This window comes from Myxocyprinus asiaticus, chromosome 9, assembly GCF_019703515.2.
Source record: "Myxocyprinus asiaticus isolate MX2 ecotype Aquarium Trade chromosome 9, UBuf_Myxa_2, whole genome shotgun sequence".
NCBI classification, from domain to species: Eukaryota; Metazoa; Chordata; class Actinopteri; order Cypriniformes; family Catostomidae; genus Myxocyprinus; species Myxocyprinus asiaticus.
Window position 1 is genome coordinate 52007060 of NC_059352.1, and position 72089 is coordinate 52079148.

The window sequence follows — 72089 nt, forward strand, 5'->3', positions numbered from 1 at the left end:
ATAATATATTGCTCTGTTTGTTTGAGAAGCCCTATATGTCAACTTCTGACTCGATCAATGGCGTGACTTTGGAGCGGGAATATATTTATGTCTGAACCACTGACAGATGGGGAGTGTTAGAGATATCTGTATGAAAACTCATTATTTTTAGCGGTTATTTTTCATAATTATTTTATTTGTAATGCTGAAAGAATGGTAGCCTAACCCCAACACTAACTAACAAAAAACTAACTCCAACACTAACTAACTCTAAACTAAACCCAATCCTAACAAACCCTAATGTAAACCCAATCCTAACTAACCCTAAACTAACCCTAACCCTAACCTAACCCTAACCTAAACCTAACTCAAACCCTAACCCTAACCCTAACACTAAACCTAACATTAAATTGACCTAACCTAAATAACCTTACCTAACACAACCATAACCTAACCCCAACCCTAACTAACCTTAAACTAAACCCAGTCCTAACAATCCCTAACCTAAACCCAATCCTAACTAACATAACCCTAAACTAACCCCAACCCTAACTAAACTAACCCTAACCTAACCCCAACCCTAACTAAAGCAAAACTACTCCCAATACTAACTAACCCTAAACTAATCCCAATCCTAACCCTAACCTAACACCAATCCTAACTAACTCTAACCTAACCCCAATCCTAACTAACTCTAACCTAACCCCACCTTAACTAACACTAACCTAACCCCACCCTAACTAACCCTAACCTAACCCAAATCCTAACTAACTCTAACCAAACCCAAACTTTACCTAACCTAACCTAACACCAAACCTAACTAACCCTAACCTAACCCAAATCCTAACTAAATCTAACCTAACCCCAATCCTAACTAAATCTAACTTAACCCCAATCCTAACTAACTCTAACCTAACCCCAATCCTAATTAACTCTAACCTAACCCCAATCCTAACTAACTCTAAACTAACCCCACCCTAACTAACCCCAATCCTAACTAACTCTAACCTAACCCCAATCCTAACTAACTCTAACATAAACCCAATCCTAACTAACTCTAACCTAACCCCAATCCTAATTAACTCTAACCTAACCCCAATTCTAACTAACCCTAAACTAACCCCAATCCTAACTAACTCTAACCTAACCCCAACTTTATCTAACCTAACCTAACCCCAAACTTAACTAACCCTAACATAACCCCAATCCTAACTAAATCTAACCTAACCCCAATCCTAACTAACCCTAAACTAAACTCCCAATCCTAACTAATTCTAACCTAACCCCAAACCTAACTAACTCTAACCTAACCCCAATCCTAACTAACTCTAACCTAACCCCATCCTAACTAACCCTAACCTAACCCCAATCTTAACTAACTCTAACCTAACCCCAATCCTAACTAACCCTAACCTAACCCCAAGCCTAACTAACTCTAACCTAACCCCAACTTTATCTAACCTAACCTAACGCCAATCCTAACTAACCCTAACCAAACCCCAATCCTAACTAAATCTAAACTAACCCCAATCCTAACTAAACCTAACCTAACACCAATCCTAACTAAATCTAACCTAACCCCAAATTTATCTAACCTAACCTAACCCCAATCCTAACTAACCCTAACCTAACCCCAATCCTAACTAAATCTAACCTAACCCCAATCCTAACTAACCCTAACCTAACCCCAATCCTAACTAACCCTAACCTAAACTCCCAATCCTAACTAACTCTAACCTAACCCCAACCCTAACTAACTCTAACCTAACCCCAATCCTAACTAACTCTAACCTAACCCCATCCTAACTAACTCTAACCTAACCCCATCCTAACTAACCCTAACCTAACCCCAATCTTAACTAACTCTAACCTAACCCTAATTTCTGTCCATCATTGCCCAAAATCAAATAATCACACTTTTTTGTGAAATGTAGATTTTTCTTTCTTTTTTATTTTTTAAAGTAATTTTTACAAGTAATTTTTTAGACACTTGTGTGTATTGTCACTAATTTTGTTGAATGTGTGTGAAGTGATTTGAGAGTGGGTCAGCCTTCTGCACCCCCACTATGGGATGCACCCCACACTTTGAGAACCACTGGTATAGATGATCTCTGTTAGAATAAAGAGCAAAAACTTTCATTGGACATGTAATACTTGACTGATGTGCACTCTGCTTGTTCAGTTTACTAAATTTAAATGAATTAAAGCAACACAATTTTTCAACTTGATTTCATTGTGTTCTATCATTTAAATTAGTAAAATGGAAGTTTACTTAATCCATTTGAGTTGGGACTACATGAATATTTTTTGTGGTGTTAATGCAGCATTGATTAAATTGGGCATGGGATTTCTATTTCCCAGCATGCTTTGTGTGGGACTCGATAGGGTTCTTTCCACACAAAGTGTTTGTGTTGAGATTACTAAGTAATTTAATTTAAGAAAACTCATTTCAAAGCACTGTACACAAATGAATCAAGTTCAGCCAAAGAGCTGTTTTTTTGTGTGTGTGTGTGTGTGTTTTTTAATGATCAGTGCTGATGAGGTTGTATGTTATTAACAATGAGATATAGAGGCAAAAGTTTAATTGTGCAAATGTGTGTTTTTTTCTAGCAGTGGGTTTGTATGGTGGTTTCAAACACCTGGTTCAAACCTGTTCAGAATACAATCACTTTTGTGAATTCTGTTCTTCAAACTAAAATTTCAATATCATAGTTTTGTAATAGCTGTTAGATAAACTAGTGAATACTGAATGTGGATTTTAACTGAAAGATTGAACTGTGTTCTCAGGACAAGAGTATGTTTAATAAATGACAGGGCGGGGCAAGTTGTCTTGGGAGTTTTAAATGCAATACGTTTACACAGTTTATCAATTACAACATTTGTCAGCCAAAATAATGTTGTGAAATTGTTTTAAGGTACCTTTTCCATTTTTGTTGTCATAATTTTTTTTTTTTGCAAATTAATGCAGGTGTAGCAGTGTAGATTTGGTGATGGGGGTCACTTGTATAATGGCATTGGGACAACTTACCCCGCTATTAGGGCAAATTGTTACAAAAGCTCACTGTGTGTCCAACAAACTGTATCATTTTCCCTGTGCCATAACGGTGAAAATGCTCACATTTATTTATTTCTTTATTATTTTTTTAGTCAAGACTTATGTGGCTATGTTGAAATTTACTTTGAAAAAATAATATAATAAAAGGTGTGACAACTAGCCCCATTCTCTCCTACGTAGTGCATTTAAATTCACATTTGCCATCATTAAAATATAAATATAAAAGATAAAATAATTGTATTCACTCACAAATATGTGAAAACAGAAAATGTTCATTATCCAATTGATTGTTAGTAGACTGTAAAACTGACACTGCCTATTTCTGTTTGTCAGACAGAACTGATAAATATTGTACACTTATTAGTCTATATTTCTACTCTTAAATATGAATATCAATCATGTCAAAGATCACAGAATGTGTTTGAGGGAACCAGAGAAACATGTGAAACTGATGCTGCTTTATTCTGTTTGATGGTGCTGTTCTGACCCCTGCTGGACAAACACTGATACTGCACTGTGTGTGTGTGTGTGTGTGTGTGTGTGTGTGTGTGTGTGTGTGTGTGTGTGTTTAGGTATTTTTAGGTAACTTTGATGTGTGTGTGTCCTGTCAGTAAGCTCAAGGTCATGACTGGTTTTATTTCTAGCATGTCTGTGTTTTGATCTGTGTCGCACAATGACAAGGTAAAACACACACAAACACACACATCAGCACTATGGAAATCAAATCCACATGACAAGCTCTTCAGGAAAGACAGACCTGAGCTCACACACACACACACACACACACACACACGTTTATGTCAGATGGACACAAACACACACTAAATCCTGTGATCAAACACATCAGACACATGTAGCAGGAAGTAAACAGAGAAGAACCCCACAGTGACACACACACACACCTTCTGCTCGGCGGCTGATGTTTCTTGCGATCGGTCACTCTGAAGTCGCTGCGAGCGAAACACGGGCAGATAAAAATAGTTTGAGATCTTTCAGTGTGTGTGTCAACAATCTGTCAGTCTGTCAGACACCTGACTACAACCTCCATCACATCACATGACCATCACAGCAGCGTCACGCAGCCCACGGGCGACTTTACTATGTTATGAAGAACTTTAAAAGAGAGAACACCAGAATGGAAAAATGAAGGAATACTGTCATAACTGACTCCCCTCATGTCACTAAAAAAGCACAAAAAGCATAAAAGAAGTAATTCAAAGAATCACATTATAAACAAAAATGTTTTTTACGTGGGTCGTTGTACGTATGCGTCAGTTTCCTGGTGAGATGAACACTAGAGGCGCTATAACAACAATGACTTTTATTCACTTTTACACAAATCACGAGTAAAACAGCAGATTATCAGTTCATAAACACTTACTTTTCGCCCTGTTCCTCACACAATGACATCATATGACATATTACTATCACGCATGACTCATTTTAACGTTTGCGTTACATAATCAACTACATTTATAAGCTTGTTCGCGATCAAGCTAGCTTAGATTAGCTCGACAGCTCGACTGATGGAGCGTTGCACACATTTGGATTATGAGAATATTTAGCCAAAAACTGAGTCGTTTATGAAAATCTCCTATTCTGTAAAGTTTGTCAGAGCTAGCAACGGTAACCAAGGGGGGTGGAGTTTAGCGAAGGGTCAAAAGTGAATCTCCTTTTGTGTTCCACAGAAGAAAGAAAATCATACTGATTAGGAACAACATGAGAGTGCGTTAATGATGACAGAAATGTAAATTTTTGGGTGAAATATTCCTGTAATGCTGACCAGGTAATTCTATTCGAATGAATAAGCAACAGCAATAATCTGTGTGAAACCCCCGACGGGCCGGACGTGACGGCTCTCTCGAGTCAGTCTTCATCATTAATGACTCGTCCTCTCTTAAAACCCCTCTCTCTTTCTCTGGACGTTTGGGCTGACCCCAGACACTCTTCACTCAAACATGTCGTGTGTGTAATTAGTTCAACTCAATCCAAACATTTCATTTGTTCTTAATTATTCATTTCTTTGAAGGTTCACAAGAGTCGTTAATATGGAAATCTGCTCACTTAATAAAAAGCTTTAATGATCTGATGTGAAACACATTAAACAGATCTTTCATATATGAAGTACTTTTATCTCAAAGTTCTTTCTTTATCTCTCCATTTATTTGTTTATTTATTGATTGATTTATCTTTCTCCATTTATTCATTTATTTGTTTATTTTGCTTTCTCTCCATTCTTTCTTTTTCTTTCTTTCTCCATTTATTCATTTATTTATTTTCTCTTTCTTTCTATTCTTTCTTTATTATTTCTTCATTTATTTAGCTTTCTTCCTCCATTCATTTATTTATTTATTTACTGTTTATTTCTTTATTGTTTCTTTATTTCTTTAGCTTTCTTTCTTCCTCCATTTCTTTGTTTATTTATTTATTTATTGCTTTCTCTCCATTTATTAATTTCTTCCTTTGTTTATTTATTTATTGTGCTTTCTATTTAATGTATTTCTTTTTATTTATTTCTCCATTTCTTTGTTTATTTATTTCTTTATTTTTGCTTTACATTTATTTATTTGTTATTTATTTCTCTCCATTTATTTATTTATTTATATATACTTTCTTATTTGTTTATTTCTTTATTTATTTTGCTTTATTTCTTTATTTCTCATTTATTTATTATTATTTATTTATTGCTTTTTATCCATCTATTTATTAATTTTTTCTTTCTTTCTCATTTATTTATTTATTATTTATTTAGCTTTCTTTCTTCCTCCATTTATTTATTTATTTTTGCTTTCTTTCCTTTTTTTTGCTTTCAATTAATTAATTTATTCTTTCTTTCTCCTTATTTATTTATTTATTTATTGCTCTCCATCTATTTTTATTTTTTCTTTCTCTCTCCATTTATATTATTTTTCTTTATTTCTTTATAATTTTTTAATTTTTTTATTTAGCTTTCTCTCCATTTATTAATTAATTCTTTTTTCTTTCTTTCTGATTTATTTGTTTATTTATTTTGCATTCTGTCCATTTATTTATATATTTATTCTTTCTTTCTCTTCATTTATTTATTTTCACCCAAAACCTCTTCATACAATAAACAGTGAAAGAATATTCAGTTTTAGCTGTTACGAGACATTGTTATGCACCTGTATACAGTAACTTAGAGTGGTCTTGATGTAGCTTGGGTCTTCTAGTTGATTTCTAGGTGGTTCCTTAGTGTCTGTTTGCACTCACTGATCTTTAGGACCGAGAGGCTGATAATGTATGTCAATCAATATTGAGCAAACCAAGAAAAGATTGCAGATGCAAAAATAAATGATGTTGTGTCATTTGAATATTAATTCTGATTGGTCTGTTTACTAATGAGAAGAGCCCGCGGTCAGCCTCCTCTGCTGTTTCATTCAATTTAAAACATTGACATTTTCAACTTCGTATTTGAAACAGTGAAACGGAGCAGCACTTGTGCTGAAATCCACTGATTATGCTGAAATGCCAGTGTTCATGGAGATACTCAGGGAGATGAAGATAAAACATGAATAAAATACATAATTAAAATTACATGACAATAAAATGTGGTTAGCAAATGTTTGCATATTCAGTTGAGTAGAACAGGTAAATGATCCTCTCTGCAGGACAAATATCAGCTATTCAATCTGGTCTCCACTGAAGTTTTCAGACAGTTTTGTAATTTACGGCACTGAACATTGCACTGCACTGTTGCTATTTTTTTTTTTTATTTTTTTTTATTAGAATCTGTTCTGAGGACTAATTCTAACAATAAAATTATACATATTTTGAAATGAATCTGATTTTTTTATTATTGTATACATTTTCTCTACTTAATTTTTATGTTAATTTAAAGCTAAAAAGTAACAAAATCACACAAATCAGGTTTTTCCATATTTTTTTGTTTATTATTATTATTATGGTAACAGAGTTGCAAAACATAAATCAAATAAAACAGCTCAAATATTACATAGTTTAAACCTCCTGAGGTTGATGAGGATTAATATTTTCTGAAGGATAAGCACTTCCTAATAATCACTACACTAAGAGTTTCAGGCCTAATTTTGCAATATAATATTAATGTGTGTGAAATTCTGATTATTAGCACCAAATAATCGCTTAATTTCTCCTTTGAAATCCCTCAAAACACAAGCTGAACTAAAGGAAAATATTAATTGTTCATTTTTAAACACCGGCATATAAACTTGACCTCTAATGATCTGTAATAGTCATATTGACACGCTTGTCTTACAGAGATCTTAATGAGCAGCTTTACAGAGCAGCAACAACGGCCAATAAAAACACTTCCACTGAATCAGCTGCAGTGTTGTTAATCAGTGGTGTTCAGAGCTGATCCCAGTACAGTGATAAAGAGGTGCACAGTGAATGTGTTGTAGAGAGGCACTGGAGCGATCCACAGGATGTTCGGATCTCTCATATCACTGAAACATCACACAAACACATCATCTCAACTCTATAACCATAAACTAACGTTCCCAGAATATAATGTTTTACACCTGTTTATCGTCAGAATACAAATGGATGTGATCCGTACAGGGACTCCTCTCCTCTCGAGCTCTTTAAACACAGCTCTGATTGTAAGTGAGAAAGAGAGCGAGAGCTTACAGCCCCTCTGCTCGGGGTCAGAGGGCGTGATGATGTCAACAGATGGTTTGTCAGGGTAGGACTCGTCTTTACTGTAGTGATGTTTAATGAGATACTCCAGATATCTTGTCAACAACACTGACTTCCTCCTCAAGGACTTCATGCTCGTCTTGTTAAAAATCTGGACAGAAATGTGCATGCACCAAAAATACTTTTCTGCATGAATTATACTGAAATTAATCAATATTTATAAACACAGAAATGTCAACAGTTAAAATGAGGTATATTTAAACACTTCATATTGGAATAGTGCATCTGATATTATAATTAATATTTACTATAATTTTATTTCTTTAGGGGCTCTATTTTTGTGAGTGTGCAAAGAGCTACTCGCTACAACTGTGTGCAATGTCTCAACTAATTTTCATATGAACACTAATTCTAAGTGCAGTTATTATGCCAGCACAAAGCACAAGTGTGCGTGGGTGTACTGTATGTTAATGAAGTGCCACAAAACGCAATTTGCTATTTTCCTGATAAATCAGTCATTGCACTAAGACCTTTCAAAACCATGTCTGTTTTCAGTGCAAAGTCCAAATTCAGTTCCTGCATTTGCAGTTTGGAGGTGATAATAAAGTTCATGTCCAAACTCTGAAAATATAGAGGAACATTAAATTATTTCCATGACGAGCACAGCTGTTGCTGTTTTATGAAACAAATATTTATGAGATTTGTGTAAAACCTTCTAAAATGTCATGGTTTATTTTTCAATTATTATTATCATTGTTTATATTTACAATTGTATTTATGATCTAATTTATATTGCTATTTTTCCACCTGTTGTCATAGTGTGTTTGGATTTAGTATGAATTTTTTGACCTCTTCATTATTTTTATTATATTTTCATTTTTGTTTGGAGTGTAATTTCAATTAAGAAATATTTTTAGTTAAATTTTTGGTGTTTCAATAATTTAATTACATCTTTCCAAAATCAAAATCAACCAGTAAAAGTGAAGTGCAGATGAAAATGATTAATAATACTCACATTGTCTATAATTTAACTGAGTGTACATCCAAATCCTGACGAGAACCACATTTTCCACGTGTATACACTGGCGGTTTGGAATAATGAACAGATTTTGCTCTTATGGAAAGAAATTGGTACTTTTATTCACCAAAGTGGCATTGAACTGATCACAATGTATAGTCAGGACATTAATAATGTGAAAAATTACTATTACAATTTGAAAAAAAAAAAATGTCAGAACTTCTTAAACTACTTCAAAAAATCCTCCACGTGCAGCAATGACAGCTTTGCAGATGCTTGTTATTCTAGCGGTCAGTTTGTCCAGATACTCAGATGACATTTCACCCCACACTTCCTGTAGCACTTGCCATAGATGTGACTGTCTTGTCGGGCACTTCTCACGCACCTTACAGTCTAGCTGATCCCACAAAAACTCAATGGGGTTAAGATCCAGAACACTCTTTTCCAATTATCTGTTGTCCAATGTCTGTGTTTCTTTGCCCTCTCGAACCTTTTCTTTTTGTTTTTCTGTTTCAAAAGTGGCTTTTTCTTTGCAATTCTTCCCATAAGGCCTGCACCCCTGAGTCTTCTCTTTACTGTTGTACATGAAACTGGTGTTGAGCGGGTAGAATTCAATGAAGCTGTCAGCTGAGGACATGTGAGGCGTCTATTTCTCAAACTAGAGACTCTGATGTACTTATCCTCTTGTTTAGTTGTACATCTGGTCTTCCACATCTCTTTCTGTCCTTGTTAGAGCCAGTTGTCCTTTGTCTTTGAAGACTGTAGTGTACACCTTTGAAATCTTCAAGCATTGTATAGCCTTCATTCCTCAAAACAATGATTGACTGATGAGTTTCCAGAGAAAGCTGTTTCTTTTTTGACCTAAAATTGGCAACTCAAAAACAAACACAAAGACAATCTTCAGCTTCATTTAATGAACCAAATGTCTTTCAGCTGTGTTTGATATAACAGCAAGCGATTTTCTAGTATCAAATGATCAATTTAGCATGATTACTCAAGGATAAGGTGTTGGAGTGATGGCTGCTGTCTAGATTTGATCAAAAATGACTTTTTTCAAATAGTGATGGTGCTGTTTTTTACATCAGTAATGTCCTGACTATACTTTATGATCAGTTGAATGCCACTTTGGTGAATTAAAGTACCAATTTCCATCCGAAACAGCAAAATTTGTACATTACTCCAAACTTTTGCAGCCAACATTCATGGGCTGTATGCTCAATTTCAGTTAAAATATCCTATATTTACTGTGTATTATCACATTGAGAATAAATATGTTCATCTAAAAGCTGATAAATGTGTCTTTCAGAGGCTTTATATGGAGTTAGGATGAAAATAAGGTGCATTTCAAACTGTTCTGAGACCAGTGCAGACAGACAGCACACTGGAGGTTAAGTCATTCACTAAATAGGGAGCAAGGGAGCATCCTATAGCTCTCTATGCAGTTAAGTGCATTCACTCCTAAAATCTGATCAAAAGTTCAGTTTCAGGCTGCAGATGATGTTTGGATCACTCAACATGTTTGACAGACATGGGACAATGATAATCAGTACATAGATTCAGAATTTATAATGTATCATTTTATTTTAACATGGTTGACAGTGATTGGATGATGCTGGATATTACTTTGAATCTGAATTAATTATGCTAATTTCTGATGTAATGTCTGTAACATCTCAAAAACATGAATAATCAACACTCCTGGAAACATAATAAACAATTTGATGAAAAAAATCTGAATTTCTGTAGCTTGGTATTATTTAAAATGTCACAACCTAGTGGACATATGAGGATATACATTTTTAGGAAAACTATTTGCTTGATTTTGACTATTTGGAAATTTTTCAGATGAAAATGCCACCACAGTTGTAGAATGACCAATCTGGCAAACTCTTCTTGGAAAGTGTCAAGCAGTGGTAATAGTATGTTGTATGAAGGTTGTCAAAAGTTGTATAATAGGTGTGTATGTTGTGTGCTGTCTGCAGTGGTCTGACCTCTAGACTGGCCTGTAGAGGGCACACCAGTAAGATGGGCTGGTTTGACAGGCGGAATCCATTTACACCAGATTGAAGCTCCAGTTCTGCACAATTAAACTTTTTCATCAACACACTTCAGATATTTCTACATGGATCAGATGAACATTTCATAAAACTGTCACCTATGTACTGCAGATAATGAATGCTGTGACTGATTTGGCTCATTTTTATTGCAAAAAGACAGTATATTATATAATTCTTTTTAACTGGTGTTTAAATAATTCACTGAAATGTTTGTTGAACTGTATGTGATGAATGACAGAATTATTTGAGGTTGAGCACAAGATAAATACCGTTGTTCATGAGGAATCTGGTTTTCAGGTTGTGACCCCACCAGCCCAACAGCCTGATACACACACACACACACACACACACACACACACACACACACACAGACACAGACACAGACACAGACACACACACACACACACACACACACAGACACAGACACACACACACACACACACACACACACACACACACACACACACACACACACACTCATATTCTATGTTTTTATATCATTGTGGGGACTCTCCATAGACTTCCATGCATTTTATGGATTTTATACAGATCTAATGATAATTTCTATTCCCTAACCCTAAACCTAACCCTTACAGAAACCTTTCTGCATTTTTACAAAAAAACATCGTTTAGTATGTTTAATAAGCCATTTCCTTCATGGGGACCGCTGGCTGGTCCCCACAATGTAGGTGATCTCAGGATTTACTATCCTTGTGGGGACATTTGGTACCCACAATGTAATATAAAAATGCACACACACACACACACACACACACACAGACACACACACACACACACTCACACACTCACACACATGTTGGTGCAGCTATCATTATGAGGACTCTCCATAGACATAATGATTTTTATACTGTATGAACTATAGATTCTATCCCCTAACCCTAACCCTACCCCTAAACCTAACCCTCACAAAAAACTTTCTGCATTTTTACATTTTCAAGAAAACATCGTTTAGTATGTTTTTTAAGTGATTTGAATTATGGGAACACTAGAAATGTCCTCATAAACCACCCAAACCCACCCACACACACAAACACACACACTACATGAGTGTGTTTATTTCACAAATAAACACTATAGAGTGTCTGTATGATATTCACTCTGGTTTAATGGTGTTAGCATGTTTTTCATGTATAAATGCACCTGCTAAACCACCTGCTCCTGAATTCACATACTGAACAAACCATATATTAAACACACATGCATATATATATACACTGTATATACTGTATATGTATATATATAGTATAGACTCAACATTAATTCCCTACATATACAACAGAATGTACTTTCTATTTCTTACTCATGAACATACTGTAATAATGGAGAAGCTGAAATACTAAAGACACAGAAATATTTACAAGGTAACAAGAAGTGTTACCTTATAAGAGCACCAACACACAAAATCCACATTCCAGTCATGAAGTCGCAGTTCTATGTTTCCTACAGCATTTGCACAATCATATATATATATATATATATATATACACACACACACACACACACACACACACACACATTTGAAAAAACACAACAAATGTATAAGACTGTGTATAATTGTACTGTCAGGAAAATCCTGACCACTCACAGCTCTATAAAACCATTCACACTGAATCAGAGGGTAGAGTGATTATATGAGGGGATAAAGTCCTCTTTCGCCCCTGTTTACCTTTACAGAACCCTCCCTGGTTAAAGTTACTGGCATCTCTCTGGCTTTATAGACCCCACAGAAACAGATATACAGAGCAAATATCCCCATGAGCTCCAGTTACCAGCAGTATTCTCATATCTGATGTGACCGTGACTGTGTATGAACAATCAAACTGAACTGACTTACAAACTCATCATTAAGAATCTCTTAATTACCCACGACCTTTGCCATCAGACCCTCCAGGTTTTCTTCCACCCAGGCCCAAGGTCGTGACTCCGGATCATGAGATGCGACCATGGGTGCCACTGGAAACAAGATGACAGATAGCATGTGGGTTAAGATTGCTGTAGTATTATATACTTACACACTGTAACATCGGAAGTATTCATTGTATGTTAAAAAATACATGTAATGCTGAAAAAATATTACATGGTAAAATATGCTATGTATGTAGAAGTAGGTATGAACTACCTAATTTATGATGAAAATGCATGTTTTATTTTAAAAGAAAATAAATATAAAATAAACTTTAATGGTTAAAAAAAAAAAAAATCATCTCCTTAAATCTCTGCATATAATTTATTTAATTTTAATTTTAATAAATCTCCTTCAAACTGTGTTAGAAGCTTTGAGAATCTTTCTGTCATTTAAGACATTAAAAGACACTTATGTGCTCAAGCTGACACCCCTCCGGAGGCCTCGAGCCAGGGACTCAATTTGGCCGGAGAGGTGAAAGAGATTCAGCGAGAATTGCTGAATGTATCGGCAATGCTGATGAAGGTCGTTGCTGACTTGGAGGATCTTGCTGCAATATGTTGATCAATCACAGCCATGGAGTCGAAATTTACTGAGATGGTTACAAGAGTAGGGGATGTCGAGAAACGGATCGATTATCTGGAGTCATCGGAGATGGAATTAGCTGCTAATCCGCTAGCGATCAAGGCAAACTTGGAGCGTGTCTGGGAGAAGCTGGAGGATTTGGAGAATCGTAACCGGTGGAATAAAGTCCGAATTGTTGAAATTCCTGAGGGAGCAGAAGGTCAGAATATGGTGGAATTCCTGTACGGGCTCTTTCCGAATCTGCTTGACATAACAGGCCATAAGCTGGAAATCGAGAGACCTCACATGGTCCCGGCTCGGCAATCCGCTGAAGGAGACAGACCCCGATCAATTCTGGCCAAATTTCTGAGATCATCTGATAAAGATCTCGTGTTATGCGAGGCGAGGAGTAAAGGAAGGCTTTCTTGGAAGAACCACAGCATTTTCTTGTTCCCAGACTTTGCAGAATTCAACAAGAGAGAAATGTGATCAATTCTTGCCCCTATTTTGCCATTGCAAAGCCTTTCTATCAAACTAACCGGAGAGGTTAAATTTACACTCCGATATCTCACATTTGCGCTCAGTATGGACGAATAGTATACTAAGAATGGCCAATTCAGACAGTTATTTAAATGTTGCCACGAGCATATGCCATGTACCTAAAATTACGTATTAATAAGTCACCTATCGGACTGAGTCAGAGTCGATTGTGATGGGGTCACTACACTCGGTGACCTATGCCAGAGTGGAATGCTTAAGATCCTTTGAAAATCTGGTTCAACATTCTGGGATTCTTAGATCTCAGTTCTGATAGGTATTTATACTGCTCTGTACTGTTTCTGGGAGTAGCACACGCCCCTAAAGCGGCAGATACTCTGGGAGAGGTGATTACTGCTTTGGAAAAGGTCATGAGGCATCAGTGCATTACTCCTTCGTAATCCAGAGTCTAGGGGACGGAGCTGTAACGTTCTATCAAGAGCTTATGGGAGAAAGACCTCAACTATTGTGTTGGAGGAGGGATTGTGGAGTAGTATTCTTACAGAACATCGAAGTCTGCATCTAGAGATGCAATTGGGTGCACCTTATGCAATTCAAGATTTTACATAGATTCTATTGGACCCCCTCTAGATTGTATAGGCTCAGTCTTAAAGACACACCCACCTGCTGGCGATGCCAATCAGAAGATGGAGACACAACCCATGTTTTTTGGTGGTGTGTCAAGATCCAAGAATTTTGGATGAAGGTTCAGTGTTTTATATGTGACATATTGGGCACTCAGATTTCATTTTGCCCCAGACTCTGTATTTTGGGCAATGGGGCGGTCATCAGTAAGTAGGATAAACACATAAAAAATTGGGTTCTGACCAGTGTCATGATTGGTAGGCAGGTCAGTGGTAAAGGGATGGAAGTCAGCTGGCTACCACCCCTGGAGTTTGCTAGTTCGAATGCCAAGGTGGGCTGAGTGACTCCGGCCAGGTCTCGATGAAGCAGCCAAGTAGAAGGCTGTGGTTGCTAGGGATTTGTGTAATAGTCACATGGGGTAACCTCCTTGTGGTCGCTATAATGTGGTTGGATTCTCGGTGGAGGCGACTGTGGTGAGATTGAAGCGTGGTTGTCATTGTGTATGATTAGTGTAGATTATCCTCTATACGTACTATGTCTTATGTGGTCTACACATGTGACCACAGGGGTGTTCGTTGGGGTTCAGGGTGGGGTTGGTGATTGGGGAGGGGGAGGGTTAATAGCGGGGGTTAAATGTTAAATGTTGATTTAATGTATATACACTACCGGTCAAAAGTTTTGAAACACTTCTTTATTATAATTATTTTTCACATTTTTAGAATAATAGTAAAGTCATCAAAACTATGGAATAACATAAACTGAACTATGGGAATTATGTTGTGACTAAACAAAATCCAAAATAAATCAAAACTGTGTTATATTTGAGCATCTTCAAAGTAGTCACCCTTTGTCTAGAATTTGCAGACATGTACTCTTGACATTTTCTCAACCAACTTCTTGAGGTATCACCCTGGGATGCTTTTTAAACAGTATTGAAGGAGTTCCCATCTATGTTGGGCACTTATTGGCTGCTTTTCTTTATTATTTGGTCCAAGTCAAAGTTTTATTACATTATAGTTTAATTAAATAAATTAATATGGTGGCACAACTACAAAACTAATTTCAAACATTTAAGCATATGCCTTCAGATCAAAAGATTTTTAAGATCATGAGAAACATTTCAGTCGTGTTTCAAAACTTCTGACCGGTAGTGTATGTTGTGTTTTTCTTTGTTATATATCTATGAATCAATAAAAAATGTTAATTGAAAAATAAAGAAATATCTGCATATAATTTATTTAATTTTAATTTTAGGCTTTGAGAATCTTTCTGTCATTTTGTTTATTTCTTTTTTCAATCAGAGTGGTGGCTAATACCAAGCTACCCAAGTTTTACTGTAGTAACAATACCCGTAGTATACTGTAAAAAATGTTAGTAATTTTAACAGGAATATTTTTAAGTAATTCAGTAATTCAGTTTTCTTAACTGTAAGTAAAAAAAACAAGAAAAGATACTTAAAAAAATGCATGTAATTTTACTGTAAAATGTTAATCAAGACATTAAATATACAATAAACTTAATGGTAAAATAATGTAAAAATAAAAAAGGAACATTTGTTTTTTTCATTTGCATTGGAAGTGTTGGCTAAAACCAAGTTTTACTATAGTAACAACACCCATAGTATACTGAATAATGTTAGTAATTTAAACAGGAGAGAAGATCTGAAATGCTTCAGTAAAAACCTTTTATTTAGTTACCTGTAAGTGAATTTTTTATTTTTAAATATTTTAAAAAATAATAATAATTTTACTGTAAAATGTAAGTGCATATTTACTTAACAAAACAATACATATATTTTAATGGTAAAATAATCTACAAATTAGTCTTTGATATTTAACAAATATGAAAAATACAGAGCTTCAAAAATTTTCTGAAACACTGTCACTGTATTTTTTTTGTTACACTGTCACTGTAGTTTCTGGCAACCAGTTTTTTATGTAAATTTAACAGTTCAATAATTCGTATGCTACTATGGTATATATGGAGAAATTATGGATAACCTGGTAATTGTTTATAAAGGTTTCTGTTAAAATTTTAGCATAAGAATATTCAGCTGATTCAGGTTATATTAGCTGATTAAATATCATGAAAGAACACATACGTTTTGGGCCATTTCTCCAACTCTTCATCGATTTATTTTTTAGCGTTTTTCGGTTGCAGACTGAGTAAATTCCCCACGAAATAAACACAATCTTCAGAGCCATCCACAAGAGACAAATCTGCTAAAAACACCAGAGAAATCAGGACAAATCTGAAGATATATCATCATGATAAAATCTGTCATGTGACCATAAACTGTAATATAATAACAGCTACAGTGACAGTGATGATCTATCTGCTCATAAACTCATATTTTATAGATGTATTAAACACTGTCTCACATGGAGGTAGGTCAGATATTTTTGGGATGATGAACTCCTGTTGCAGGTGTCTTAGATCATCACATTGGTCCAGATGTTCTGCAACCTTGTGTGATGTGGGACTGCATCTCAAATCCTGTGAGACCCTCATGATCGTCTTTTGTGGACTCTCCATGGTCAATGATCTGCAGTACAGATGAACTGGATGAACACAATTTCAAATCAACCAAAACCTGATAAAACTTCAATAATTTCTCCTCTTCTATCTGAGACATTTAAAAACTCACCAGAAATGTCGCTTCAAATGCTAAGGGTGACACACTTTCACTTTGCTCTTCAACCCCATGAGTAAATATGTCGAACTCGAGCTAATCATTTCTAGAGATGGTGATTGTGTACTACAGTAGAAATGTCCTCATTTATTATGTTGTCTCTCAAAGACATTTTATAACAGTATGAACAGAGGAAACACACATTTCCTGTTAACACATTTACATCAACTGTGATGAGATAATTCACTGCAGGTCACATAATTAAAGTGTCAGATTGTTCCTCTACACACATCACTTTTCCTTTCAGTGTAATCGTTTATATGCCCCTCAGTTTCTAAACCCTGCTAGGCCTGCTAATTTAGCAAATCTAACTGCTAGAAATCCTAAAATATTGCATGTTTACCTATGTAGTAGATAGCTACTTAACAATGAAAATGCACATACTACTTTTATTTAATACATAACTAAAGTTAAATTAAAAATTTCTCTTTCTTTGTGTTCTTGGTTAGCATGCTAACCAATTAGACTGCTAACATATAATTTACTATTTAAGTACATGAAATGATATAAAATCTTTGTAGAATTTTGTGCTTTCTTCTTAAAGTAATTGTCAGGATTCTGCCATTAGTTTTGGGTTTTTTCCCCTTTGTGGCAGAGCCCTGACATGTATGTGTTCCATGTCTGTTTTATGTCTTGTGTCTGGATTCAGCCACTTCGGTTGGTTTGGTTTATTTACTCTGGCTGAGTCCAGACACGTGTGTTTTGTCTTGTGTTATATGAATGCACTTCTTATTTCCTTGTGCATTCATGTTTGACTTGTCTTCAGTGATAACCCCGCCCTCTCGTTCGTCTACCTGTTTGATTATTAGTTTATTCATTTCACCTGCCTTCCTCGTTTCCCTCCTGATTTCTCTCCCTTTATTATCTCCCTTTGTGCTCTGTCTGGTGCCAGTTCGTTGTGGGATGTTGCTGTGTTTATTTCCCCTGTTAGGTCCCTGTCAGTCGTGTTCCAGTCCAGTCAGATTTCTGTTGGTTCCCTGTTCCAGCCCAGCCCATCATTGTGTTGTCACCCTCGACTGTGTTTGTTTTTCTCCATTGGGGTAATTTTTGTTTGTTTGTGTTATATTTTTGTTAAATAAAAACCCTAATCGCTATTCTGCATTTGAGTCCTGCCATTTCCTCAACCGAACCTGACATAACTGGCCATTTTTGGACTCAGCAGAAGTGATGGGCTTCTTCCTTTTTCCATCTCTCACTCCCCGGGGTTCCATTAGAGAGTGTTCAATCCAGCTCGCCTAGCTTCATTCCCTCTGTTGGGGAGGCGGACGGACGTGAGGGTTTTTGCCACCGAGTTCCTCAGAACAGCAGATGGGCTGAACTACATCAACGCTGCTCTCAAGGACCTTTTTAACACCTGCCTTGAGAGTCCCCTGGGTGCTTGGGAGATGGGAAGTCTGGGGGTCTTGTCATTCAAGGGATTTGTTAGTTACCTGTCCCAACAGGTTCATTGGGTCACACCCGATTATGGATAGCCCCCAAGGAGCGACAGTTCCACCGTCGGCCCCTCTGACGATGGGGTCCCCAGACCTCCGATAACTCCTAAGTGGAGGAGAAGGAAGAAAGAAAAGCTCAGCTGCACCCTTCCAGCCCAAGCCCGCTGCTGTTCACCTGGAGGCGGAGGGGCTTGCTGCTGTCCGCCTGGAGGCAGAAGGGCCAGTTGCTGACTGCCAGGAGGCCATCGATGGGCCTGTCCAGTTCCCCGTGGCCGCTGATGGGCCTGTCCAGTCCCCAATTCCCGCCGCGGCCCTGCCTGACACCTGCCCAGCAGCCACCGCCAAGCCTGACCTCTTTCCAGTGGCCGCCACCATGCCTGACCCCATCCCTGTCCTCAAACCTCCTCCCAGGCTGCGGACCCCACCCCCTTCCTGGACCCTCCTCCCAGGCTGCCGGACCCCGCCCCCTTCTTGGAACCTCTTCTCGACCACCTGATCCTGTCCTCTACCTTGAGCTGCCTCCCAGGCTGTCAGACCCCAACCCCTTCCTGGATCCTCTCAGGGTGTCTGATCCTGACAGACCCCACCCCCTTCCTGGTCCCTTCTCTCAGGCCGCCTGACCTTGCCCCCTTTAAGCTTCATCCCTGGCCACCAGATCCTGCCCCCTACCTGGACCCTCCTCCCTGGCCACCAGACCCCGCCCCCTTCCTGGAATCTCCTCCCAGGTTGCCTGACCCCACCCCCTTCCTGGACCCTCCTCCCTGGTCACCAGACCCTGCCCCCTATCAGAAGCCCCCTCCCCCCCTTGGTCTGTTCCACTGGCTCCACCCTGGTCTGTTCTGTCTGCGCCCCCCTGGACTTTTCTGTTTGCCCCTCCCTATCTTTATCATGTTTTTTATTTTCTGTCTAGTTTTTGGTGACATCTGTTATCCATCCCATTGAGAGGGTGTATTGTCAGGGTTCTGCCCTTAGTTTTGGGGTTTTTCCCCTTTGTGGCAGAGCTCTGACATGTACATGTTCCATGTCAGTTTTATGTCTTGTGTCTGGACTCCACCACTTCAGTTGGTTTGGTTTATTTACTCTGGCTGAGTCCAGACACTTGTGTTTTGTCTCATGTTATGTGAATGCACTTGGCTTTGTATTTTCTAATTTCCTTGTGCATTCGTGTCTGCCTTGTCTTCAGTGATAACCATGCCCTTTCATTTGCCTTGTTACCTGTTTGATTATTAGTTTCACCTGCCTTATTTGTTTCCCTCCTGATTTCTTTCTGGTGCCAGTTCATTGTGGGATGTTGCTTGTGTTTATGTCCCCTGTTTGGTCCCTGTCGGTCCTGTTCCTGTCCAGTCGGATTTCTGTTGGTTCCCTGTTACAGCCCAGCCCGTCATTGTGTTGTCACCTTGGACTGTGTTTGTTTTTCCCCTTCAGGATAGTCAACCAAACCTGACAGTAATATTTAAAACAAGTTAAGCTGAATCGACAGCATTTGTAATATTACCACAAAAATTATTTTTTACTCGTTCCTCATTCTTTAAAAAAAGCAACAATCTGGGTTAGAGTGAGGCACTAAAAATGGGGATTGGAAGCACTTAATCCAACTGGAATGAAATGCATTGACTATGTTCACATATGGTATCTGAAAACACAAAACAAATTAGACCATTTTCTTAACATTTTATTGGTTTTATTTCACTTTGTTACACCTGTTGTGTTTCCGGTCAAAAGTGACCAACCAAAGTGTGTTGAACGCCCTTTTGTGCATTGTTTATCCATGTATACTCTTTGAGGAATACTTCAAGATCTCCTTATCTCATTATGTTGTGTTTAGGCTTTTTTTAATCGGGACAGTCTGCTGTAAGTTACGATATGTCATCGTCTATGTTATATGTATGTTTCAGGAAGTAATAAGGAAAACTTGACAAAAAGACACTCCTGTTTATTACATTTATGTGTCAGTGGGAATTTCATACACTCAAACTAACTGCAGTTTGGCCTCATAGTGAAACAAGTTTGCTCATTGCGTTCTAAAAACTGAGACCTTTCCAATGATATATAACACATGGCTACTCATCTTTTTTATGTTTGTACTCTTAATATAATTGAGATTACAAATTTGTGAATAAAGAGAGCAAAACAGTTCTGATTTGTCAGCAAATTAAAAATAATTATTTACAGTTTTTCTCAATCGCTTTGGCACAATCGTCAAATGACTATTAAACTTCGTCAAACTATATGACTAACTATATGAATATTAGGTCATTTGTTCACATGACTATAGTCATTTATAATTGCTTTGGCAAAAAAATGCATTGAGTAAGACTTACAGATCAAAATAGTTTGCATTCATTTGCTAAATAGAACAACTAACAATCACAATAACCTGTCACAAATATATTAGATACATAATAGTTATGTGGTATTGTTGTAATAGTTGTCAGATGGATAGACTTAGGCTAGATGGGGAACAATTCAATTTCTTCACAGTTTAGAGCAATGTACACTACCGGTCAAAAGTTTTGAAACACTTGACTGAAATGTTTCTCATGATCTTAAAAATCTTTTGATCTGAAGGCCTATTATTACATTTATAAATATTAGCTACCATGATGTACCGGCCATTGAGATTACTTTTGCAAAAACATATTGCCACCCCTCTTGCACACAACCAAAAATTTGCCTTCTAAATTTGCCTCACTCAAAGCAAAGTCTCGGTTGTCCGCTTGCGTTTCCTGGAGAAAAACAACGTCAGGCTGTAGAGATTTCAAATGTGTCAAATGTTAATTCTTTTTACTGGTCTAGGTCTAGGTTTAATGCTAAAACATCCATAAAAACCATGATTAAACAACTTGACAGCTCAAATAAAACACAAGTTTTAACAGAAGAATTAATGTAAGAGCTTTTATAAAATTGTAAGCTTTACATTTCTGCCTTTAAACCCTCCAAAATTGCTATAAATCATCTGCATTGACCGCTTCAGTCAGTACTGCGTGAACGAATGGCCCTCTAGCAGGTGTGTGCGGCACAAGCTGAGCAGCGCTGCAATAAGAGGATTTTTGTCATATTACAATTAAAATAGTCTTGAATCGTCTTGCCGAAAGGAAAGATGCCATTGAAAGGTTCAGGTTTCCTTCTCTTTCCCTCCATGTAAAACATAGCTGAATGTCAAACCATACTTTCCTTACAAAGCTTTATGGGTGTGTAAGGGGAAAGTGAATGTGCTCTAATTATCTCCGAGTTGGGTTCAGTAATATTGGGCTGATGAACATTGTTGTCTTTTCTGGTTTACCTGTAGAGCATCACAGTTAATTTAAAGACGCCATTGGATGACTTATGCTGATGTGTTTTGTGATGTGACGGTTAATCCCTGCTCTGAGACTCATCAGACTTGATGCACTATATTTATGTCCGAAGGTAGTTTATACAGTGGCATAAAACTCTCCAAATATCTCTCTAGGGAGGACAGTAAAGTAGACGCATTAATATTGAACCGTGATTAAATCTATCAATGCATTATATGGTTTTAGCTCAAGTTTTCCAGCCAATCAGAATCGTGCATTGGAATAAACCATGGGATGAAAGTAAAAACGTTTACATCTGCTGTAGGTTAATGAAGGTAATGGATGATGATGATGATGGATGAATTTCCACCTCGATTAAACATGTTCATGAAAATGTGTTGCGTCTATTGTGGTAAGACTTTCCAGTGTTATTGACGTTGCCCATCTTTGATATTTAATTTAGTCACTGTCACTTTGGTTAAAAATATTAGAATACAGGCTCAACTTCAGTTATTCGTTTGACTGCGTGAACGTAGCTGAAGTCATGTGGAAATCCACAACTCAGATTTCGCCAAGATGAAGGTGTATGATGTCATGCAAACATACTGTAGCACCCAGCGAGATTCACACAGTTAATGATAAGAATTCTTTTTTAACAAATAAAATGCATAATTGAAATAAAGTCCCTACATTACATGATGCTAACACTGCTTAGCAAACATTTACAGAGTCTGGTGTGTAAAGCACAGTGAATAATCTTATCTATGGATAACTATACTCATGCAAAACAAACACTAGCATTGCATGGCATCCTTTATTTTCAGTAATTTGGTTGCTTGGAGACTGTTTTGTTGAATGCCTGCAAGGCTAACACTAGCTTCAATTCAATGGCTGTTAAAGTTTTAGATTGTAAATTATTGTTCAGACTGCAACTGAAACAACCAATCTGGTTTCATAGAATCACGTTACTATAGCTACATTTTTGCAAAATGATTTTTACGTAGCTTGTTGTACGTATCGCGGCAGTTTCCTGGTGAAATGAACACTAGAGATGCTACAACAACAATTATTCACTTTCACACAAATCACAAATAAAACAGCAGATTATTTCACTCTGATCTTATGACATCTAAACATTTTTACTATAGTGCATGATTTATTTGAATGTTTGTATTACATAACCAACTACATTTACAAGCTTGTTAGAGTGTGATCAAATTGTGCAGTAGCTCGACTGACCGTAGTAGAGTCCTGAAGACCACGCGAGTCGACACGTCTCACATTTGCTTTTTCTGATGCTATCAGTTCGGTTTAGGTTTAAGGATTTAAAGGCATTAACCTTTAAAACCTCATCTGTTTGGGAGAACATTTAACTCTCTTTTAGCACCACATGGTGGACATTTCACCTCAGAACAGCCACAATCAGGAACCACTAAATAACATTTTGCATAAATGTCGCCAGGGCCACATAATTTTCATGAAATCAGGCTGGAAACTACACAGAGATGGCACTGTTGCAATGCAAACTGTGAAATATCCCAGTGATGTTATACTGAATATCAGTACTCTTGGAATGCTGCTTGTCCATTCAGATTAGAGAACCAGAACTAACTGTTGTATAATCACATTAACCCCATAAACTCTAAGAACCTGCCAGCGGGTCCAAAGGGGGGCGTTATATCGTGAAAAAAGTTTACGCTTAAAACATTAATGTCTCCATATACATAAGTCAGGCATATGAGGTATCATTTGAAAGCTTAGAATCTGAACTTTTCAGAGATAACCATCACTTCTGTATTTCTGTTATTTAAAATAGCAAAATAAGGCCTGAAATAATTTGCATCACAAATTAGTGCCCCCTAGAGGTAATGGGGTAGACATATTTATATGAAAAAATATGTCTTTCAAATAGCACCAAAATGGACAAGTCATATATCAAATGAAAGCTCTCATTATCAGGAATGTGACTGTACAGTTGTTTTTTTTTTTTTTTTTTTGCCTTAATACCACAGTTCGAAATATTTTCGAAAGAATCACAAACTGAAATATGATTTCCAAAAAACTGATATCTGCTTTTACCTTTTTTTTATTATATATATATATATATATATATATATATATATATATATATATATATAAAAGCAATTTTTTACTTGTCTGTAAGCTTGCTTGGATGAATAATTCAAAGTTTTATCTTAGATGTCCAGAACAAAATATGCCTTCCAGTAGGAAAAGGGTGCTAAACAAATGTGTTTTTGACTATTGATGTTAAAATCTCAGCTTTATAATGACACCTAGATTGAGCTTCTAGTCCACTCAGAGGCCGAGATATTCGATGAAATAACAAGGGTGGTGCATGAACTGTAAATTAGACTGAATGTCTATGGACGAGCACATCTGTGAGGGATAAAATGCGTTAGAGCGCCACCTACATTTCAGATCTGTATATTGTGATGGAAGGTGATAGAGAAAAATATTTTTTTCTAGTTCTTACTGCCATTTAGTGGAATAAAATGAGAACATTTTCAAATTTTCTAAATATATATATATATATATATATATATATATATATATATATATATATATATATATATATTTAAAAGCTCACCATTTACACATACTGTGGAGTAATTGCCAAAAATCTGTACCATTTTTCAGTAACAGTCTATATATTTATACATAGTACATATAGGGGGTGTTCTGAAAAATGGTTTGGCAGTTAGTCCACAGTATGTATAAATGGTGAGCTTTTAAATTTGAGTGTGAAAAAACTGCTGGTGCAAGCCCAAAAATGCACCAGAGTTTAAGTTTATCCAGTGACCTGGAATTCATTTAACATAACGTTGGATACAGTCCCAACAAGTAAAAACTGAAAGAGACTTTTACCTGGAGATTTGAGTGTTTAATCCTGTGCGGAGAGAATGAAACGATGGTCACGAACACGATACTGTTAATTCAGACGTGAGACGGAGAAGTAATATTTAACATACTCTGAAAGCATGATCACAAATAAAAGAGTAAATAGGCAAAGTTTGTTGCCTTCTCTCACCAGCTGCACACTCTGGAACATGAAATATGCATATGAAAAGCTAGTGTTTTAAAGGCATAATACATTTAAATATAAATGTTACGGTTAAGACGTACCCGTTAGAGAACACTAGGACGAACTGTTTCAGATAACAGCATGTAATCAGACTCACATCAATGTTGTGTTGAATGAGCTGGTCAGAGTCTGTAAAATATTTCATTACATCCAGCTGAACGCCCAGGACTGTGAAAACTCTTGCGCATGATTACACCTGAGAAATCTGCTGTGTGAAAAAACACATTGAAATGATTCTCTCTGAACATCCAATGCAATGACAAATCTATCAAACTTCTTACATAAAATCACAACTGCATACAATTTACACACCACTGACTCAATATAAACACTAGATGGAGACAAAAGCAAATGTTCTGTATGAATGGGAGCAACTTTCTAGCTGTCATGAGCCCGGATGTAGTTTAATTTCTCAAATACATTAAGAAAAGTAACTTGATTCAAGATTTGTGGTCTGTAATAAATTACTCTCTGCTCTCTGAATCAATTCTTTTGTTTCAGTGGAATTCCAGAGATAACAGTGATAGTGATTCCCAGGATAATCAGTTCAGCATGTGATTGGTTAAAGATCACTGCTCTTCTGTGTTCCTATTGGTTGGAGTGTTTGGTCTCCGCCTCCTGGGGTTTATTATAAGGGGCCACAGGTGAATCACACACACTTCTGCAGATTACCCCCCTGTGAAGAGGACAAGATGGTGAGTGACATCACTTCCCTTTTCTGAGGGATTTGTTTTTTATATTCTTATAATGTTTAGACTTGTAATAGCTGGTCAGGGTTGAGTTTGTTGGACTAATTCAGACAGTCTATGAACTGTTCATTCTGTTTAATCAACAGTATGAAGTGATGCTATCAGTGTCTGTCAACACTGAAGGGGGGAAAAACTCTTAGCAAACTATTGCAGCTAAAGTAATGAAATGAAATCTTTAAGAAGTTGCTAACATTAGTAAATGCATTAGGTATCACTAACAGTGAACACAATATTTTTTACCGTATTATTTAATCTTTGTTAATGTTAGTTAATAAAAATAAAATGTGTGCTGAGTGACTCCAGCCATGTCTCCTAAGCAACCAAATTGGCCCGGTTGCTAGGGAGGGTAGAGTCACATGGGGTAACCTCCTCGTGGTTGCTATAATGTGGTTCTCGCTCTCGGTGGGGCGCGTGGTGAGTTGTGCGTGGATGACGCGGAGAATAGCGTGAAGCCTCCACACACGCTAGGTCTCCGTGGTAACGCGCTCAACAAGCCACGTGATAAGATGCGCGGATTGATGGTCTCAGACACGGAGGCAACTGAGAAGTCATTTTTTGCACTTATAAGTTTAATGAATTACATATTAGTTATGTTATCCAAGGATTGGTACACAATTTATTAAAAATGGAAATCCAAAAGTACATTTTAAAATCCCTACCATGACTGTAATGATGATTGACGGGTGAAGTTGAGTAAAAGTAACGTCAACTTTTGAAATATTTTTCCCACAAAACTTATTTGAATCTATCTGTTGTGTGCCTATAAAAAATCCAAGTCATTGAAAATGAGGAAGTTTTAGACTCTCAGTGGTCAAAGAGAAAGAGAGACACAGGTGTGTGAGGTATCAGGGTGTGTCTCAGGTAGACAGATAATGAGACCGTTAAACACATTTATCAACCTTTTGCTTTGTGGATACTGCAGCAGCCTGGGTGTTATGAAGTAGACATTTCATAAAAATATTCAGCATTGATCAGCATTTTAAAGGAAACCATTGCACAACTGTGGAAAAAAAAAAAAAAATCACATGAATGTTGAGCACTCAACATGTTGAGTTATCAATGTGACAATGAGACAGTACCAGACAAATGTTTGGACACACCTACTCGTTCTTTATGACTCTTTTAAACTTTTTAGAATAACAGTAAAGTCATCAAAACGATTAAATAACAAATGGAAGTCCATTCCAACTTATCCCTTAAAAAATTTAGTTTTGTATACATTTATTCATAGAGTAAGCACAATTTATATCTGTCTACAAAAGTAATTTCAAGCATTTAAAGGTGCTGTAAGCGATTTTAACCACTCTAGAATTTCCCCAAAATGAGGTGTTGGATTAGCCACGCCCCCTTTTTCCAAAACCCCGCACTCCAAAGATACCAAATGAGCTTTATTGAGACCGACATTGTGCAGAAACGGTTGTTAAAAACAACAGCAGCAAAATAGCGCCCTCAACTGACAACTGTTATGAACAACATGGCATAAAAATGGCATTAAGCCTCAATAATTCACTGCAGCTACAATACTATATTTGTGTAATTACACTTTAACAAAGACACTATAAAATAAAGTGTAACCAAAAGTAACTTAAAAGTTAATCAATTAGTCATGTGAAATTTGATTACAATTTTAGAGCAGTAATTTGTAGCAGATTATTTTTTGAGTACTGTAACTTTCCCAACAGTGTTACACACATTTATAGATCAGTCAGATATTTCCTCCGTCACACACAGAGAATAACTAACAAGTTTTAGATAAGTGTAAGAGTTTCTAGTAAATAAGAGAGTCATTTTAGTCTTTGTTTGACAGTTGACCCAGTATCGTCCCTGACATGGCGTTCGATCAAATGTTTGCTCAGTGGCTCTTCAGCTGTTTTATGAGTTTATTATCTGTAGTTTATTATTAACTCTGGGTTTGGCTGCACAGATAACATCTGTTCCTCTTATCATCACCTTCAAGAATCGCAGGTTAAACAGTTATTTGATATAGATTTATTAACTGAAGAAAGATAAAAACCCGTGTGAACTTCTTAGTCCTATTTATTCAATATTACATGGATGTAAGAATTACAAATGTGAGAATTACCAATTACATCATGTTTTGCTTGAGTGATACAGGCATATCAATAACAAAACTCTACTGAAATTTGATTTAAAATGGTAAAACATTGTCCATCGGTAACGTTTGGCCACAAACGTCAGTGCCACAAAATTCTTGCTGTTTTTCTTCATGTCTGACAGGTGTTCACTATTAAGGACATGAGCTTTAAGGCTGGAATGGAGATGAAGATCTCTGGAAAGGTCAAATCTGGCTGTGACGGGTGTGTGATTGGTTTTAGATAGTTCACGCAAATATTTAACTTGGAAGTGCTTGCGTGTTGTCTCACGCTTATACTTCTCTCTCTGTTCTCAGGTTCTCCATCAACATCGGTCATGACACCGATGTGATCGCTCTTCACTTTAACCCTCGATTTAACTATGGGTGTGACAACAACGTCATCGTGTGCAACTCGAATCAGGGAGGCTGGGGTGACGAACATCGTGAGAACTGTTTCCCCTTTAAACAGGGCGAAGAGTTCAAGGTGACCACTAGTGACCCTGCCTATTTCTGATTGACCTCTGACCTCTTCAAACAATTGAAATGAACAGAATAGTAATAACAGACATTTAACAGACACTTGTTGTCTTTAATTTGAGCTACACTACCGGTCAAAAGTTTTGAAACACTTGACTGAAATGTTTCTCATGATCTTAAAAATCTTTTGATCTGAAGGCGTATGTTTAAATGTTTGAAATTAGTTTTGTAGACAAAAATATAATTGTGCCACCATATTAATTTATTTCATTATAAAACTAAAATTTAATTTAAAAAAAAAACGTTTTAGAATTTGATGACTTGGACCAAATAATAAAGAAAAGCAGCCAATAAGTGCCCAACATAGATGGGAACTCCTTCAATACTGTTTAAAAAGTTTACATTTTACAGGCTTCAAACTTTGCCATTAGACAGGTAGTAAATTCTGACCCGCTACGTTTGCTGCTATTTTTTGCTGCTATTTTTAGTGTTGTCTGTATAACTGTTTTTGGAAAGTGCTAATATTTAAAGGAATATTCCAGGTTCAATACAAGTTAAGCTCAATTGACAGCGTTTGTGGTGTAATGTTGATTACGAAAAATTTACTTCGACTAATCCCTTTTTTTCTTTAAACAAAAAAAAGCAAACATCGAGGTTACAGTGAAACACTTATAATGGAAGTGAATGGGGCCAGTTTTTGGAGGGTTTTAAAAGGCAGAAATGTTAAAACCAGAAATTTTATAAAAGCATTGACATCAATGCTTCTGTTAAAACATGTGTATTATTTGTGCTGTAAAGTCATTTAACCCTTTAAGCTCTGAAGGTGTTTTTAAAGATTTCCGGTTGCAGTGGAATACACAAAATTAAAGGCGTATAACTCGGCAAAAAAAAAAAAAAAAAAAAAAAACCCAAGTTGGGTCAAGTGTTTGGTATAATTTTAAAGAAAACTTTTCAATTTTTTAATGATATAGATTATATCACATTCTGAGACTCTCAGCCTAAGAAACTGCTGAAAAATCACAATACAAATTGAGCTAAAAATTAACTTTTGTTCTTATTTTTCTGATTTGACATTATATCTCTGGGTGTAAATAAGGTGGCTCTGAAAATGTGTTGTTTTGATACGAAAAAGCAATCAAAAGTTATAGCATCTCAAAAATAATTAGTGTCCAAATATGTCACCAAACAAATAAAACATAATAATTGTACATAAGAACTAATTACACATGCAAACACAACAATGACTAAAGGTTTGTATAGTATGCAGACATGATTTTAGTAATGAGATTTCACAGAATGAGTTTCATTCTGTGTCATTTGAGTCATCATTGAGTCTGTGTCATGTATTTGGCGCCATCTCCTGGTGGCCATATGTAACATTGTGCTTCATGTGGATTATCTAATGATCTATACATCTGATTATCTTGTGTGTGGAGCTCGTTTGAAAGATAATCACCTCCTCTAAGATATGGTATGTGATATTTTATGTTACATTTATTGTTCGTGAAGATATAAGCGAAAATACAGCTTATAAGCAACACCAACATAATTGTCAAAGACATATACTTAGCTATTACTTGCTATATAATAGGCTGCATTCTACTCTTTAAGAGTTTTCCAATGACATATGACACATGACTGTTTGATGAGTTTTATGTTTTACTGATTGCAATAATATGTACAGTGCAAAATTTTTATAATTTATCCAAACATAACACTTCTGATTTGTCTGCAAATTTCAAAGCACTTGTTGAGTTTTGGTCATAATGTCTACTTGCATTGGAAAGTAGAGCTTCTATACTTTCAAACGATACCTATTTTGTGTTGGTCAAGACTGTAGTTAGTATGGTGGGCCCATTGAATCAACGTTTTTATGGCCGTTTTAGGATTTATGTGCTATGTCGTCATGGCAATGAAGTTGTAAAATTGGTTATAACTTTACACAGATGTGGTTAGTAAGTGATTTTATCACACTAAAGTCATGTTAACACACACATGTTGTTTACGTCTTGTGTCTATACTTGTGAAACAGTGAGTATTTTAATGTTTAAGGATTGGCCCCATTCACTTCCATTGTGTCTCACTGTAACACAGATTTTACTTTTTTAAAGAAAATGTAAACTCTCACCAGAGTTTAATTAGCTCGTAAAAACCCAGTGAGGGGTCTCTGGGGGCGTCTTGATCTAGTCAAGTCAAACTGCCCTATCTGAATGTTCTTTGAACAGTGCGATATCTTCTGTATCTGGGTTAGTTGCCTGGATTTGGTCATTTGACAGATTACAGCAGCTCATGACACAATCACTCATAAAACTTTACCCTTTGCACTCATTAACTACTTCTGCAATCAACCGCCCTCCACCCAACTGGTGAATGGATTGTGGCACTAAAGGAGTGCCCTATATTGGCCTAAACACAGATTTGAGGTTACATTATACTGCCATGCCACACTTAACAATAATACAATGACATACATACATTTTTAAGTGTGATTGTTTCTGTTCTTTTTAATGTTTACCTTATTATTCTCTGTCTGTGTCTTCCCTCCCATAGTTGAGCATCACCTTCAACAATGAAACCTTCTATATCAAACTCCCTGAAGGCACCATGATGAGCTTCCCCAACCGCTTAGGAGATGACACATTCAAACACATCCATGTGGTTGGAGATGTGAAGATCCTGAGCTTGAAGGTCAAATGAGCAGCGAGCTCTAATGAAGGATGGTCACACTCATCTCAACATCGTCAGTATCTGCACTCGTGTTATCATGACAGCTCCGGTCTGGTGTTCTACAGCTTGATAGTCTTTGAGTTCTGAAAGCACTGAATCTAAAAACCACTCCATATTGACAAATAAAACCACTGAATCCACAAAATGTGAATGGAGTATTTATTCTCTGGTGTTCTGAGGCGCTATAATAAAGGATAGGTGCCTACAGAGTGTAACAATATGGTTCCGGAAGTATAAATCTCATTCAATTTCTCCAAAGGTGAATTGATTTTTATGATAACTTATAAACCTTTAAAGACAGACCTACCATTAGCTCTGAGGTTGTTAATCGATGGTATATGCTTCTGTTGAAGACATTAAGCTGAGTTAATTCAACTTCATCTTTTAAAAGTCATGTTTAATAGTGGAATTCCTGGTGAAGATCTATCAATACAAGCATTTCAGATAGAACACAACAACCATTTTAAATGTTAGCTGGGAGTAAAAATGAGTTCAGACTCAACTTGTGCAGATGTTGGCTGTCATTACAACTTAGTGTTATCAACGTAACTCACCTCAGTTCATAGCTTCACATCATCCACCTACTCATTAAACTTTAACGGGTGAGGCACTGTCAAAACACGCTCATCGCGACACTATCATGGAGCCACATGATTTTTATTTGGCTATTTTTTTTTTACAAATTTAATAAGCTGCACATCAAATTATCCACTAAGAACTAGAGTTGTCAATCGATTACATTTTAAATCAAATTAATTACATGATGTGCCGGATTGATCAAATTAATCGCAAATCAATATTTACTGCAAAATGCACCCAAAATAAAGGTAATTTAGAATATAATAATGAAAATAATTATAAATATAAGAAATATTATAATTTAGACAATTCAAATACACTACATCATATATACCGTATGTGGCAACAGACAAGTAAAGCATTTAAAGCACATATTAATACAAAAAATGTCTTTAAAAGTCAAAATATTGTTTGTTTTATTTCCATATCATTGAACATAACCCTGTTATTGGCCGACTTCCCTCTGCGCTATTTTTAATTGTTGGTCTATGTACTCATGCATCGTTGCGTCACGTCTCGCTAGTTTTCAGTTCCTCTTTTTAGAAGTGCTGTGTTTTTAGGACGATGTGCCAAGGTAAACGTAGTTTGAAATGATCCCAGCTTGGTCCAGCTGTTATTGAGCACAAAAGCTTATTTGGAAGGCTGTGCTGCATGTTGCCTGTGCAGCTGAAGTTGCGCTGACTGCCCCCTACTGTATCAAGGTGGTACATCAAGCATGAATTGCTCCAATAGTAGGAACATTCCTTATTACGGAATTTACCTACAGGTCGAGGGCACGATTAATTGCATTAATTTTTAACCCATTACTTTTCATATAATTAATCACACTAAATTAACACATTAAATCGACAGCCCTTCTAAGAACATAAGCTGATGCAAGTAAAAATACTGGAGACCGGAAAACGAAATAGGTGTCTGTTATGAATCGTGGAACACTTCCACATACAGGAAAAAGGTGAATAGAGAACTCCATGTATTATAGAGATCCTTGGGCACCATACCGTATAAACTGTGCAGTATTCAGTAAGTTGTAAAACAGAATTCCTTTCTGAACAGGTATTATTTTGTTCCTTTGTTAAAGCTGTTTTCAAGGGTCACAAGGTAGGTCCCATAATCATTTTGGAAACATCTGTAATGGAACTTTTCAAGTTCATGTGTTGCCCCATAACTTACATGTCAGCAGTCTAGATCTATAACCATTAGGCCGTGTCTTAAACAGACGCAATACGATAAGAATCCAGTGACAAGCAATGTGTCTGCCCACAACACGGTGGGAATCTCCTAAAATTAAATAACAAATTAAATGGCTAAATTAACCATCAGGCAGAATAGTCTGTTTTTTTAACATGAAGCTGCGTATGGACATACACTTTCTACGGTAAGCCCTGAGGAGATAAATACACAGTCACACCTTCACAGGGCAAAGTCACTCTATGAATAGCATCTTAATTCAGTCTGTTACCATTGTTTATATGTTTTCACTGTACTCCAATTGTTATTTTGGCGAGCTCAGGAAATTGGAGAGGAATTCAAAGGTAGCTGGTATGTGTATCATCCCCTCGACCACTCTAAATCGGTGTGTGTGTGTGACAGACCTCCAACTGAAGAGAGTGAGATTTCAGCACAACAATTGATAGATGTGACAACCTCGGCCAAAATAAAGTTGTTTCAAACCAGCTAGTGAGACGCTGGCTTTTATGTACTGTTATGATACGGAGTTTAGACCAATGAGAGTTCAAAGAAGATGGGGCTACATGACGTGATGCCGCAGTAATAGAAACCAAATGATTGACAGAATGTCCTGTCACTCATCGCGGCTGGTTAGGACAAAAACTCTAAATTGAGGTGAAAAAGATACCTTTTATCATGACGTCTCTGGTTAGGACACAGTGTTAGGCTACCACTCACTGGTTTAGCATGTGATTCATACAGGCTAAATGATTATTTGAACTGCACATGATGATTCTTTTGTCTGTTATGTGATTACTTCTTTTTTTTAGTGTATGTTAATTCAGTTCAGATCGAGAAGACCCTCCATCCTAACGGTAATTTACAGAGACACTCGAAAAAGCCTGAGGTACAAACTGAGGAATGTGACAGACCGCAAACACATTCCACACACACCTCAATTGCCTACATATTTAACAGTTCACTTGCCAGATCCCTGAATGTACACATGTAAATTTGTAAGTTTATTTAACTTGAATGTGTTGCCAAACACACTTCTGAAGAGACAATACACTTAAACACAAAGCTCACAGGTAAAAACAAAAAAATAAAGCACCACAAAGAAAGTAAATTCTAAAATTAAAAACATGAATATGGATTAAAACTCATAGTAACATGGGCGGCACTAGGGATTTTTTTTATCAAAATGCCCGATTTAAAATTTCAGCTCAAATCCAGTCTTCATTCCAGATTCGTCCTCAGCCACCCGGATGGAGGCGAGTCACTGTGCCTCCATGAGGAATCAGAACCACATTGGGAATTTGGCATGTCAAATTGGGGAGAAAAGGGAATAAAATCCAAAAAACAAAATCCAGTATTCATTGTATGGAAAAAAAATGCCATGAAAGTGAAGTATCTTTGTATCATCATCAATTATCCTGGACCGCATTGACCCCTACAGCTGACCCCTGATCAACTCGACTCGACCCAGAGGACTGACCTCTCTGGGCCAAGTAGTCATGGTAGTTGCGTGTTAGCAACGTGTAAAGCAACGGGTTCACGCAGCTGTTACCATATGTCAGGCAGGTGACGAAGAAGTTGACGTACGTGTGAGCAGCAGGCGACAGAGAACGAAGCGACTCGGACGAAAAAAGTTTCGCCATCTGCCAACCCCAAAACGGCAGGAAGCACGCCCAGTATGCCACCACGATACAGAAGATCATTCCCACCACCTTGTGCTTCAGGCTGCGTCTCCGTACGGATGATGATGAAGATCTGTTTCTGGTTCCCCGTGCCAGGTTGGTCTGGGCGGCCCAGTAATGTCGGGCGAGACCCGCGTAGAGTCCTAGCATCAGCAGGCCGGGCAGGAGCATGCTAGTGAAGAAGAGCGCGGTGAGGTAAGCTTTGAAGGCTTCGGGTGTCCATGTGGGAAAACATATGCGTTTGACGAGACCGACGGCAGCCGGTCGCCCCTCTCTCAGTCGAATCATCACCATCATGGGGAGCGTCAGGACAAACGCAGCCAACCAGATGCCCAAAGCCATCAACCAGTGTCCGCGGGCAGTCGAGCGACGTGCTCTGAAAGGTGTAGCGACTGCACGGTAGCGCTCCAGACTCATTGCGACTAGCACAAACACGCTAGCGTGCATTGTGAGTAGATCCAGACTTAACAGCAGCCTACAGCCCATCTCCCCAAAGAACCAATCGTGCGCGAAGTAGGTGCACACTACAAAGGGAATTGTGCCAAGGTAGAGCAAGTCAGCCGTGGCTAAGTTGAGAATAAAGACGTACATGGATCCAGCACGACGTAATGTAGCCGAACGCATTATGGCCAGTGTGTACAGGTTTCCGGCCAAGCCCAAAACACACATGGTGATGAGGGTGGCGCCCAGGAGCGGGGTCACCCACACCACACTTCCACCACCTGCTCCGGTCCCGCTGCTGGCTCCTGCCGTGCTGCTGTTGGACATTTGAGTCATTATACAGAGATAAATACTTTCAAACTTTTCTATAGAACAGAGGTGATTTTCTGAATTCCACTTCCAATAAAAACCAAGAGTTAATCAGCAGATAAGCACCTTTGTCCAAATTACTGACGTCAAAATAGCACATGAACGTGGACAAACGGAGGCGCAGAGGAACATGAAGTCCTAAACAAGCCCATGATCCAATAATTTGCTGAAATGTTTAGCTCTGCGCTAGTCCAAAATCTAAAACTGTCATTGACTTTAAAGATGCTCCAAAGGTTTTTCCATTATCATCTCATGTTTTCCAGAATTCTGCTGGTCTTTGGTGTGTCTGTTCGGCTCAAAGGGTTTGGCTTCAAGTTCTTGAGTCTTATTGTTTTGTATTGAGACAATCTTGTTTCCCAGAACGCGACTGGTCTTCATGTGTCCATCCAGAGAAAGTTCAGCCTCGAGATCTTGAGATTGTCGTTTTGTATTGAGATGTTTTATCCATCTATGTTGTTGTGTCTGAAGAATTCTCTTTCTGTCTCTTCTATCTTCTCTCTGAGTTTGCTCTACACTGTCTCTCTTTCACAGGAAGGTGTAATCTAGCGTTCAGTGTTTGAATTGCAAGAGCTCCACTGTGAGTCTTTCCACCAGTCTTTGAACACACTGGTGCGGTTTCACACACTCCGATAAGCAGCAGAACTCAATAATGTTGACTTCACACTTATGTACAAACACACAACACACACACATACAGTAATATCGTCTTCCTCATGTGAATATAATTAAATAGTAGACTAATTCATTGTGATTAATTATATATATAAAAAAAAGTGTAAGGAATATTCCTTCTGTTGGAGCAACTCAAGCTTGAAGTACTCCCTACGTTTATTTTTATGAGTCTCGGTCAGCAGGGGGCAGTAAGCACAACTCTAGCTGAACGACAACATGCAGCTGTAAAGACAACAAACCACACTCACCGACAGCACAAGATGACGACGTGTTCCTGTACGGAGCGCAATTCCGAATGCAGTGATCTCAAGACGCGTTTTACAGTTTTAAAATACGTTTAACTTGACACAGTGTCCTAAAAACACTGTGATTATGACAAGACGCAACCAAAATAAGAGTCTCCAAAAGCATCCGTCTGATGCATGTGTACATTGACGCATAAGTATAAGTCGTCTATTTTGGAAAGATTGACAAGTTCAGACAATGATAGGCTTACAGTATGATCAATATTATGGCAATATATTGCCTTCTATAGCCACATTTTGTATTGTCTTATTAATGCTTTACTCATCTGCCACAATACTGTAATGTATTTTAATTATCTAAATGATATATATATATATATATATATATATATATATATATATATATATATATATATATATATTATTAATAATATATATATATATTATTATTATTATTATTCATAGTTAATTAATTATATATTGAATTATTTTTATTTGAGCGCCTTTCTCTGCAAATACTGATGTATGCAATTAATCACGATTAATTTCATCAATCAGCATATCATGTAATTAATTTGATTTTTAAAAAATGTATTGATTAATGGGCCTTTATAAAAAGCAAATGAAACCTCATGAACACATAGATTATTAGAGCAGTTTCAGGCAAACATATTTTATAACAAATTCAAAATGGTATTCAGATTGTTAAATACAGTGTTACAGTCGTGTAAAAATACACAATATAATAACGGTTATGAAGTGGAACAGCTGTTCACCAGCATCCATAGAGAACAGCTATTAACATCAGATCACATGTCAGGACTAGGTCATCTAGTGGAAGAATGATACTCATAAATTTGCTAAACAAAGTGTTTTAACGAAACTTTGCGTCCTTATTATTTGTATTATGACAGTGTTAGAAAGTCAATGAGACACTTGAGTCATGCTATTTTGTGAATATAGTCGCTATGCTGTGTGTCATGTCTAAAGCAATGGCCTTTAGCTGTGACTGTAGACACAATATACTGTAACACAATATACTTTATTGCTTAATTATTACGTGGATCTCTGGAAAACATTTGTGATTGGTCGAATAGTGTCACAAATGTTTTTGTATAATGACCAAAAAACTGTGTACTTATTTGTATAAACTTAAAATATTAAATTGTTCTCGCATAATAAAATAATTTACACTCAAATCAATATTTAATGTCCATTTATTAATTTGCTAAGTAAGTAGCTGTGCAATAATACAAAATCATTTCCTGAAAATATTTTAATGTTAAATGGTATCTTAAAGTTGTAATTTTATTACATTTGTTGAGAAATTTAAGGGTCAGCTGAAAAATGAACAACTCAGTATCAGCACTAGGGGGAGTCCTACGCCATAGAAAAGTTAACATGGCAGAAACTAATTTAAGCTACTTTACATTAACTGACCACAATAAAACAACCCCTTAAAAATACATTTGTTGTATAGTGATCAGATGGTAATACCATGGTACTTTAAGATACACCATGGTACTGATATTCATTTAGAAGCTACTCTAAGATATGACTTATGTAAAAAAAAAATATATATATATATGTATGTATATACTGTATATATTGCCATGGTCCACATGGTAACCCGTTTTTGTTATTGACAGAAGACAAATTACTTTGAATCTAGGCTGGATGTAATGGATATAATGATACAGTATCATAGTACAGTATATTTAAAAAAAAACAAAAAACTTAGTGTAAAACAACATAAACAAATGGGAAAAACACTACAGAATAACATATCAGATACACGTGCTGTGAGATCCGTGTCAGTTCAGTTTGTGGGCTCATAACTGAATGCGTGGCTGCAGAGGTCACAGGTGAAAGGTCAAAAAAGCTGAACACTCCATCAGTGTTTGTGTCTGAAGTACGCCTCCACTGAAAACACATTCACACATTCATGTATCTCTGTTAGGACTGGACATCATATATACAGTAAACTGTGTTGATGGTGTTTGTTGTGTTACCTGTGTACTCCTGAGGGCTCATGGGAATGTTGATGACATTATTGAAATGGCTCATCCAATCCTTTTGCTCCGTATCCGTTTCACAGGTGAACAGGAAGCTGCGTTCGGGTGTTTCTATGGTGATGCCATACTGCCAGGTGCCGTTACAGTGAGTTCCTGCTGGCAGTCCGAGCGTGACGCGGTAACCATGATCTCTGTGACCCAGGAACACCTCACCTTTAGCAAACGCATCCTGAAACACAGACACAACATACACATCATGTAACACACACAACTGACAGCATGACACAGACGCTGTTGAATGTGTCATTTATTTATTTAATTAATTATCTATTTCATTATTTATTTTTTTTAAACATATTAAGTTGATGCATAACATGCCCATGAACACTTTTATAATCAACATTCAGATGTATACAAAATGTATATTTATATGAAAGGGGATGTGTATTTTTGTGGTGCTGTGTCAAGCTCACATTCACACATACTGTGGACTAATTGCAAAAAATGGTCTCAATTTTTAGAGCACCCCCAAATAACAAAAAAAGACTCCAATTATTCATAGATGATATTGTATGTTTATAATCTTATGATAAATATTTTGTTGTTGTTGTCCTTAATTTGTAAACATGTAATTCTGGTTCTGTTCATGCTACATCACTTTGAAAAATCTTATTTTATTCCACTTGATGGCAGCAAGCACTAGAAAATAATCTTTTTTCTCTATCACCTTCCATCACAATATACAGATCTGAAATGTAGGTGGCGCTCTAATGCATTTTAGCCCTCACAGGTGTGCTCGTCCCTAGACATTCAGTCTAATTTTCAGTTCATGCACATGTTTTGGCCTCTGTGTGGACTAGTAGCTCAGTGTAGTGTAGTGTCATTAGAAAGCTGAGATCCTCCCCTTTGCAATGATATATAACATCTAATATATATTAATAAATAATAAATAAATAGTTTATCATCAATAGTGGAAAACATATTTTTCGGATGATTTGTTATGCATACTTTTCCTGCTGTATGGCATATTTTGTTCTGGACATCTCAGATAAAAAAAATTGGATTATTCACAGAAACAAGCTCACAGACAAGGAAAAAATGCTATTTTTGTTTTAGAACTGCCTAAGATAAAAGCATATATCATTATTTTGTCTATTTGGGGCCACAGTTACAGCAGCAGTTATCAGAGCATAAAAGAGACGTTTGTATGTGATGTCGTATAGAAATCATATTTCACTTTGTGATTCTTTTAAAAATCTTTCGAACTGTGGTATTAGGGCAACAAAATAAACTATACAGTCACATTCCTGAGAATGAGAGCTTTCATTTGATATATGTGCTATGTGAAAGACTTTTATTTTAATATAAATATGTCTACCCCATTACCTCTAGGGGGCGCTAATTTGCTACGCGAATGATTTGAGGCCATATTTTGTTATTTTATGCAACATAAATGCATAAGTGATGGTTATCTCTGAAAAGTTCAGATTCTAAGCTTTCAAATGATACCTCATATGCCTGACTTGCGTTTACATTTTAAACTTAAACTTTTTCCCGATATAGCGCCCCCCTTTGGACCCACATGCAGGTCAATACAAAAATAACAATTACAAATAAAGGTTGTATTTAACCCCAAAATATTCTTTTAAGATTTCAGACATATGTTTACACTTCTTAACACTCCTTTTCATAAATTAACTGGAAGAATATCTGCTATTACAGTCTGCTCTGATTGTCTAGAGATTAGGGCTGCCCCCGACCAAAGATTTTCCTAGTCGACTAGTAGTCGTTAGTTTAAGCCATTAGTCGATTAGTCGCATGTTTATGATATTAATTTAATTACTTAAATATATATATTTTGGGGGACATCAGAAAATGGTTTGAGTTCCAGGACTGAGAAAGAATGTTATCAGTAACATTGCTAACACTGTTCTACATTACAGAGAAATACTAAACCGTAATTATGAGCTTTTAAAATATACATTTAACAAGCGCACGAAGCGAACCGCAGCGACACCGGCAAAAGCGGTAATGATTCTGAATGTGTCGGAAAAACCAGCAAGAAGACTATCTGAACATTTTGTTAATTTATAGAGAGAAATGCACATTAGAGTTGTGCCGACAGATGATGATCTCGGGGATCGATGATGGTCAAGAGTGATCAATAGCTGATGACTTTGACGATGTCAAGACGATATTTGGCTCGTTTTCCCATTAATGTATTAAATTATTATTATTACTAGGCTATTATTATTATCAAATTAATATTACAAATAATTTGCCTGTAGACACACAGACACACGCTTGAAGAAACACTTTATTATATCATTAAGAACCCTAACCCTGCTTAACGAAAATTACCCCATAGTACCACCTAGCGTCCAATCAGCGGTAATACCGGTGTTTGTCGTTTTTATATGGAGTTTTTTTTTTTTTTCTGCAACCAACCGGCCAATCAAAACTTGGTTGACCAAGACTCATCTCATCAACTAACGTTTGGTCGACTATCAGGGGGCAGCCCTACTAGAAATCTTAGACATCTGTGCACAAGTTTCCAGTGGCGCCTGCAGCTGTACGGCCGTATACTGTGTGTACAATGAGCGCTCCAACTGACCTGAGAAATATTTACTCTCAGAATATTTCACCAATCATGAAGTGTGTCCAGTATTTCTGTTGGCTGTTTAAAAGAACTAGCAATGCCCAATTTGAAAACTACATCACTTTTCACTGCGTTTTTAGCATCTCTCACAGGAAACCTGCATTTTTAGACCCTGTGTCAAGTTAAAAAGAACTTCTTCAACTGATTAAAAACATGTCTCGAGACACCTGCGTTCTGCTCTGTTCATTGTGGTGCATTTTGCTTTTTTAGCATGAAAACATGTCTGTCTGAACGGTTACTGGAAGAAATGCTTTAGCCAATAGTTACATGAATGCTACTCATACTCGAGAAAATAAATAAATGCTTATCACAAAGTCACCAGAACTGAACGCTTTGGTGTTGTTTTTTGTGAAAAATTATATACGATTCATTAGGCAGATTAAGAGGTCTGCAACCTGACCCGGGCCCGACGGGACCCGAGAACCCAACAGGTTTCAGGTGGGGTTCAGGTTTTTAATTAATAAAAAAATAAACAGGCCTACCGATCTTGTTTCGCGCTCTCACTCACAGACACGCGTGAACGGACGAGTTAGGGGCCGTTCACACCAAACTTGTATTTGTGCACGTCTATTCTGTTTTCCCCTTGTTTAAACACATGCTAGATGAATGCCTTTGACATTTGCACCGCGTCTCGCTTTTTCTTCAGCGTATCGCGCAGGACCGGCACATTTTAAACACCATGTCAAGTTAAAAAGATCTTCAAATTTTCAAAAACGCATGTTGAGACACCTGTGCTCTGTTTCATTCTTTGCACTGCGTCTAGATTGTTGTCACAAAGATTCAACAATCTGAACAAGTTTAGGCTGTAAGAGGTGACTGTTGCAGTGTTTCATATTATTCTAGACTGTTCTGCACCAAGTGAAGTTTCAGCACATAAACGGTAAGTCAATGCTTTTTCCCCCTTCTGCTCTAGTGTACTGAGGGGCTGCTGCGCCTTGTTAAAACTGTGTATGTTTACTGTTATGAATGTTGCTTATATGCTTACATAAAATACAGCTATACTAGGAGAAGAAATTAGATAGTAAGCTATTTCAGGTTTTAAATTTAAATACAGAATCATCTGATCTCAGAGCTGCCAGTTATATCAAACATGAAGATCTGATTTTATTTCTTGATCAACTCACAACTAACCTGTTTTACTGAAATCAAACCAGGAAGTCACTCAATCAAAGACCAAAGCTATGAGAAGAAAAACGAGTCTCACCAGTGGATCTTTGAAGTACATGAGCCGTCTGTGATCCAGAGTGAACCAGCGCTTCTTAAAGCCTTCTGTTTGCTGCACACACACAGACAGGTGATCACTTAATGGGCCAATTAAACAACAAATACAACTGTTAAAATCAACATGAAATCAAAATAGACTATATTTACTTTCATAATAAATGCTCCTGATCTATTGTGAACGATTCGTCAGTGCACATTATTATTAAGAAAAAAGAGTCTTAAGCTGTGTCCTAAATAACGCACTATACACTATGCATTTACAACACACACTATGCACTCAGCCATGTAGTATATTAATGTTTAAAGTGTAGTATCATCCCAAATGGAACAATAAACCTTTCTTACTACACAGAAGCATTCGTCGTTTAACAGCTGACGGAAGTGACATTTCAAACGCACGTGATGCTTGCTGCTAGCTTTAGCGCACTAGCCAATCTCAATTCAACACTTGCATCTTAAACAACGTACACATTCACACAGCGTGGGGTGATGGTAAAGTATTCAACTCACATTTGTAAGGTGCTGTCTTCACGGAAGTTACACTAGTTGCTACATTCTCCATTATTTACAATTGTTTTGTAAGAACAGCATTGCAGGCAGGTAACTCCGCCCCTTCCGCTACGTACAGCAAGCCATGAGCGCTGAGTGCATGTCCAACATTCCACACTCTGTTCTGACGGTTGAAGACATGCATCATCCGGGTAGTCGTAGTACACTTATTTTTGTTGCATTTTCATGTTAATATGACATCTGATTTTCGACATAGTCTCCTACCTCCACAAGAGGGCGCAACAAATCCATATAAACCAAATAGCACTGTGTTATAGCGATTATTGCAAAGAACATACAGTATTCAAAAATGTGATCTCATCTTCATTAAAGTCACAAGTATAGACAAAGCATAATGCTTCAGCTAACAACATACAAACAATTATTATCTTTAATGAACACATCCCATTAAGCATTCACAGCGCTGTGAAAAAAGTAAGTAAACCCCTCGGCAAAAAAGCTAATTAGAGTCAGTAGTTGGCAAACCTGATATCCAATTAATATAAAGAGATAGGAGGTGTGGGTTAGAGCTACTTTGACTTATAAAAAGCACTCAAACATTTTGAATTTGCTATTCACAAGAAGCATCTGCTGACATGGGCCAATCCTCACAAAAAAGAGATCTCAGAAGACTAGGGCTGAAACGATTAGTCGACTTTATCGACAACGTCGACAATAAAAAATTGTCGACAAAAATTTTCGTTGTCGAATAGTTGTTTGATCGTAACGTAACATAAGAACATATAAAACTCTAATGATTGCACACAAGAGCAGCACTGCAGCTCACGCCTGACTGAGGAGAGGAAGAAAACACATCTCACAGTCCAGACGCACTCTAAACTTTCCAAACAGCTTCAGGTGATGTCGATCGCAAAGTATGAGGGAATTATAATGCAAAAATACCAAATAAGTAAATACAGAAGCACTCTTGTTGTGGAATAAGCAGAGCCGGAGCTGACGCTCAGCTTAAACAAAACTTGCGTGTCGAGTGTCTTTAAAGGAAACACCCCAGCGTTACATCTTTAATGCAGTTCTATTTAATGCGTTTATCTTTATTAAAGTTCAAATAATAAGGAAACTGGCATTTCTCTGTGCGGTCAGCGCCTCTTCTATGAGTTACGTCATGTGTCCTGATCTAAGGGGGAGAGATTGAAACTGTATCCGGCTGATGCACACTCTGTCACGGGACACTCATCCCTCGAGCGCACACACTTAATGCAGCTAGATTATAACATGATGGCAACTTATTGAATCATAATATATGTCACTGTACATTTCTTATCGTGAAGAAAATTGGCAATACGCAGCTTTATTAATAAGAGAGAGTTTGTTTAAGTTAAAGATGGATTGAAGTGAACAGAAAGGTGAGAGAGGGTAGTCTTCACCCCATTATACACCGCAACAAAATATATTTTTGATTTGTTTTTGTTTTGGCTTGTTTTCCAATATAAATATCTAAAACTCCTTTAAAACAACGTACATTTACTTTAGCAGCTATACTGCAGAAGAATTGTTTATTTTTTTATCTAAGAATGTTGAATATAATATTAAAAATACAAATATTTAAAAAATCCTTTAAAAAAAGATGCATTGACCTGAGAAGCAGCATATAAGATATTTAGTCTTGCTTTTAGAGAATCTTGAATAGAAGTATATTTTGTCTTTAATGCACTCGCAGAAGTATATCCAAGTGAAAAAATACACTTATATACAAAATACACTTATATTTAAAATACATTCTCTTAAAGCAAGTCTAAATATCTTATATGTTGCTTCTCAAGTAAATGTATCTTGTTTTAAGGGTTTTTAGACACTTTTAAATGGAAAAAAGACAAAAACACTTGATAACGAGGATTTTTTTGTAGTGAAATTTTTTTACTGAATTAAACATAATAAAAAGTATTTTTTCCCTTTAATTCAGTGAATGTCATTTAGAGGAATTTTTAAAAGATGATTTTGTCCTGTTTATTGTTAGCAAGCACGTTTAATACAACCTTTTATGTTGGGGCACAAGCTGAATAGTCGGTTTAGAGCTAATGATTAATCGTTGCAATAATCGCCCGAATAGTCGAATAATCGTTCTAATAATTGTTAGATTAATCGATTATCAAAATAATCGTTAGTTGCAGCCCTACAGAAGACCTACGATCAAGAACTGTTGCTTTGCTGGAAATGGTTACAAAGTCATCTTGAAGAGCTTAGATATTCATCTGTCCACAGTTAGACAAATTGTCTATAAATGGAGATGATTTAGTACTGTGGGTACTCTCTCTAGAAGTGGCCGTCCAGCCAAGATGACTCAAAAGGAACACCGCAGAATGCTCAATGAGGTAAAAAAGAACCCTAGAGTGACAGATAAAGACTTGAAGGAATCATTGGAACTGGTTAACATCTCTGTTCATGAGTCTACTATACAGAAAACATTATTCAAAAAAAGAATCCACCTTTTGGAGTGTCCCAGTCAGAGTCCAGAACATTAACCCAATAGAGATGCTGTGGAATGACCTCAAGAGAGCCGTTCACACCAGACATCCTAAGAATATGTCTGAGCTGAAGCAGTTCTTTAAGGAAGAATGGTCCAAAATTCCTTCTGAATGTTGTGCAGGTCTAATCTGCAGCTACTGGAAACGCTTGGTTGAGGTTATTGCGGCCAAACGAGGATCAACCAGTTATTAAATCCAAGGGTTCACTTTTCCACAGCACTGTGAATGTTTAATGGGATTTGTCCAAAAATACATGAAAGTTTATAATTGTTTGTGAGTTGTTAGCTTAAGCACATTGTGTTTGTCTATACTTGTGACTTTGATGAAGATGAGATCACATTTTATGACCAATTAATGCAGAAAACCAGCTAATTCCAAAGGGTTCACATACTTTTTCTTGCCACTGTTTTTCTGTCTGTTAACAAAAGTGTGTTACAAAAAGTCAAAAGATTTCGCCAGTTAAAATTCCTCAAATATTAAATAAAAAAGTAAAACGCTTCAATAGACAGTTCTAGGTTAATTAAGTGTTGCAGAGTAGCCTTTAGCGGTGCCGTAGTACTACTACGAACTCAAGATTCATAACACTGGCGGCACCACAGTGTTTTTCCTTAAATATAGTTGTATGTACTCACCTAATGCTTGTGCAGTGAGACGCTGATAACAGAGCATTTTAGCATTGAAATGTGCATTTTTATCTTAAAATTCGACGAATATTCAAATTCAAAGTTTGACAGTCTTAATTATTATATTATTATCTCTCTAGAATACTTGATTGTGATCGGTCAATCTTGGCATTCTGTTTTATTCTTTTTTTGTTCTGTATTTGTGTATAATGGGTGCTAAACTATATAATTGACCTTTTTCCCAGTCAAGTGATTTCCTATATACAGTAGATGACATAACAGACTTCTGTTGATTTTATATAACACTAACTGTCTCTCTCTCTCTCTCTCTCTCTCTGTCTCTCTCTCTCTCTCATATATATATATATATATATATATATATATATATATATATATATATATATATATATTACACACGTCTCACCCTGGGCCCTGTTTTCTCCATGAAACCTTCTTTCAGGAAACTGCGTGTTAGTTTGGGCCTCAGCTGAACATGAAACACAAGTGATATCAGTTTACTGCCAATGATCATATCAACTTACAGTATATGAAATAAAAACACAAGCAATATTTGTTTTACGCAGTTCACCTCAGCATCCGTTGCTCCAGGGAACGCCACCTTCAGATAGTGCAACTGAGCTGCTCGGATTGAGTTAAACCAGTCCACGATCTCCTGATGAAGAGACGACAGAGAGAGACATATGGAGGTCAGAGATATGACAGCTGCACCAGTTTGTTTGTGTATGTGTCTGTTTTCACACACTTTACTGCTGTCATGGTAAACGAAGATGTTTCGTGTGGTGTTGTCTTTCAGGTAGGTGATCTGCAGACCGTTGGGGTTTCCGATCTTATCTGGCTGGAAGCAGGCGTTGATGGTGTCCACCTTTATAACCGCCTTTGGTTCCTTTGCCTTCAGACAGACAGACAGAGAGACAGCCAGATAGACAGAGAGAGAGAGACTAGATATGTGACGATAAAGCATCCGTTAGATCCACACAGTAGTTTGAGATCACAGGAAACAGACACTATTAAACCTATAGTGTCCATTCATTTAAAAGTATAATGAATGGTTTAGATTTGAACATTTTACAGAGGCAACTTCCTTATTAAATAAAACAAAGACAATACATTTTTCCATCGATTGCATCATTGGAAATGCAAACAAAGCTCAGCTGAATATGTCCCTGCCATAAAAATAACAAAGTCCATTTCCAGTTCACTCAGTGGCCAACTTGGGAATGCTATTTTCTATGGATCCAAGTACAGATCCTATCTACTTGAATGGGGAAAGACCAAAGTCTTGATAATTTTGGAAAAGAATATGAAATGTGGATATTCAGAAAATCATTTTAATGGATTCTCAGAGATTTTATGTTAGTACTAAGCATAGTGTTGCAATTTAATTAGAGCTGTCAAAATTAACTTGTAAACGCATGCAATTTATTAAAATGTTTAACACGTTAATTTTTCTTTAACGCAATAAACACATTTACCAATTCTGACATTAGATTCTGAAGCATCAACATTTCCCCGGCGCCGTGTTGCACTTTTGTTTTAACGGAAAATACAGATGAAGTGTCATTACAAGATGTTTATAGAACGCTATGAATCATGTAAATGTGGCTTCACGATTTCTAAAAGTGGATAGACATGCTTAATGTTGTGGAAAATGCGAGTTTAAGGGATTTAATGGCCATTGCAATGAATATGCAACCTATGTGGAAACTAGTTCTTTTAATTAGTCAAACTCCCACTTAGACTTTGGGAAACATTTAATGGTACTTGAATTGGTGCTATTTTAGAGCATTTCTATCTTTATACTGTGGAAGGTTTTGTTTGGAAAATGTTAATAAAGCATTATATTGTTACATATTATTTTGTTTTCTTGCCTTAAAAGGAAATAAATGCATTTTGACAGGAAAAGTATATATATAGAGTCAAATTTCAGCACTTACAAAATCTGCGATTAATCACGATTAAGCATGAAAAATCATGAGCTTAATCGCGATTATTTTAATTGACTGACAGCACTAAATGTAATTAAAGACATTTTATAAGGGGTAAATTATGTGCAATTTATTTTGTTGCATCAAATGCATCTTCAAAATGTCCACTACGTGCTGTGCATATAAAGCCGAAATATTCAATATGTTTTGGAAACGTAAAAACTTAGAAGTAGGGCTGTCAAACGATTACAATTTTAAATCAAATTCATTACATGGTATGCCGATTAATTAATCACAATTAATGGCATGCATAAATATTTGCTGAGAAAGCCCCTCAAATAACAATAAATCAATATATAATGATTAAATAACTATACATATTTATTTAAATAATTATAAATAAAATATATATATTATAAAAAAATTATAATACAGATAATTAAAATGCATTACATTATATTGGTACACAAGTAAAGCATAAAAAAAAAAAAACAAATAGAAAAAGTGGCTTAAGAATGCAATATATAGTTTATTCCCATATTATTGAACATAAGCCAATCAGTGGCCTACATTTCACAGCAATCCATTTTGCAACTGAATTCGTCAATCAGTCCGAGATTTATTATAAGGGCTTGTTTAAGGACGCGTCAATGTACACCTCCGTCAGACGGACGCTTTTGGAGCATCACATCATAAACACACCGTTTTTAGGTCGCTGTGACAAGTTCAACGAAGTTTGAATCTAAGTAAAGCACGTCTTGAGATCCCTGCATTTGGGGTTGCGTTCCATCAAGCTGTGTTTGTATGCAAGAACGTATTCTCATCTTGTGCTGTCTGCTGTCAGTAAGTGTGGTTTGTTCTCTGGATAAGCTGCTCGTTGCCTATACAGCTGAAGTTTTACTTACTGCCCCCTGGAGAAAACAGGTGGTACTACAAGCTTGTAAATTAGAGAAACATCACCATAGTAGAAACCCACTTTACAAACAACAGTGATCATCAGCATGTGTCTACTAACACTCGTGTGTGTGTCACTCACATCAAGTTTAGTGTAGTACTTTAGTGTGCCGTCTCTCAAAGACAGGATGAATCGTCTGATGAGAAACTGTCCATTGTCCCGCCCTCTTTTCATTAGCATGCCATCTCTCGTCTCTGCGATCGGTCAACAAGCATGTCAATCATCAGATGCTAAAAAACAGAATCACAGTATTCTTAATCACATACACGTACCGTCCTCATAGATCAGCTTCTTGCCCTCTTCAATGAATTCCTGCCTCTCGTACTTCGCCCGAATCCACTGTTCCTTCAGAACCCTAAAAACATGCACACACAGATGATGAAATCCTGAGCAACTCTTTGATGCTCACTCTAATGTGACACTAACCTTAAAAGTTGCATTAAGTCAACCAATCAGATCAGAGCTTGTGATTTTTCCTAAGCCATGTCATTTTTGTGTGCAATATGCATCAGACAGTTCAAAAAACGTTTCCTCTCAAATCTGACCAAACATCCAACAACCTGTCATGTCACACAGACAGATGTGTCTCGACTGGCAGGAGTGTTGAGATCAGAGAAGACAGGTCATTATATATGTGCTCGTTATGCTGACGAGGTGCTGGCATGTTGCCATGGTAACTCACTGGCAGTCTCTGTGAGTGGGTTTGTAGTAGTAAACAGGAAGTGCAGCCTCATATTTGGCCTTCATGGCTTCGTTCCCATGCTCAGACATAAACTACAAACACAAATATAAATATATATATATATAAATATACATATATACATATATATATATATGAACATTTATGCTACAGCAACAATTATAGCTAAATTTGCATTTATGTGGCACCAATTAAACATGATTAATAAGCATCTCGTTTGATTAATGCACAATTTTAAATGGGTTTATGTTCAGTTAAAGGAATTGTTCAAACCATTGTTCTGTCATTATTTACTCATCTTCATGTCATTCCAAAAATGTATTCTGTTGTTTCATTTTGCTTTATTCATAGAACACAAAGGAGATTTTTTTTAGAATCTTTACACAATGATAATCAGTACATAGATTCAGAATTTATAATGTATCATTTTATTTTAACATGGTTGACAGTGATTGGATGATGCTGGACATTACTTTGAATCAGAATTAATTATGCTAATATCTGATGTAATGACTGTAACGTCTCAAAAACATGAATAATCAACACTCCTGGAAACATAAACTATTTAATGAAAAATATCTGACTTTCTAGAGCTTGGTATTATTTAAAATGTCACAACTTAGTCCCGCTGTCCACATATGAGGACATACATTTTTAGAAAACTATTTGCTCTAGAATTTTTTTTTTTTGCATGTTTATTAGAGCTACTAGTTACAAATCAAAAAGGGTGATGGAAAATGCACCCAGCAGGCACGCTCTGGTCTCAGGAGGTTAAAATCGTTTTCAGTGACAATATATACGAGAACCAGTGGTGTCTGGCGTCAGTGATGTTTTGAATCTGAATGTGGACACGGCTTCAGAACACTTAGACTGTTTATATGGTGCTTGGTCAACATGAACCGCTATTGTATGGAAAAGAGCTGCGTGAAGATTGTTCCACAGAAAAAAATATCAGCATACAGGTTTGGAATGGCATGATGGTGAGTAAATAATGACAGCATTGACATTTTCGTTTCAACTATTCCTATAATTCAGAGAACATGACATGAACAGAAGCCAGAAACATCAATGAAAACCTGAACTTCTGAATCCTCCCAGCGCGCGAGTTGGAGAGATTTCACTTTTCCAATACTGGGAATATTCCGGTGGATTCCAGAGCAGCCGAGACAGATGAACACTCCTAAAGAACTAGAGCCCCATTCTGGATCTGAGAGAAAGAGAGAGATGAATAGCTTAATATGATGAATAAAAAAGTCAGATATGGTGTAAGCGTGCAGTGACATTACACAAATATGCTATCAGAGTCCAATATGATTGTGTCACATCCCATTAACTCCCTGATCGAGCGTCTGGAGTGAGTATATCCTGTAAATCCAGGCTTTTGGCTAGTGGTGTCTGAACTGTTATTAAGATATTATAGCTGCTGTATTACTGCCTTACAAACACTCAGACTCAGCACAATCTGATGCTACAACACAGGTTTGAGCAAAAATAAATAAATGAATAAATCACAATTTAAGAATTGGATGAGTGTGAATTTAATTTGAATTGGCCACGCCCTACAAGATGTTGAAATGGAATCTGATTTGGAATGACAGGAAAAGGAATTTACTGAATTGCAATTCGAAGAAATTCAAAAGTTACACAAAAGCTTTTTGACAAAACAATTACGTTATCAATTTTGATTAATAAAGTCTTTGAAATCTCTGATATGTAAAAATAAACATTTTAAAAACACTAAACTAAGTTTAATACTGTCAAAACAAGTAACAGCCATCAAAACAGATTTAGTTTAGCCATACAGCACTACAAAATGACCATACAGCAAAGCGCTGTTACTTATGCCACTTTGGGGTGGCGATTTGGGCTAAAGCATAGAAATGGTAAGCAGAAGGTTGCTGGTTCAATCCCCACAGCCACCACCATTGTCTCCTTGAGCAAGACACTTAACTCCAGGTTGCTCCGGGGGGATTGTCCCTGTAATGAGGGCCAAATGCATAAATGTAAATGTAAAAACAAAGAGGGCATTTACATAGACGTCTAAAAGACACAGCAGCAGAAAATAGCCTGTCTGAGAGAGGGCGCAAAATGGTCATGGAAAAAATAAGACACAAGTTTTTGGCACAAGAAACTTACATTTTAAGTGGCTCTTGGAGAATAAAAACGGATTAAAAATGAATGCAAAATATGACCCTTTTAAGAGCGGCACATGTTCATTGTTAACAGTGGTACAGTATGTGGGCCAAACTCACTGCAGAGATGTTGCCAAATTCAGCCCAAATCTATTTTGCTGTCTGGGTGTGCAGTGGTCAGAAACACACTTCCTATTTCTTCATGTGTCCTTAAACTCCACCCAGATCCCCCTTTATATCTGTCTGTCTTTTCTCTTCCCAGATACATGTTCCTAGAAAACAGCCACACCTTCAAACACATTCCCACAATCCTGATGTCTGGGATATAATGATTCCTAATCAGACTGACTCCGCTTTTTCAAACACTTTGTTTTAGTGAAGAACTGTTGAAATGTAATCCTGCATTGAGTAAAACCACAAGCACCAAAACAATCACTTCTATCTTCCCCTTTACAAACTACCCTACAATTGCTTCTTTTCAGCTTAAAAACAGGAACACATTTTACATATGAGTTTAAAAAGCCAAAACACATACATAAAGCCGTATTATTCCATTCAAAACATCTCAATGTCAAAGCTAAACCTGCTCAAATGTAAAAGTTTGTCTTGTATTCTCGTGTAAAGGTGTGCTCAAGTATTTCAGGTGAGTTGGTGCGCATCACGACCCCTGTGTGTCTCGAGAGCAGGTCCGGTCCTGCCGTGTCTCTCTCTCTCTCCCTCGCGCGCGCGCGCGCTCCGGTTCCGGTCGGTTTGTCGGTCATTTTTAACGTGAGTGAATCTCTCACACTTACTGTCCACGCCGCAGTCCGCGCAGCTGCCGTTTCCCGCCTTCTGCAGTAGGTGTTTAAGAGTTCTCGCCGCGCGCTCGTTGTCCGTCATGATCTCAGGTGAGTCTCTCTCAGGTGATCGGAGGAGGTGCTCATCTGATGGAGGTGTCTCAAACATTCGGAAGTGAAGCAGCAGAGTTTGTTCAGACTTGTTGTTCCGCATCTGAGAGACTTCAAATATTTCTACACCTGCTCGAGAGCGCCATCGCATGCTCAACATTTCTCATTGACCTATATCATTAACTCAAATATATATATATATATATATATATATATATATATATATATATATATATATATATATATATATATATGTATATATATAGGATAAGCCCATATATCAGGATTTTATATATCTAATTTATTAAACACAAATTACCTTCTTGTCTTTCAAGATGAGTTCAGACAATATTTGAACAATCTTAAATATAGCTGATCAAAAAGGTGCAGAATGGAATTTTTCTCAATTAAATTTCCAAGGGGGGAAATGCTTTTTTTTTCTCCTCACAATTTCATTTAGACATTAAAAGTACACACAAATAATACACATTTTGCAGGTGAAGATGACTCATATGCACACAGGGGTGTAGATCCCCCCACTCCAATAATCAAAACAAGCAAGTACAACCCTTAATTATTTATACCATGATCAATAGAAACATGTAAATGCTTCACGCTGCAAACCAAAGCCAAATCTACACCCTTGTATACACATAAGGCAATATTTGAATTAGTTTTTGAATAAAATATGTATGAAAACTAATCATATAATATTGCATTATTTATACATGATTGTTGACAAATAAGGTTTTCCAAGGTGATAAAATTATTTAAAAAAAGAAAGTCTTTTAAAACACATATCAAGTTTGGGAAAGAAAGTAATGCTGGTGTCCATGTTGGTTTCATACACTTAAAATAATAATACAAATTATAGTAGACAAAAAATGTCAAGTGGTGTAACCATCGAGTAAAAGGTATAAAAATACTTGCAACTTAAACACATCTTACTATTAATTCATCAAAAGTTTTCAAATATTTTTACAAAGAGTTTTCTAGGTTACTCATTAAAAAGCCAAAATATCTGATCTTTTTTAAAAACTTTACACACTGTTACATATGATGGTCTAAAGGGTTCCTCTTTTGTTTTGTTTGTTTGTTTGTTGTTGTTGTTTTGGTCACATGACAACAGAAAGGTTACCTACATGTTGGTTACACCACCTGACTTAACTTTGGTAGACCGAGTTTTTCCAGTATTAATAGTAATTTAATTTAACTGTTTCACTGCTTGAGAAATTATATTAATTAATACGATTATTCCAAACTACTTGTGCCAACATTTCTGTCTTTCAAGAATTTTAGCCTTTTTTTCCCAATGCGCTCTAAGTCCTCGTGGTGGCGTAGTGACTCGCCTCAATCCGGGTAGCGGAGGACGAATCTCAGTTGCCTCCACGTCTGAGACCGTCAATCCGCGCATCTTATCACGTGACTTGTTGAGCGCGTTACCGTGGAGACGTAGCGCGTGTGGAGGCTTCGCGGCATCCACGCACAACTCACCACACGCCCCACCGAGAGCGAGGACCACATTATAGCGACCATGAGGAGGTTACCCCATGTGACTCTACCCTCCCTAGCAACCGGGCCAATCTGGTTGCTTAGGAGACCTGACTGGAGTCACTCAGCACGTCCTAGATTCAAACTCACGACTCCAGGTGTGGTAGTCAGCGTCAGTACTCGCTGAGAAACCCAGACTCTCAAGAATTTCAGCTTTTAATAAGACTTTTATTTATTTATTTTACTGTCTCCGGATGGTTACACCACTTCAAGCCCCATAAATATGTCCAAATGACTTTAAACGCAGTAACTGAAACCATGTTTATCATAGTAGAGGTGTGTTAAAATCATTATTTTGTGTGAATTGCATTTTTAACGTATTTTTGAATCACTGAATTGCTCTGGACCAAAAAAAGTACAACTTTTTTTACTTGAGTACAGAAATGTGCAAAAACCCACTTTATACGCCAACAGAGCACTTCACATAAAGATTTAAACATTATTCCGGGGAAATCGTGCCCTCCACCAAAGCTCTTAAATCTCTTCGGGATGTAAAGGAGGTCCTACCCAGTATAAGAGATGCACCTAATAAAGTATTTTAATAAAAATGTATTGACTTTATCTGGTGACTGACTGTAGAGAGGTTCACATCAGGAGTTTATTCTGCCTGTACTGTCTCTACATTTCCACACAGTGGCAGTAGATCTCTGTGAATCAATTTCTTTTTGATATTAAGAGATAAATGAGAAAGAAATCTGATCAGTGGAAACCATTAAAAGCTGTAACACATCACACAACTGATCTTGTAGATCATTTCAATCAAAACAGAAGTCTATTGCTGTCCATGCTGCGAATTCCAACTGCAGCTGAATTTAATTTAGGAATCCAGAAGCATTTTATGCAGTTTATGAAATATTTCAGAGTGAACTCACCAAACCGATGGAAATACAGATAAAGATGCAGGTGGACTGGTGTTTGTGCCATATGTCAGTTCTTATTTAACAGCTGATCGCACAGACACTTGTTTGAGTTCAGTCAGAACACGTCAGTTCTCTTTACACAGTATCATTTCTTTAAAGATTTGTCATCAAACAGGTTTAAATGCGAAGCTGCTGTTACTGTAACACTGTCTCCATGGCAACCCCAAATGAAGCTGCCATAATAACCACCAAAATAACAAATAAATAAAGAGACAGTTAAAACATCATAATACTCAGAAAATTATTTTCGCAGTGTATTGTTCATTTTTAGTTTATGTTAGTTCATAATACATAATGTTAACTACAAATGTGTTAGTATAGGTAGAAATGAACATTTACCAAGATTAATAAATGCTGTACTAGTATGACATATAACTTACTTTCTTCTGTGGCACACAAATGATGCTATTTTGATGGAGATACAGTATAATGTCTTTTTGTCCATAAAATGTCAAGTCAATGGGGTCCAATACTCCAAAAAGAATTTAAAGGCATCATAACGGTAATCCATACAACTCCAGTGGTTTAATCCGTGTCTTCTGAAGCGATACGATCAGTTTTGGGTGAGAAAAATACCAAAATGTAAAACAAATTTCATTATAAATCTTGACATCTGCAGTCTCGCTTTTAATGAGAGACGCTCGATTACACTTTCTCACCCTTGATGCATGTGCAGTGTGTGTGTACAGTGAAAATGGAGAAACTTGGGTCAGTTCTCACCCAAAACCGATCATATCACTTCAGAAGACATGGATTAAACCACTCGAGTTACCTTTGTGCTGCCTTTATGTGCTTTATGGAGCTTGAAAGATTTGGACCCCATTGACTTGCATTGTTTAGACAAAAACACAGCATATCTCCACTGAAAAATTTGAGGAGAGAATTATCTTTTGGGGGGGGGGGGGGGGGGACTATTCCTTTAAGTTTTATTTTTTAAAGTCTAAATGATAGCCTGTATCTGTTAAATGCATTAAATAGTCAAACAACTTTTTGTCTGAAAGTCCAAATTTCGTGTGAATGGGATTAAGACTCTTAAGAAGAACTCGACAAAGTCAAGTTTCAGAAATTTTCTAAATGGCCGTCATGTTTTCTAGGCGGAAATGGAAATCCAAAGTGACATCTGATTGGAGTGACACTTAATGATTAAGAGGAAAACATCATTTTGATTCTAGTCCTCACGATTCTGGAGATATTCATAGAAACAAAAAACAATTACAAGGGTGCAGATACTGTATGTGCAAGCCTGAGTAGTGGTAATATTAATACGAATCTGTGTTCACTCTCATCACTCAATCATCATTTGTGTAGATACATGCTGGCATTTTGAAGCTCTGTGGGTTTAGAGATGATGAAATATCTGACACGAGTCATTAATATCTGTTGTGTTGTGACAGGGCAGTTGTCTTTAACCTCATCAATATTTGGCTCTCATTCTGGCCTTCATTCATTTCTACGTCTCTAAAGGATAAAGGTGTGAGACCATATTGTTATAAAACTATATTCAGTTACAAATCAATGAAACACTTCAGCAAGAAACTTGAATGAAAATCATTAGTTGTTTGTGTCTGCTTGTCTGTAAACTTCCCTGTTGTGTACTGGCAAATGATTATTAAAGTTTCTGAATGCATGGCAAATGACCAGGATTAATTGAAATATTAAAGATGATTTGAGATAAAGGCTGTAATTGGAAAGGATGGAGATAGTGGAGGAAATTGGTCTTCTTGGTTCCTTCCAAAGTTTTGTCCTCATTTAACTAGCCGTCTCAGGGAGCTGTTCATTTAATAATGACTCTTTTAATATTCTTTCTGTTCTTTACAGTCAGTTGTTGATCAAAAACAACAAAATGTGTATTTTTCATACTAAATTATTTTAGATCTTCAATCGAACAAAGGCAACCTGAGTTAACACAAAATACAGTTTTCAAATATCTGTATATTTTTATTGAAGCAAAAAAGTTATCCAACACCTATATCACCCATGTGAAAAACTAACTGCCCCCTTAAACTTAATATCTGGTTGTGCCACCTTTAGCAGCAACAACTGCAACCAAACGCTTCCGATAACTGGAGATTCAGTCTTTCACAACGCTGTGGGGGAATTTTGGCCCACTCTTCTTCACAGAACTGCTTTAGTTCAGACACATTGGAGGGTTTTTGAACATGAACTGCCCGTTTAAGGTCCTGCCACAGCATCTCAATCGGGTTTAAGTCAGGACAACAAAACTTTAATTTAGCTTCTTTTGAGCCATTCAGAGGTGGACTTACTCCTAATGCTTTGAATCATTGTCTAAGTTGTGCTTGAGCTTCAACTCACGGACTGATGACCAGATGTTCTCCTTTAGGATTTTCTGGTAGAGAGCAGAATTCATGTTTCCCTCAATTATTGCAAGTCGTCCTGAAGCAGCAAAGCATCCCCACACCATCACACTACCACCACCATGCTTTTGGAATTGGGATTCTGTGTTTGATTTACACCAGATGTAACGGGACCCCTGTCTTCCAAACAGTTCCACTTTCAACTCATCAGTCCACAGAACATTCTCCCAAAAGGTTTGAGGATCATCAAGGTGTGTTTTGGCAAAATTCAGATGAGCCTTAATGTTCTTCTGTGTTAGCAGTGGTTTCTGCCTCGTCACTCTTCCATGGATGGCATTTTTGGCCAGTGTCTTTCTGATAGTGGAGTCATGAACAGTGACCTGTAGTGATGTGAGAAAGGCCTACAGTTCCTTGGATGTTGTCCTGGCTTTTTTATGACTTCCTGGATGAGTCATCGCTGTGCTCTTGGAGCACTTTTGGAAGGTCGGCCACTTCTGGGAAGGTTAACTACTGTGCCAAGTTTTCTCCATTTGGAGATAATGGCTCTCACTGTGGTTCTTTGGAGCCCCAGAGCCTTTGAAATAGCTTTGTAACCCTTCCCAGACTGATGTATTTCAATCACCTTTTTACTCATAATTTCTTTCGACCTTGGCATGGTGTGCTACTGGGTGAGATCTTTTAGCCAACTTCATTCTGCTGAAAAAGTTGTATTTAGGTGTTGATTTGATTGAACAGGGCTGGCAGTAATCAGGTCTGTGTGTGTCTAATCCAGCTGAACTCCATTATGCATGCCGTTTCATACATTTGGGGATTTAGTAACTATTTAGCAAATTTAGCAAATACTTTTTCACACAGACCCAGTTGGTATTGGATAACTTTTTTTTGCTTCAATAAATAACATGATCATTTAAAAACAGTATTTTGTGTTTACTCAGGTTGCCTTTGTTTAAACAAAAAAAAAAAAAAAAAACTGAGCAAAATGCTCATAATTTCAAAATACATTTCTTTAATACACAATATAAATGCTAAAAGTTTAAATAATAAGAGTTTCTCTATAAGGAAAGATCACAAACAAATAAGCTTTCAAAAATAATGTGCTACATTCAGTCTGATCAGGTGCAGAACAGTCAACAGAACTGAACAAAACCTGTTCTGAAAAAGTATGTGAAAGTGTATATTTTAATAATATGTTTGCCATCATTATTATAGTCAAAATGTAACTTTGTAAAAATACACAAATTCTACATTATATGAATTAATATTATATCATTAAATTGTATATATAATAATGATATGAGCTCTCACTGTTTGAAATAATGTGTACAATTTACAAGTAAAAACATTGAGTTTACATTCATTTGTATAAGAAACTCTAAAAAAAGGTTACTGTCACTTTAAGAGTTTAAGGAGCGGCTCTCAGTGTTCTGGTTAACGAGAATCTCTCGGTTTCTTTAGCGCATCCATGCTGTGTGAGATTAAAATTAATATTTCTTTTCACTTGTTTATCTGACTGTAAAGAACAGAAAGGATATTAAGACACATTATTTAATGAAAGTCGCCTCATCTTTGATGGACACACATTACATGGAGGAAACGATCCGTTTTAATCTCAAGCACTTTTCATCAAAACAAGGTGATTTTCCAGGTATTCCAGTTCTTACATTTCTGAAAGCTAAACTGAAGCACTTTAAGGATCTTGTGTGAACCCTGTAAACAGTGGAGAATAAAATGCAGTAGTGATAAAATCAAGCGATAGAGAGATTCTGATGTTTGACGGGTCATTTCATTTATGATCATGGACAGAAAACAATGATGCAAATATGGTTTGTAATTTTTTTGGTTCTCGATATATCGAAATTCGATATATCATTCCATCTTTAATATTTATTTATTAAATACTTGGATTTGTACATTTTAAAAACCAGTATGAGGAAAAATTAATGATAAATGAAAATTTGTAAAATTCATATTTTCATAATGTACTTTTTTTTTTCAAGAATTTATTTCAGATGAAAGCAAAAAGGGCAGCTGAAATATACCCAAATGAATAGGAATCTAACTGAATTCAAATTGGAATCGAATGGAGAGCTTGTGAATTGGAATCAAATCTGGAAATCTGTATCAATATCAAGTGTTAAAAACTATTTTGAACCTGACAGCAAACCAGCAGCTGTGAACGCAGCAAAGCACGTTACTGTTTTTGTGTCTTTAAGACTTCTGTTAATTGTAAGGGTCTGACAGGGTGTAAAAAATAATAATGAAAAAATTAATTATGACACTTTTTGGCCCAAAAACTTTACTAACATTATAAGTGGAACTAAAAATGGAAAAATTGTACGTCGCATCCTGTTTTTTTGTAAATGTATTCAAACACTTGCAAACTTTTGTCCATGTCTAAACACTGTTCTACAATCCTTACAAATGTGTTTCTGGTTCTCACAGTACAGCAGAATGAGAACGTATTCTGTGTTTTGTGCAAATGCATTACATATTTAAAGTTAATCATCTGTGATTTTTGAGTGAATTCTCCCATAATCCCTGTCTGAAGCTTTTCTTCAATATGTCATTGTGAATTCTCTCCGTCATGTGTCTTGTAAAGCCTGTAAGGGCAACGTAAGCCTCGGCTGTTTGCATACGGGCGTTAATCTGCTCTCTCTGCCGTCTGTAATCCTAATGGTAAACACGTTTGATCCAACACACTGGGAGGCAGCGGTGGGCGTCTGTTTTCACGGTGGCGTGCTGAAATTTGCCCAGCATTTACGCCAAAAGCTGTTCTGGGTACAAACACACAGATTGTCTGACACATGCAGCAAATTATGAATGACGAATTTGATCTGAGCTGGACTCACCTCACACACTTTTGAGCAACAGGTGAAATGCTGACCCCACCTGATCCATCTGTCTAGAGAAAAATCTGCACAGTTAGTTATCTGTCAGATCTTACTGATAAAATGGAGCTCATACTCTGTTTGATTGCATTGTTTAATGATTACAATAGACACTAAACATGAAACACTGTGAGACAATGCCCTAGCATCCACCCAGACTACCACAGAAAACCCACAGCAACATCCTAGCAACCATTCAAAACTTCAAACACCTCAGGTTACCATAGCAATCACCTGCAAATTGCCCTAGCAACCATCCAAATAACCATAGCAACCACCTAACAACTGCCTAGCAACAAACCCCAATAACCCCCCCATCACCATAGCAACCACCTGGAAATTTCCTAGCAACTACCCACATCACAATAGCAACTAAAAACTGCCTACCAACTACTCAGACCACAACAGCAACATCCTAGCAACCGCATGAAAATGTCCTAGCAATCTTCCAAATAACCATAGCAACCACCTAACAACTGCCTAGCAACACCCCAGGTTACCATAACAACCACTTACAAAATACCCTAGCAACCTCCCAAATCACAATAGCAACCAAAAACTGCCTACCAACCACCCAGACCACCACAGCAAATTACATCCTTGCAATCAAATGGCCTAGCAACACCCTAGATCACCATAACAACCACCTGGAAAATCCCTAGAAATCACCTGGAAATGCCTTAGCAACCATCCTATTCATAATAGCAATCACCTAACAACTGCATAGCAACCAACCAGACAACAATAGCAACCACCTGTAAATGCCCTACCAACCACCCAAATCACGATAACAACCAACAGCTGCTTACAAACACCGGGAACACCACAGAAAACCCGCAGAAACATCCAAGCAACCACTCAAAACATCCTAGCAACTACGTGAAATTGCCTAACAACACCTCAGGTTACCAATAGCAACCAACTGGAAATGACCTAGCAATTACCTGTAAAATGCCCTAGCAACCATCCAAATAGCCATAACAACCACCTAACAACAGCCTAGCAACAAACCCCCAGCAACCCACCCTAGATCACCATAGCAACCACCTGGAAAAGCCTTAGCAACCACCCAAATCACCATAGTAACCAACAACTGCCTAGAAATCACTAGGACCACCACAGAAACACCACCAGCAACATCTGAGCAACCACATGAAAATGGCTTAACACCCCAGGTTACCATAGCAACCATCCAAATCACCATAGCAACCACTCAGACCACCACAAGAACCCCCCAGCAATCATCCCGATCACCTTATCAGCCATCTGCCAACTGTCAAGCAACCAACCAGACCAGCAATGTCCTAGAAACCATTCAGAACACCATAGCAACCACCCAAACATCATAGTGGTGCAATCGCCACTCTCATCTTTCTGAAGTAGTCTTGCAGTTTCTGCTGTGTTTGTCTGATTGTGTGTGAACATTGAGTTCAGTGTGAGCTTTCAGTCCTTACAGGTCGCACACATGACAGTCTTCCCAGAATCCTGTGTGTTGTTCAGCATGTATCAGTCTGTGATTATCATCTCGTTGTCTCTGTAATCACCTACCCTTGCTCGCTGAAAACACATTGTGATTCTAGTTGGAAAATGAATGAATCAGTAAATTTGAATAAATCAATTGAATGATTCTCTGCACAATCCTGAGAGTGAAACTGTGAGAGCTTCAGTAATGGCCAAACATTAATACTGATGAGGAAAAACACTCCAATCATCAGAGGTTTGTGCTGGTCACAGCTGAAATACATCATCGCATTTCAGATTCTCACTGAAAATGAGTGAAAACCAATCCAACAGATCTATAGCTGCATTTACACACTCGCTCTCGCTGACTCGTGTTTACCTGCCCTCTGAGAATCACAGGAGGAATTACAATTCTCCATTGAACACAGAGGGAATAAACGTGTGACACTTTCAACTTTTTCAAATACTGAAGACAATATAAACGTTGTTTCAATTCCACACACCAAAAACAATTTGCTGGCACTATGTCGCTAAATTTACCTGCAGAGAAACAGTCTGGGAAACAAAGAGCTTGCTGGTGATTGTTTTCATTTAAACAATGACAGTGAAATTGTGGAACAGTTTGTGAAGACAAAAGCACCCGAAGGCTTTTGTATGGCTTTATATTGTAAAGTGAATATAGAAACACAGACAGCTTCAGTTTGAGGAATTCTCACCCTTGATGTTCCGTCCATTGCCCAACATTCAATCAATACTCATCCAATCACGAGCTGTTTTACTAAGTAAACTAATCCCGATGAGACAGGAGATTCATTCGAGCGGCAGAAGAGAGATTCAATGTGTGTGCGCTAGCCACCTTGAGAAAAACGAAATTATCTAAAGAAAAGCATCCCTGATTTACTTGGAATTGAGAAAATAAGAAAACAAACCCCCAAATAATTTTATAAAACTAATAATTGTGCTTCTAGATGCTGATTGGTCAATACAGTGTTCCGGTCATGTTAAAATACACAATATAGTAACAGCTCTGATGTGAAACACCTGATCACCAGCTAATGTTTCTATTAATGCACAGCACACATAGAGATCAACTAAAAATGAAAATTCTGCCATGTACTCACCTTCATGTTGTTCCAAACCTGTATGACTTTCTTTCATCCATGGAACACAAAAGGAGAAATTTAGAAGCTCACCATTTACACATTACAGTGGACTAATTGCCAAAAATGTGTCTAATATTTTCAGACCCCCCACCACTTATCACAAATTATTCATAAATAATATTATATGTGTTTACAATCTTATGAAGAATAGATTTTTTTTTTTTTTTTTTTACTTTGTAAGCATGTTATTCTCGTTCTGTTTGCTCTATGTCCCTCCAAAAAGTCTCAATTTATTCCACTTGATGGCAGCAAATACTAGAAAAAATATTTTTTTCTCTATCACCTTCTGTTACAATATACAGATCTGAAATGTAGGTGGCGCTCTAACACATTTTAGCCCTTACAGATGTACCCGTCCATAGACATTCAGTCTAATTTTCAGTTCATGCACCACCCTTGCTGTTTCATTGAATATCTCGGCCTCTGAGTGGACTAGGAGCTCAATCTAGGTGTCATTAGAAAGCTGAGATCCTCCCCTTTGCGAAGATGTATAACTATGAACTGATTTTTATCATCAATAGTCGATAACATATATTTCTGATGATTTGTTTAGCATGCCTTTCTTGCTGGATCGCATATTTTGTTCTGGACATCTAAGATATAACATTGGATTGTTAAAAGAGACGTTTGTATTTGATGTCGTATAGAAATCATATTTCACTTTGTGATGCTTTTTAAAATATGTAGAACTGTGGTATGAGGGCAACAAAATAAACTGTGCAGTCACATTCCTGAGAATGAGAGCTTTCATTTGATATATGTTTTGTCTAAGTGCTATATGAAAGACTTTTATATTCATATAAATATTTCTACCACATAACCACTAGGTGGCGCTTATTTGCAATTGTTTTCAGGCCTTATTTTGTTATTTTATGTAACAAATGCAGAAAAAAAAGTGATGTTATCTCTGAAAAGTTCAGATTTTAATCTTTCAAATGATACCTCATATGCAGTGTTGGGTAGTAACAGATTACATGTAATCTGGATTACATAATCAGATTACAAAAATCAAGTACTTGAAATTGGATTAAATTAAATTTTAAAATACTCATAATCAGACTACAATTACTTTTTTAGATTACATGATTACATATTAACAAGGCAACGGCAGTAAATTGTTAATAACTTATCGATAATTTTTATATCATCATATTCTTAACCCGATGCGCAATAGTCTCACAGATGAACATTTTGATCATGTGCTCCTTTTACGTTACAACAGTAAGATATGCACCTCAGCTAAGGAATAGGTGATAGACAATCACTAAGTAGTAAGGATTTAAAGTAAGTGTGATTTGAGCTGTTAGCTTTGACCCAGCAATGTCATTGCTGCTCTGTAAGGAGGAGGCGAGAAACAGTTTTCCTGGTTCAGGTAAGGATTTATATTCTCTCTCCGCAGCACAATTATAGTCTCACAGTCTTTGCGTTATGCACTAAGTTAATCCACAATTACACACCGCTTCACAAAATAAACTCTCATCATTTGTAATAAAACTCTTTGCTTCTTGTTCGGGTCTGTGGTGCCCAGGCTCTCTCTTCTATTTGCGGTGTGTCTCTATTTATGCCGCTGTCCCCATGCTCGCTGAAATTAGAGACAGGTGTTATACATAATTTAGCTCAGGTGTAAGCGCCCTTACCGCTTTCTCTCTCTCCGGAGAGATGCTTGACCACGCCCCCGCTGCCACATGCTCATTTCAGGTTCATTAATGTTTGTTCATGCTATGTTTCTATTGTTTTATGTACCTAAAATGAACTAGATATGGTTTAAAAATGTTTTTTATTATTTCTTATTACCTCACCAATGGTGTGCAGCTGACACATTGAACTTAATTGCTTCAAAGGGTCCAGTGGATGCCATCTCTAAGGGTCCGACCCACATGGTACACAATAGTCTACTGTTGCTGCTGATGCAGTGGAGTCCACTGCATGAAATTTGACATAAAACTTGACACAACTGTTTCTTGTGTGACTCTGTGGAACTCTGCGGTTTAAACATATTCTGCTCTTTTAGAATATTCTTGCTGTTCAAAAGATCATATCTTTACTAAAATGAATCGGAGTTCCCAAAGCTAAATATAAGGGAATCGTTTATTTACATAAAATGTCCAAAAGAAATCGATTCACTCAAATGATTCAGTTTTCCTAGCGCTACATTAGAGAGAGAGAGATGACTGTTCAGGTGAGTGTGTCTTGTGGCATATTTTTTAGACAAGAAATCAGCAGTAAAAATGCAGTTTATAGAATTAAAGGTTCACATTTTCAGATTAAGAAGAAATTCAGAAATCCAAAAACAAATCTCTCCCATTCAGATCTATGAGATTCCAATTTTAAACAAACTAGACCAAAGTTCAAGCAAAGCTGTGTTACATACTGTATACAGGTGCATCTCAATAAATTAGAATGTCGTGGAAAAGTTCATTTATTTCAGTAATTCAACTCAAATTGTGAAACTCGTGTATTAAATAAATTCAATGCACACAGACTGAAGTAGTTTAAGTCTTTGGTTCTTTTAATTGATTTTGGCTCACATTTAACAAAAACCCACCAATTCACCATCTCAAAAAATTAGAATACATCATAAGACCAATAAAAAAAAAACATTTTTAGTGAATTGTTGGCCTTCTGGAAAGTATGTTCATTTACTGTATATGTACTCAATACTTGGTAGGGGCTCCTTTTGCTTTAATTACTGCCTCAATTCGGCGTGGCATGGAGGTGATCAGTTTGTGGCACTGCTGAGGTGGTACGGAAGCCCAGGTTTCTTTGACAGTGGCCTTCAGCTCATCTGCATTTTTTGGTCTCTTGTTTCTCATTTTCCTCTTGACAATACCCCATAGATTCTCTATGGGGTTCAGGTCTGGTGAGTTTGCTGGCCAGTCAAGCACACCAACACCATGGTCATTTAACCAACTTTTGGTGCTTTTGGCAGTGTGGGCAGGTGCCAAATCCTGCTGGAAAATGAAATCAGCATCTTTAAAAAGCTGGTCAGCAGAAGGAAGCATGAAGTGCTCCAAAATTTCTTGGTAAACGGGTGCAGTGACTTTGGTTTTCAAAAAACACAATGGACCAACACCAGCAGATGACATTGCACCCCAAATCATCACAGACTGTGGAAACTTAACACTGGACTTCAAGCAACTTGGGCTATGAGCTTCTCCACCCTTCCTCCAGACTCTAGGACCTTGGTTTCCAAATGAAATACAAAACTTGCTCTCATCTGAAAGGAGGACTTTGGACCACTGGGCAACAGTCCAGTTCTTCTTCTCCTTAGCCCAGGTAAGACGCCTCTGACGTTGTCTGTGGTTCAGGAGTGGCTTCACAAGAGGAATACGACAACTGTAGCCAAATTCCTTGACACGTCTGTGTGTGGTGGCTCTTGATGCCTTGACCCCAACCTCAGTCCATTCCTTGTGAAGTTCACCCAAATTCTTGAATCGATTTTGCTTGACAATCATAAGGCTGCGGTTCTCTCGGTTGGTTGTGCATCTTTTTCTTCCACACTTTTTCCTTCCACTCAACTTTCTGTTAACATGCTTGGATACAGCACTCTGTGAACAGCCAGCTTCTTTGGCAATGAATGTTTGTGGCTTACCCTCCTTGTGAAGGGTGTCAATGATTGTCTTCTGGACAACTGTCAGATCAGCAGTCTTCCCCATGATTGTGTAGCCTAGTGAACCAAACTGAGAGACCATTTTGAAGGCTCAGGAAACCTTTGCAGGTGTTTTGAGTTGATTAGCTGATTGGCATGTCACCATATTCAAATTTTTTGAGATAGTGAATTGGTGGGTTTTTGTTAAATGTGAACCAAAATCATCACAATTAAAAGAACCAAAGACTTAAACTACTTCAGTCTGTGTGCACTGAATTTATTTAATACACGAGTTTCACAATTTGAGTTGAATTACTGAAATAAATGAACTTTTCCATGACATTCTAATTTATTGAGATGCACCTGTATGTACTGGAGTTCTGAAGTACTTTTTAATCTGAAAACATGAACCTGTAATTTTATAATCTGAATATTTACAGTTAATTTCATCTATTAAAAAATACAAAACAAAACAAAAATTTGGTGTAAAAAAAAACTAATTTAGAAAATGTGCCACAAAAATCTTCAATTTTGTTAAAGGTGTGCAAGGTATGCGAAAAAATGTCTTACTTCCTGTAAGATATTACTGAAATAAGTGTTGTGAGATATCTCACCAGTCTCTGTGACAGCTCTAGACTCTGTAAACAACAAACAAAATGTGTCTACAGTCTCTGACGCTTTCTACCTGTCAATCATTTTACACGTTCTCATAGTATTGTAGCTGCAGCAAATTGAGGCTTAATGCCATTTTTATACCATGTTGTTCATAACAGTTGTCAGTTGAGGGCGCTGTTTTGCTGCTGTTGTTTTTAACAACTGTTTCTGCATGTGCTGCTCTCAATAAAGCTCATTTTGGTATCTTCGGAGTGAGGGGTTTTGGAAAAAGGGGGCATGGCTAATCAAGCGTCTCAGTTTGTGGAAATTCTATAATGGCTAAAATCGCTAATAGCACCTTTAATGTCATATGTCTAGAATCTGACAAATACATATCAATATAATTTACAGTGAATGAGGCGACACGGAGATAACTTTATAAATGATTCACTCTCATACAGTTCTTTATTTATACTGCTGATGCATCATGAGATATTTACAGATCACATATCAGAGCATGTGTTTTGTGGCTCTACCGAGACGAGAACACACGCACAAACAGAACTGATTCAATGTGCTGCTGCTGAAACTGATGATGATGTGCATCTGTAATTGTGTTTCTTTTGTGTGTGAATCTGCATGTCAACAGCTGACAGGGACACAGTACAAACACAGTGATGCTCTTGACAGAGTCAACAGGAGAATGAGATCAAAGAGTCTTTCTTTCTGTTTCTTACTTTTAACTGACACTCTCACACACTCACACACACACACACTCTCACACATACACACACACACACACACACACACACACTCTCACACACACACACACACACACACGCTCACTCACACACACACACACACACACACACACACACACTCACACACACACGCTCACACACACACGCTCACACGCTCACTCACACACACACACACACACGCTCACTCACACACACACACACACACTCTCACTCACTCACACACACACCCGCTCACTCACACACTCACACACTCACACGCTCACACACACACACACGCTCACTCACACACACCCGCTCACACATACACACGCTCACACACACACACGCACACACCTCTCTCTCACCACTCATATTTAAATACTTTAAAAAACTGTTGCTGGAAAACGACGGCATTATGATTAGCTTCTAAATACAAATTTCATAATTCATAATCAGAAATGGAAAGATAAATTGGTCTTGTATCCAGACAAAAGCATTCCAATTTGTGCTGTGTGTGATTGTGAATTATAAACACAAAAATAGCAAACACACACACACACACACATCCACAGATTATAATGAAGATTCTGCCTCAAACCACATTGTAATTACTGCAGTTTCTGTGCTGAGAAATAAGAAAACAGGAAGAATCATCCCATACAGTACATTTATCACAGAAAATCTTTTTATCCTCATTATTTCTAATGGAACAGTTTAGCAAGAAATAAAAATTCTGTCATCATTTACTCACCCTCATGTCGTCCCAATCCTGTATGACTTTCTTTCTTCAGTGGAACACAAAAGGAGATGTTTAGCAGAATGTCCACACTACTCTGTTCCATATATATATATAAATAAATATGTCCGTATATATACATACAAACATATTAGGGCTGGGAAATTTAACGCGTTGGTTTTTCCAATTAATAGTTTTTGTTGAGCGCATGAATAAAAACTAACAATTATTGCAGTATCTATTTTTTTTTTTTTACTTCCTGAAACTTCAAAAAAAAAAAAAAAAAAAAAAAAAATCCCCACTTCCTGTGGCTAAAACTGGCATATATAAATTTCCAGGAGGTACACGCTCGACTCGACTGCACATCCTGGCACAGAAACTGATTGTGTGGAGCAGTGAACGCTTGTTCATTATGTGCGACGCATGACCCCGGCGTAATAAACACGGGAGTGGATTTACAGTTCGGAGAATGAAGACTTCACCCGAAAGCAGTGAGACAGGTGTGGGAGAGATACGGGCAAGCTGCTGTATCTCTTCACATCGCCTGACGACACTCACTCACTGTCATCTGAAACAGTGTTAAAAGTGAAACCGTGCAAAAGAGACTGAACTGAGATTTTAAGCTTCAGAAAATGTTATTTAAGCATTCAATTTGTTTTATATCTGTATGTACTGTATAATGTCTAATAATGCATTGGCAATGTACACTTTTTATCTTGCCAATAAATCTTGATATTAATTGAATCTATTATTAAAAAAGTCCACTGGAAAACAACAGAAGATTTTGCCCAACATTTAATTACAGCATGTCCACTGATTTTATGTCATGTAAACATATACTTGTATCAAAGATTTATACCTGTAAAAATGTGTAAAAAAAAAAAAAGAAAAAAAAAAAAGGAATATTTGAACATGTACATATTTAAATAATCAAAATAAATGATGACTAACCAATTTCTTGCAAGTTCTTTGAGACTACAGATAAAGTAAATATATTTACAATTACATTTGAATGTTTGTTGTAATGTAGCATGTACCATGATCAATTGTGATTAATCACAGAAAACTGTGTGATTAGTTAAAATACAAGTAGAAAAAAAAGTGGATTATACTTGAATGAACAGCACAAAAGTGATGTGTGATGTTACACTTTAAGCTCTGAAGGTGTTTTTAAAGATTTCCTTTTTCAGTGGCATACCCAAAATTAAAAGCTTATAACTTGATATAAAAAAAATAATAAAATAAAAAAAAACCCAAAGAGGGTTATTAGTTTGGTATAATTTTAAAGAAAACTTTTTTTTTATGATATAGATTATGATACATTCTGAGACTCTCAGCCTAAGAAACTGCTGAAAAATCAAATTTTGTCAAAAATTATTTGACAGTAAATAACTCTGGGTGTAAATAAGGTGGCTCCGAAAAACTGCTTTTGTTCCCAATCATGTCAACTGTATCTGAGAAAAATTATGTGTTGAAACGACAAAGCAATCAAAAGTTATAACATTACAAAAATAATTGATCATAGTGTCCAAAAACCTCTCCAAACAAATAAAACATAATAATTGTACATAAGAACTAATTACACATGCAAACACAACAATGACTAAAGGTTTGTATAGCATGCAGACATGATTTTAGTAATGAGATTTCACAGAGTGAGTTTCATTCTGTGTCATTTGAGTCATCATTGAATCTGTGTCATGTATTTGGCGCCATCTCCTGGTGGTCATATGTAACATTGTGCTTCATGTGGATTATCTAATGATCTATACATCTGATTATCTTGTGTGTGGGCTCGTTTGAAAGATAATCACCTCCTCTAAGTAGTGAATAGCTATTTTATGATCTGGTTTTTTTTTTTTTTCATGAAGTTATAAGCAAAAACATGGCATATAAGCAACACCAACATAATTACCAAAGACATATACTTAGCTATTACTCACTATATTTTTGTCTGTGAGTAAAACAAATAGGATGGTTGTATTCTACTCTTTAAGAGCTTTCCAACAATATATGACACATGGCGATTTGATCAGTTTTTATTGATTGTAATAATATGTACAGTGCAAAATTTAAATTAAATGTAAATAAATTATCAAAGCGGAACACTTCTGATTTATCTGCAAATTTCAAAGCACTTTTCAGTTTTTTCAGTTCAGTTTAGGTCATAATGTCTACATGCATTGGAAAGTAGAGCTTTAATCTTTCAAACGATACTTATTTTGTGTTGGTCAAGAATGTAGTTATTAATATATTTTTTTTATATAATTCTCACGGGCCCGAATTAATTTGCCTGAATACTGAAATACAGAATGAGTAAAATGTAATTTATATAGATTATATGTACATATATTAAACTTCTCTTTGCCGCATTATTATGAAATTTTAGGGGAAGCCGTGCTTCACATGTAGTCTTGAAGGAATATTCCGGGTTCAATACGAGTTCAGCTCAATCGACAGCATTTGTGTCATAATGTTGATTACCACAAAAATGTATTTAGACTAGTTCCTCCTTTTCTTTATAAAAAGCAAAAACAGTTACAGTGAGACATTTACAATGGAAGTGAATTGGGCCAGTTTTTGAGGGTTTAAAGGCAGAATTGTGAAGCTTATAATTTTGTAAAAGCACTTAATTAATTATTCTGTTAAAACTCATGTATAATTTGAGCTGTAAAGTTGTTTAAATCAACATGTTTATGGTTGTTTTAGGGTTTAAGCGTTAAGCTGTTCTATTGTCTATAACTTTACACAGATGTGGTTAGTAAGTGATTTTATCACAGTAAAATCATGTTAACACACATATTGTTTATGCCACAAATGCTGTCGTTCTACTGATATACAGTATATATATATATATATATATATATATATATATATATATATATATACTACACAAGTCTACTTGTAGAGCCGCTTATGCACACAACATGATGAAACCTGTTAATATAAGCCCTGAAATGAAAGCATGTCATTTGCATGCTGAAGATGCAAGACATGTGGCAATAATTCTGCAGTACGCTAAAAAGACGCCATAACTGCAAACGATAATGATATGAATCACTGAACTCATCTCTGCTGTCTGTCAGTGAACAGCCCTTTAATTATCTTTTAGTTTAATTCTGCAATGCTACAATGGTAATTCTCTGTTATACGTGAAGATATTGTGAGTAACAACATTAATTATGTATTTCTCCAGTTATGCACCGTCTCTTTCCAGCAAGTTAGAGACTCCATCATGACAACTTCAAATTAAAAACTGCAATCTGAGAGCAACAGTGTGCTGTAAATTTAAATGTAAATTGGAATTCAAATTAAATTGGGAGTTCTTATTGTTAATCTCTGTAAAACTTCAACAATTGGAAACATTCAGTTGTTTTGCTGCATCAGTTATTCAGACCTCGCATTTTTTTTTTTTTTTTGGTTAAAATACTTTCTCATGTCCCAGTTTAATGTTCAGAGTCAATTTCAAGTAATCCATTGGTGAGTATCCCGACATGTCAACTTCTGATTCAACCAATAGCATGAGTTTTTGGGGCTGGACTTCCTGTTTGGCTAACAATCATTATTTTTGCTATTCTGTTTGATGCTGCTTGTGGTGCATAAATTACAAGCCTGATGTCATGAAACTTATGTGACTGTTGTGACAGTTTTACAAAGTTTTGGTTATTACACGTATTGCGACAGTTCCGAGGTGAAATGTCCACTGTGTGGTGCAAAAAGTGAGTTAAATGTTGTTAAGGTTAATGCTCTATTGCATTTTAAATCAACAAAAACAACTTTCCTACCCTAAACCTTAAACCTAAACCTAACCGATGGTGTCAGAAAAAGCAAATGTGAGATGAAAAACACAAAACTGCATAATTCTGTGGTGTTTC

The 72089-nt window shown here is 36.8% G+C and overlaps 3 protein-coding genes and 1 pseudogene across 4 annotated transcripts; 1 reads left to right on the top strand and 3 right to left on the bottom strand.

The window, feature by feature from the left end:
- Positions 1–6969: 6969 nt before the first annotated feature.
- On the bottom strand, positions 6970–17051 carry LOC127445699 (kynureninase-like; annotated as a pseudogene).
- An 8423-nt stretch (positions 17052–25474) lies between these two features.
- On the top strand, positions 25475–31053 carry lgals2b (lectin, galactoside-binding, soluble, 2b). Its single transcript, XM_051706965.1, has 4 exons — positions 25475–25555; positions 27848–27927; positions 28020–28188; positions 30732–31053. Exons 1-4 carry the CDS (start codon positions 25553–25555, stop codon positions 30876–30878), a joined length of 399 nt encoding a protein of 132 aa, XP_051562925.1. The 5' UTR covers positions 25475–25552; the 3' UTR covers positions 30879–31053.
- Positions 31054–34064: 3011 nt separating this feature from the next.
- Positions 34065–35125, bottom strand: uts2r4 (urotensin-2 receptor 4). Its single transcript, XM_051706954.1, has one exon. The coding sequence runs from the start codon at positions 35123–35125 to the stop codon at positions 34085–34087; it is 1041 nt and encodes a 346-aa protein (XP_051562914.1). The 3' UTR covers positions 34065–34084.
- Positions 35126–37283: 2158 nt separating this feature from the next.
- zgc:92360 (uncharacterized protein LOC436988 homolog) lies at positions 37284–52354 on the bottom strand. 2 transcript variants are annotated; one of them, XM_051706951.1, is made up of 11 exons: positions 52162–52354; positions 50315–50445; positions 49221–49312; positions 48811–48893; positions 48620–48732; positions 46401–46547; positions 46227–46310; positions 46062–46124; positions 41963–42034; positions 38097–38328; positions 37284–38007 (listed from the first exon to the last, which is right to left on the bottom strand). In XM_051706951.1, the coding sequence occupies exons 1-11, from the start codon at positions 52313–52315 to the stop codon at positions 37979–37981; spliced, it is 1200 nt and encodes a 399-aa protein (XP_051562911.1). In that variant the 5' UTR covers positions 52316–52354; the 3' UTR covers positions 37284–37978. The 2 variants fall into 2 exon arrangements, with proteins under 2 accessions (XP_051562911.1, XP_051562912.1); XM_051706952.1 differs by lacking the exon at positions 52162–52354 and adding an exon at positions 51954–51972.
- Positions 52355–72089: the final 19735 nt, after the last annotated feature.

Coding starts and splice junctions, on each gene's coding strand:
- lgals2b (XM_051706965.1), top strand. Junction 27,928..28,019: donor GTCAAATCTGGCTGTGACGG/GTGTGTGATTGG, acceptor CTCTGTTCTCAG/GTTCTCCATCAACATCGGTC. Junction 28,189..30,731: donor AACAGGGCGAAGAGTTCAAG/GTGACCACTAGT, acceptor TCCCTCCCATAG/TTGAGCATCACCTTCAACAA.
- uts2r4 (XM_051706954.1), bottom strand. CDS start 35,125: ATGTCCAACAGCAGCACGGCAGGAGCCAGCAGCGGGACCGGAGCAGGT.
- zgc:92360 (XM_051706951.1), bottom strand. CDS start 52,315: ATGTTTGAGACACCTCCATCAGATGAGCACCTCCTCCGATCACCTGAG. Junction 50,446..52,161: donor CGCGGACTGCGGCGTGGACA/GTAAGTGTGAGA, acceptor TCTTTCTCTCAG/ATCCAGAATGGGGCTCTAGT. Junction 46,125..46,226: donor CTGGAGCAACGGATGCTGAG/GTGAACTGCGTA, acceptor TTTCATGTTCAG/CTGAGGCCCAAACTAACACG.